This window comes from Hevea brasiliensis, chromosome 15 (assembly GCF_030052815.1).
Source record: "Hevea brasiliensis isolate MT/VB/25A 57/8 chromosome 15, ASM3005281v1, whole genome shotgun sequence".
Taxonomy (NCBI): domain Eukaryota; kingdom Viridiplantae; phylum Streptophyta; class Magnoliopsida; order Malpighiales; family Euphorbiaceae; genus Hevea; species Hevea brasiliensis.
In genome coordinates, this window is record NC_079507.1 from 55,960,391 (window position 1) to 56,029,757 (window position 69,367).

The following is a 69,367-nucleotide window of genomic DNA, read 5'->3' on the forward strand; positions in this document are numbered from 1 at the left end:
ATAAAAGAGCACAACTTTCATTAAGGAACCATGACCAAAAACTGACTAAAACTTGGTGAAACAATTGACCAAAGTGAGTTGATAGCAGGCTGCCTCAAGATTAAACTGACCAAATGAACAGTAACTGTTCATTTGGTCATAACTCGAGCTAGGTAGGTCAAATTGACCTGAAATTTTACCAGCAATTAGATATGATATAGACCTAAAACTTTCATGAAGAACACCAACCCAAATTAGGCCATTAACTCATTCAAATCATTGAGCAAAGTTAAAATTTCTGTACTGAAATTCTGCAGATTTTTAGTTGAGCAGCAATGTTTGGATAGCTATAACTCTCTCTAGAAAACTCGGATTTAGGCGATTCTTGAACCGATGGAAACCTAAGACATAGTACAACATTTCATATGAAGAAAGTGAGACCAAATTATGAACTTAACTTGATCAAATTATTGACCAAAGTTGGACCAAAAATCTGCCAGCACCTAAATTGCAGTATGAACAGTGCACGTGAACAGTAAACTTATTTTGGCCATAACTTGAGCTACAAAACTCCGATTGAGGTGATCCAAAAATGAGAATACACTTAAAACAATAAGGAACATTTTCTATGAAGGAAGTTTTGTCAAATTCCAACAGTAGATCGACCAATGGAATAGTGCAACTTCGGAGAACCAAAACCGAAAATTGGCAATTTTGCCAAAATGACCTAAGCTTTAAACAAATGACCAAAACCAACAAGTTTGGTGACCAAAATGTGGTATGTGGGTGAAGTTGAAGTTCCCATACCTATTAAGCCTTAGAAAGTCAATAATTTGACTTGAATAGTGCAGTAAATAGTAACCCGAAACACAAAATTTTGAGAATGTCGAATTTAACACGTTAGAGTTAGGTAAATGTGAAGCTAAGTTTATTTTGAATTTATTTTAAGTTCAAGTACTGAAACATTATAAAATTGTGTGTTTCAGTTGAAAAGAATATCGGGAAGGAACCCGAGGAACCGAGTCGAGGCTAAAGGACGACTCGTTTGAGGTTTGTGCACAATATTACTATGCTTTAAAAAAATTCATTGATTAAATGAATGAAATATGCATTTTATTGTTGCTTTGAATTGTTGAAAGTATTGTGACCTTACTTATGATGTTTTGATTCAAATTGTGAAATTTATTGTGTATATTTGAAATGACAATGTTTAGCAAATTGTTAAGATAAGTTTTGAAACCACAGTATCATGACCATATATTTGAACACCTCACTAGCACGACTAGTGGGGGTAATTAGTTTCGAATTTTGATTTCTTCTCTGGAGAAGTGTAGAGGTGTGCCAGTAGAAGAGGATGTGAATGGATATCCATATATTTGAGCTAGCTAGCCTTGTGATATGATTTCTCTTTAGCCTCTGGCTATCGAGATTCATGTGATTTCTCTTAGCCTCTGGCTATTGAGATTCTATTTGTTTCGAATGGCATGATTTAACTGTGGGTTTTATGAAATGTGTTTTGATACTTTGAAATAAACTTGGTTTACATGTAAAATCTTACAATGCATGATTGTATTTAATTTACATGTTTAGTCAAATTTTTGAATGAATGTGCTTTAAGTTTTGCATAAAGATTATTTTAGTATATTGTGCACCACTGAGTCTTAGTACTCAGCGATAGCTTTTATTGCTGTCGCAGATACAGAGATTAGAGGAGCAGCAGACTGAGCTGCTGAGGTGTGTGAAGTCATCAGCTTGAAGTTTTTGGGTATAATTTATACCCTAACTGTAAATATTCCTTTTGATGTATATATTGCACATAAATGTATGGACATGTACATGGGTCTTGAGCAGTTTGTACAAAGTTTGTATAAAAGTTGTAATAAATTTTAATTTGGACTTTTTGAATGTAAATTTTAGTATGATGAATATATAAATTGTTTATCTTGAATGGAATATGAATAAATGATATTGATGGACAGTATTTTGAGAATTTTTGAACTTGTGAATTTTGAGAAATTGGTTGAGATTGAGTATGAATTTGAAGCAGTGGTTAGATAATTATTGGAAGTGCTTTTATTTCAGGTATTTGAAGAACGGTTTTCTCAAAATACAGAGGAAACTCTGTCAAAATTTTTATAAGATTTGCGGAAAACCAAAATGGCCAAAAATATTAATTAGTTTTAATTTCAACATAAATGTTTTAAACATTTATTAGAAATGCTCACCACTTATCAAAAATAGGAAAATTGTTTTAAAATCCCTTGTAGGGTACTTAATGAGTTATCGGTAGGTGAAGTGCGGTAGTTCATTAGGTATTCTACGGGATCATGTGATGCCTTACAGAGGGGTAAGGTGTGACATTAGTGGTCTTGGATGTCAAGTTTAGGAACAATTCAAGTAAGGTTAGAAGAAATAGTGTAGCTCAAACAAAGTAGTGGGAGTTGAAAGGAGTAAAGCAATTGAAGTTCAAAAATGAGCTCCTCGAGTCCGAAGCATAGAAGCTGGATGTGGAGGCTAATGATATGTGGATACAGATGGCATCAAAGATTAGAGAAGTAGCTAGAAAAGTACTTGGAGAGTCTAGAGGACATGGACCACCCTCAAAAGAGAGATAATGATGGAATGAAGAAGTACAAAAGGCAGTGAAGAGAAAGAGGGAATGGTATAAGAAATTACTTAAGTGCGATAATAATGAGGCATATGAACAGTATAAGATAGCAAAGAAAGAGGCAAAAAAGGCAGTTAGTCAAGTACGAGAGCAAGCCTTTGAAAAGTTATATGAGAAACTTGGAACTAAAGAAGGAGAGAAAGATATTTATAGATTAGTAAGGAGGAGATAAAAGAAATGTCAAGATTTCAATCAAGTTATGTGCATTAAGGATAAAGAAGGAAAAATGTTGGTGAAAGATGAGGACATTAAAGAAAGATGGAGAAATTATTTTGATGATCTCTTTAACAATAGTCAAAGTGGTAATAACGTGAATATAGACTACAAAGCAATAGAAAAGAATGTGAATTATACTAGAAGGATTAGATCTTTAGAAGTAAAGGAAGCACTTAAGATAATGAAAGTGGGTAAAGTCTGCGGACCTAATAAAATACCAATTGAAGTGTGAAAGTATTTGAGAGATATGGGAGTGTCATGGTTAACTAAATTGTTTAATAAGATTTTAAACTCAAAGAAAATACATAATGAATGGAGGAGGAGTATTTTAGTACCTATTTTTAAAAATAAGGGAGACATACAGAGTTGCTCAAACTACAGGAAAATTAAACTCATGAGCCATACTATAAAGTTGTGGGAGAGAGTTGTGGAACATCGACTGCGCCATGACACTTCTATCTCTCTCAATCAATTTGGCTTCATGCCCGATCGTTCAACTATGGAAGTGATCTTTCTCATTAGAAGCTTGATGGAGAAATATAAAGATATGAAGAAAGATCTACACATGGTTTTTATCGATTTGGAGAAGGCTTATGATAGTATTCCAAGAGATATCTTATGGAGAGTGTTAGAACAAAAGAGGGTATCTATTAGGTACATACAAGTGTTGAAAGATATGTATGAAGGAGCAACTACTATTGTGCGCACAGTGGAAAGGGACACAAGAGATTTTCCTATCTCAATTGGATTACACCAAGGTTCAACTGTAAGCCCTTACCTTTTTATATTAGTTTTAGATGAATTGACAAAACATATACAAGAAAATACCCATTGGTGCATGATGTTTGTAGATGATATAGTTCTGATAGATGAGATGCGAGAAGGAGTCAATAGAAAGTTGGAGCTTTGGAGAAGCACTTTAGAGTCAAAGAGTTTTAAGTTAAGTAGGACGAAAATAGAATACATGCATTGCAAGTTTAGTGAAGGCCGAACTGGTGATAGGAAATGAGTTAGTTTGGATTAAGTGGTACTACCCCAAAGTAATCACTTTAAATATCTCGGCTCAATCCTTCAAGCAGGTAGGGGATGTGAGGAGGATGTTAATCATAGGATTAAAGCCGGATGGTTGAAGTGGAGAAGTGCCATGAGAGTTTTATGTGATTGTAAAATTCCCAACAAGTTGAAAGGAAAATTTTACCGTATAGCCATACGACCTGCCATGTTATATGGTAGTGAGTGTTGGGCACTGAAGAAGTCATATGTGTCTAAGATAAGAGTTGCAAAAATGAAAATGTTAAGGTAGATGAGTAGTCATACTAGACTAGATAAAGTCCATAATGAGAGTACTAGAGAAAAGGTAGGAGTGGTGCCAATTGAGGATAAGTTGAGAGAAGAAAGATTGAGGTGGTTTGGTCATGTGAAGCGTAGACATGCGGAGGCTCTAATTAGACAAGTAGAGCACATTAGGTTAAAGAATAGAAAGAAAAGAAAGGGTAGACCTAAACTGACTTGGAGAATAGTAGTACAACATGACTTAAAAGCATTACATATTTCCGAGGATTTAACCCAAAATCGTTTAGAATTGATAAAGAGAATACATATAGCCGACCCTAAATTCTTGGGATAAAGGCTTAGTTAAGTTGAGTTAAGTTATTTATTTCTTTAAAAAATTAAGGAAGTATTAATTATTTTTTCCCAATTTTGTCCTTATCTATTATTATTTCCAATGTATTTATCTCTTCCTATTATTTTTCCTTATCATAATCAAATATAAGGATATTTTAGTCAATTATTAGTTTTTTTTTACATAAAAGTGAGATTATTCAATTATTTTCTTAATTTTTATTTCTTTGTAAATCATAAATTATTGATAAAAATAATCTATACATTTGGCAATGTAGAAAAATAAAAAATGATATGGTGTAGTTAAATGAATTTTATAATTAAATAGCTAAAATCGTAATATAAGATATATGGGTATTTATAAGTTACTAATATATGAAATACGTGCATTGCATATGCATTAAATAGTTTATAAGATATAATTATTTTATTTATATATACACATAAAATTAAATATTAAATTTAATTATTTGTATTAAAATATTAAAATTTTTTAATAATTGCAATTAAAATTTAATTAGTTTAATATATTTTTTTGATACCTAATATTATTATTGTTCTAGTTAAATTATTCTACATCTTCAAATGTTGTAAAATTGCAAAATAAGATTTCCCTATATAATATTAAGAAAATTAAGTTAATAATTACCTTTTTTTTTAACATCAAAACGTATTTAATATCCTTAACTTTTTTAGGGCTAAGTGGTTGTGAATAGATTCAAATCTTTTTCCCTACGTATTTAATTATTGTTTCTTGTAGCCCAAAGAATTAAAGAAGTGGAATAATTAAATATTAAATATCAAATTCATTCATTATATTTACGTATATTTAGAAAAATTCTCTAACATTTATGTTGGAATCAACTTAACAAGACGTAAATATTTGTCCTTTGTCAAATGTTACAAACTTGCCATCCACAACCCTATTGGGAGGATCATCCATTTCAACATTAATTAGTTTCCACATATATTTTTCTATTTATTTTTTTTTTTTAGAGGACCAACTAGTTCCACATATCAATTTATAGAATAAAAGAATTTTCTATTAATATTCTTAATTAATTTTGTGGATTTTTTACATATTTTCCAAAAGTGAATTAATATATACTTTACTTCTCCAAAAAGGCAAAAACACCACTCAACCACAAGTGACCTCCCCAACAACTTGGTAACAAATATATATATATATATATAAAATAATAAATAAGAAATTAAGGCTTTGAATCTCAATATCTAGCAAAGTCTTAATTTCTTAATTATAAAATATACATAAAATTACATAATTTAAAAAGTTATTAATAACAAATTTTATTTTATTTTATTCAGATCTCCATTTTTGAGAAGAAATTGTTTGTGGGTCAGGCCTGAACAATACTGTAGAGTGTAATTTTGGGCTGGGTTGAGCCCGGCCCATTTATATCAAAACAAATGTTGGGTTTTGTGGTTGAGAAATCGAGACGCATTTTTTTTTAAACGGCAAACGACTTACCGTTTCTCTGTCTCTCTCTGCGCCTGCCGCTAGTGAACTCTGCGAGTGATGCCTTCGCTTCGATGGCAGCTCCCACTCTGAAACGAGTCCTTCTCTCTCCTCCAAAACTCATAAAACCCAATTCTCTCTCCTACTTCTCCTCCCAATCATCTACATCTGCCGATAAACCCCCTATAGTTTCCACCGTCGTTTCACTTCTTACCCACCACCGCTCCAAATCCCGATGGAACCATCTCCGCTCTCTCCTTTCATCTACCAACACCCTCACCCCTGTGCACTTTTCCCAAATCGCTTTCCATTTAAAATCGAATCCCCATCTTGCCCTCCGCTTCTTCCACTTCACTCTACACAACTCTTTCTGCTCCCACAACCTGTACTCTTACTCCACCATCATCCACATCCTCTCCCGGGCTCGCCTCAAGTCTCCTGCCCAGTCTATTATCCGGGCTGCTCTCACCTCACCCGTGTTGTTTGATCGTAGTATTGCACCAGTGAAATTCTTAGAGGTGCTAGTGAAAACGTATAGGGAATGCGATTCTGCTCCGTTTGTGTTTGATTTGTTGATAAAATCTTGTCTTGAGTTGAAAAAGATTGATGGTTCAATAGAAATTGTGAGGATGTTGAGGTCTCGTGGGATTAACCCACAAATTAAAACTTGTAATTCGTTGATTTGTAGCGTTTCAAGGTATAGAGGGTCTTACGCGGGTTATGGACTTTTTAGGGAGGTTTTTGGATCCAAGGATAATGAGACTGAGGAAGAGGTGAAAAGGAATGTTAGAGCCAGGCCTAATGTACATAGTTTTAATGAGTTGATGATGGGCTTTTACAGAGATGGTGAAATGGAGATGGTTGAGGAGGCATGGAATGAAATGGAGAGATTTGGATGTGTTCCAAACGGGTTTAGCTATAGTGTCTTGCTGGCTACGTTGTGTGAGGAAGGGAAGATAAAGGAAGCGGAGAAGTCGTGGGAAGAAATGAGAGCAAGGGGAATAAAGCCTGATGTTGCAGCTTATAATACTATCATTGGTGGATTTTGCAAGATTGGGGACATCGAGAAATCCGAGGAGATTTTAAGAGAAATGGAACTGAGTGGAGGAGAAAGTACTTGCGTTACTCTTGAGCACCTAATCAATGGCTACTGTAGAGTTGGGGATGTTGATTCTGCGATTCTTGTGTATAAGGATATGTGTAGGAAAGATTTTAGGCCTGAAGCTTCAACTATAGATTTGTTGGTTGGAGGGCTCTGTGAGAAGAAAAAAGTTGCTGAAGCTTTGGAGATTATGAGGATTGCAATGAGAAATGTTAGTTTTCATCCAAGTGGGAAGAGTTACGAGTTCTTGATTAACGGGTTATGCGAGGATGGTAAGATGGAAGAAGCATTGAAGCTTCAGGCCAAGATGGCAGGCAAAGGGTTTGAGCCAAATCCAAAGATTTATGGTGCTTTTATTGAAGGATATATGAAGTTAGGAAATGAGGAAATGGTAGCGATTTTAATAAAGGAAATGTCTGAAGCTCAAAAGCAGCAGGAAGAGAATTAGATGTTTATCATTGACAAGCTGGGACCCTGCAACTCCAATCATGTTAATCACTTGGCAAAGATGGGAAGCCATGGTATGCTTATGTGGAAAAATGTGTCTTCGTTTTGTGCTTTTAATGCAATATTTTTTCAACATTTTTTCATGGACAGGACCAGTACAGATGTTTGAGAGCTTTTAACTTTGGTGGATTGGCTGCCATGCTCTTAATGTTGCAAGTTGCAACAAGGTAAAATGAAAGATGATGATGCATACTATTCTATCATTGTAAATGTTTGATTTGAATATGCTTGTTTATTTAAATTATCCTCAATGAATGCATCAGTCATTATGCATGTAGATTATGTAAATGTATAAGCAAACTTGCCACCGCCTCAAGGTCATGTAATTTATCAGATGTCCTGAAATTATTCAGGAAGTGTTTACAAGTACTCTTATTCTTCTAGCAAAGAATTATACTGTGGTATTCCAGCACCTTCATCAGTGATACTAGTCAAAAATCTATGGAATTTTGTGGTAGCCATTTGGCCTAAATCAACCAAGGTTTCTCTATATTTCTCTACTACAATGATTTTGATACTCATAAAATCATTTGATACGAGCTAACTGATATTCAAGTGTTCTAAAATGGTCAGAGAACAGAAGTCGAGCAATTTCCAGGATGTTTCAACCGAGGAAACTAAGTTGTCCTTCTTTCTGAAGGAAAAAAAAAAAAAAAAGGAGGAGCTGTGAAGAATCAGAAAGTGATTCTTTGCCAGCTGATTCATGCTAATTTTGTTGAAAAAGGATTCAGTTCTTCTTGTATGTTAAATTGGATTTTGAGAAGACAATTATGCAAATGAAAAATTTTTGACAAGTTACTTTATTTTTTTCATCTCGGTTGATACAGTATGTATTTTAAACCTCAGGTTTATGTCACTAAGAAGCATTTCTGTACCTCATTGAAAGCTAGATTTTAGGCTTTCCTCAATATTTGATGAGTTATTATGAAATTGCTATTTTGAATTTGTGATCCTTATTGAATGATAAAGATTGGCGTTTAGCTACTAATCTGAACCAGACTGGTGGAATTGAAGCAAGTATTCACATAATAATAGTAAATAAATTGATTGAACTAATGATAAATGATAAAATTGTCATCAACCGACTTAAAAACTTCGTGTGAAAAATTACAGCACAGATGATAATAGGATGAAGAACAGGAAGTCAGGAAGCAACTGGAGGGAAATTTTGTGCGATATTGAATTTCCATGAGAACAAAGGTAGAATCTCAACTGATTTTATGTAAAGAATCTATACTGTTTGCTGTAGTTGCCCTTAAGACTTGTACTGCACTGTAAAAGGCAGCAGATCATGGTGCAGTAGAGTTAACGTGCCAATTCATGTCTTGGGTTCTTCACATAGCTACCAGAAAACAGCTGTGAACTGTGCAGACTAAGCTTGTTTAATATTCAGAGCGAACAGATGACGGGAAAAGTATCCTAGAGGACAACCGCAAAGCGAGCTTTAAACAGAGAGTCCACAAAGAAAAGAAGGAGAATATTCAGAGACTGGTCATCTTATTGTTATTATCTTGGACAATTGCCCACAACTATTTACAAGAACCATATCATTTCATATTCACCCGCTTTCAAAATTTGAAACACTTGATATTCGCTTTGTACAAATCTTGGATTTAGAAAACCCATAAACTGTCATCAAAATTTGGCAAATGGGGTACATCAAAAACCAGCCTGAAAATCACAAGGAGGGAAGTAACCAGAGATTGAACAGAGATGAAACCATGGACAGAAACCAAGACAAGAATGCCATAGCAGCAGATATTTGGTATCTACTGCAAACCCTAGGAGGGCAATATGACCCACCAGCATGGAGCAGGAGATCCACAACACTAGCTGTTGAGCATGCTGCAGCTAGCATAAGAATTGATAAAACCTGCCATGAATTGTTAAGATTTTGTCACAAATAACTACTAATATGTGCATTGCGTAGTTTCAGATAAATCACAATGGTACTTAATCTTACCCAATCTCCAATGGTAACAATCAGCAGTATTCCAGGCTGCCGGATATGGCATTTAAACAGAACAGAGTATCCATCAACAATTGCCAATGTGAAACTCCATGGGATTGCCAAACCCATGATTGTGACCAGGTAGCTGAAGAGCAAGCAAGTAAAAGAAAGTTAGAAACATTTCACCAAGAAAGGATATTGAAGCACACAAGCCCATTAATCAGCAGTGTTGATTTCGACTTCTATGAAGTGTGTTGAACTTATAGTTCCAGGATCTCAAAACTAGTTTTTGTCCAGGAACTAGTTCAAATAGAAAGGGACTAGAGTAAAATCTATCAAAAATTGTAGACATTTACTTCATCTCAAGCTTCTGCTGAGATGTAATTGAACATATAACACATAACATGACACCATTATTGGAACTGATTCTTGCAGATGCAACAGAAATGGAAAATAAGGGAAGAACAAATCCATTTTGATCTCATCATATCTAGGTCGAGCAATAGCATATGATGGTGCCCTTACTAAGGGTACATATTTATTGGATTGAAATTTTCTTACCTAAACAAAATGCTCATGAGAAATCATGAGATTGAATTTAGTTGAGAAGGAAAAGAATCTGATTATGGAATTAAATTTGGAAATGAATGATAGACAACATATCTATAATCTATGATATGAAACATGTGTTACTGCAATTTTAAAACAACAGCAGAACCAAAAGAACAGAAAAAGAAAAGAAAAGAAAAGGATTATACTAGATCAACTCATATACAAGAAAAAAAAAATAGAAAGACTACCAGAAGGCAGTGTAGCTGTAGAATTGAACACTCAAAGACATGAAAAAGAGAGAAGCAGAAGAGAAGATGATCTGGCCCAATCTCAAAGAAAAGCTGGCAGTGGTTCCCATTGAGCCAGGAACATGATCATCCATGGCTTTTGTTGCATTGGATCTTCTTCCTCTATTACTATTTCTTGGATTGCCGCCTTCTTAAGGCTCATCTTAGCCCTTTAATTCCCACAAACTTTTCATCACCTAAAGTAAAATCAACCTTTATCAGCTCTATTATCCAAGATTCATCAAACATAACATGCCAAAGATTTGAGTGGCCTTTTCTTGCAAAAACTATGAAGAGAAAGTGTGAGAAAACTCTGAGAAATGACTAGAAAAATTGAGAGAAAGAGAAGTCGTAATAGGAAACGTCAGAGAAGTTTGCAGTTTTCAGGTGAGGGAGTAAAGACTTGTGGGGAGAGAGGGTGATTAATTGACCAATAATAATGTTAATAATCCAACTAAGTTATGCCTTCATTATGTAGGATTTTTGATACTGGGTAATGGGCTGCACGTTTTATAATAAATCTGACTTGAAATTGTAGTTGTGGCTGTGATTAAGGAGAGGTTTGCCAGTTGCTTTAACTTTCTGATTCTGTCAAACCTTTTAAATTGTCTTCTAAGAAAGCATAATCACTGTATATATATATATATATATATATATATATATATATATATATATATATATATATATAAAAGATTTTATCTGAATTGAAATTCATATTATTATTTTTGTTTATCTTTTTATATATTTTATAATTCATTTGATTTTATAATTTTTTAATGTGACTATTGTAATAAAATATTGAAGTAATTAAAATTAAAAGTTTTCTTAGAAATTACATAATTTTGATATAAAGAAAATAAAAACATTGAAACTGCGTAATAAACGGCGCCGTACTACAAAAAAAAATACTATGGCGTAACTGCAGTTAAAAAAACAATAACATGGCGTAATCATCCTTTGCAAAAGCGAATGCGCATTCTCTTGCTGATCAATTCTGAATAAATACACGATAAACTGTCCATTTGAAAGTGGACATGTGGCGATGCTTTTTCTATTATCAAAATTAATTAGAGAATTACCACATGTAATTAATAATAATTTTCTCTAATATAATAATTAATAAATTATAAAATTTTAATTTCAATTTTATTGTAAATTAAATTAGCAGTCTCTTCTAAATTAGTTTTATAAAATATGATTCAAATAAATTAGTAAAGATGGATTCTTCAATCTTATAAAATTAGTATATAACATCAATGAAGTATATTAAAAAATTGAGAAAATGAAAGAAAAAATCCATGAAAAAAAATATATTAATTCTTTAAAATACATGTATGAGTATTGAAGAAATAATAATACTAATAATAATAATAATAATAATAATAATAATAATAATAATAATAATAATAATAATTTTTATAAATTAAAAAAATATAATGAATCTAGTTATGGTGGCCTTGAGTTTGTGATAATTATTAAATTCATATCAAATCAACCAGTTAAACTGATTCAGTAAATCTTTCTCAAATCAATTTGAGTTTATAATTAATCAAATAAAAAAATAATTCTATGTGACTTAGTCGATCTAATTGTTGAATTGATGCAATTAATAATCTAACTAAATAAAAAAATGATTCTATGTTACTCGGTCGATTTAGTTGTTGAATTGATATAATTAATGATCTAACCGATTCAATTAATCAATAAATTTAATATTTTTTTAGTGTTAACAAGGAGATTTAAAGTCAAAATCTAATAACAAGTCTTTAAATTAAAACCAATTAAACTGATTTAATAGCTATGCGTTTGTAACATATATATATATATATATATATATATATATTAGTCAATAAATATAATATTTTGTTAATATTAGCAAAGAGATTTAAAGTCAAAACCTTATAACAATTCTTTAAATCAAAACCGATTGAACTAACTTGATAATTATTTATTTGTAATATATATATATATATATAATATTTTTATATAAAATTTAAAAATATTATTAAAATTTATATATAACTTGTAAAAGTTAAAATTTGAATTTAAATAATTAAAATTTAAATAATTAATTTTTTTTATTTATATTAATAAATATTATATTTAATTAATTTATTTAATGACCCATTAGTTCAGCCACTGACACATTAACACAATCTTTTCACCGGTCAATCTTCAAACCAGATTTAATAACATTAAATTTGGTAGTACTAATAAATAAAATAATCATTTAAAATTATAATAAAAGTTAAAATTTAAATTTAAATAATTAAAATTTAATTAATTAATTATTTTTATTTATATTAATAAATATTATATTTAATTAATTTATGTAATGAATCATTAATTCAACCACTGACTCATTAACACAATCTTTCCACCAGGTCATTTAATAACATTGAATTTAGTAATACTAATAAATAAAATAATCATTTAAAATTGTAATAATTGAGGTACCAATGGCCATAATAAAGATAGGTAGAAAAACATATAAAAAAAATTAAATGCCTAATGTAACTGACAATAATTTATATATATGTGTATATATGAATGCTATGAAATACATGTATAAGCATTAAAGGAAGAAAAATATTAATTGTATCTTTAATAAATTAAAAAATAATATAATAAATTTAATTATCAAAGGAATTTTAATAATTAATTAATTAATAAATAATAATAATGATTTAAATTATGAAAATGAGATCATAATATCAATAATAAAAATAGTGAAAAAATAGAAAGAAAATTAAATAACTAACACAAATGACTATAACTATTGATTATAAAGAAATTAATCTCTACATAATAAGTACCATGTAAAACACTAAGAATAAGTGCTATGTGATAACTCTAAGAAAAATTTTACCTATGTTATAATATATATATATATAATTTGATAGATTAGGTAGAATAATTAATTAAAGCATAATAGAATATAATTTTTCCTCATACAAAGTATTATATTGTGTATATATTTATGGGAGCAATATATTTTACTCCACCTCAACTATATTATATTACTTATTTAATAAATATTTATGATGAAAAAAGAAATATGAGTTAAATTCATGAAGTTTTAAATTCAAATTTCAATTGAATGTAATTATATTTTAAAAAAATTTACGACATTATTGGGAGTAGCTGGAAATGTTCACTCATCAAAACCCAATTTCAAAAGAAAATGTGATCAGCATTGAAAATTCAACTAGAAAATCAAGAGAAATTGAGTTATTTGAGCCACAACTAGCACCTTCTGATTTCATGTAATAATAATAATAATAATAATAATAATAATAATAATAATAATAATAATAACTAAGAAAATCTTCAAATACTAGTTAAAATTAAAGCTTAAATGACCAGCAGAAAAAGGAAAACCAAGGCTTTAAAGGGAGTGTGTCAAACTCAAACCTTTAAATTCTAAAGAAGAAGCATTAGTGGGAAAGGTAAAAGTGCATCAGTGGTGAATCTGAACCCTTCTAAGTTCTAAAGATGAAGCATAAATTGTTTTGCTTTAGATTGTATTCAACTTAACATTGTACCATTGTATGAATAAAGAGCAACAGAGTTCAACCCAAAAAGGGTTCAGTGGCTTGTCTGCATGGACAAAGTCCTGATGCTATTTATCTTGGTGGTCTCTTATGTCATCGTTCATCTCCAGATTGGGCGGAGGAGATTGCTATTTTCATATCTAATGCTTCATCAACACAAATTCATTATTCCACTTCTGAATACAAAAACTAATCCTGGGAGATTCAAGTTCTACCAGTATGAGAGTGTAACACCCCAAGATTTTAAATTTTATTATTTTATGAGCATTATTGGTATTTTAATTTTATTTAAATTTTAGAAAATTTTTTGAGATTTTTCGGATTTTGAAAATCGGGTTCGATTTTCCGAAAATATAAACTTTGATGATTTTTAAAAATTAATTTAAAGACCACGTGGCAAAACTAAAAATATATTTGGAATCTACGAATTTTTTTAAGTTTTCTGGAATTTTTTCGGAATTTTTGAACCTCGTTTTCGGTCCCGAGGCAGAGTAAAAATTTAAAATTTTGTATCCTAAATCGGACCGGCCGAATCGAACCAGACCGGATCGGACTGATCGAATCGGACCTGCATTTTCTTTTTCTTCCTTCTTCCTCCCGCGCGCGTCCGACCTCCTCCCCTTCTCTCTCTCTTTTCTCTCTCCTCCCTCCTCCCCTTGCTGCGCCGCCACCTCCCCACCTTGCCGGCGCGCAACCTCAGCCCACCCCCACGGCCGGCCGCCGCCTGGAACGCCGAAAAACGGCCCCAGAAACGACATGCAGCGCACGCGCGACTCCTCGATTTCCCAGCCGAAATCTGGCCGATCCGGCCACCAATTGAACCGGGTCTTGTGTCTAAAATCATCTACTCGTCGAGAGCTTTCCATAGACACCAAGAACACCGAAATCCATTGAGCGCTTTGTCCAATTTTTGCCCGGGAAGTTTTAGCCCATTTTGACTTTCGGGCTAGATTTCTCGCAAACCGTGAATCCCACGAGAAAACCGAGAGTACCAGAGCGCTCCACTCGTCAAGATCTTCGCGGCGACATAAATTTCGAATTTTTGCCGACACCGTTTTTCGGTGGGTCCCACTGAATTTCGCAGTGTCTTTTCGAGCATTAAATGAGCTTAGAAAATTCTGAAAAATTTATGTATTAACCCCTGTGTCGTGGGCTTCGTGTAGGTATCTTCAATTCGCGGAAATTCGGCGATTGCCCGTTCAGTGAATTTCCTACGCATGCACTGCTAGGAATAGTCTCCGAATTGGACCGAGGTTTTGGCTACCCCCCATTGTCAGACGTCTCGAGCCCGTCCCCGAAGTCGGAATCGGCAAAGGTAAATCCGAACCTTGCTTTTTCGTAATTTTATAGTGCTTAAATAAGATTAAAAATCCATAAAATATTCGTGGTAGCTCAGAAAATTATGATTCTTTTTGCAATAGCCTAGTAATATTGCTAAGGACCGCGGGGCAAAGTTTTAGAATTTTTAGAGCTTGTTTGGGTAATTTTTGCAAAAATGATCAATTATAAGGACTAAATTGAAATTTTACATATTGTGATGGATGACTGATTTGATGGGCCCAGGAGGGGCTGTATGATGTGATTGAGTTGTGGATATATGAATTGTGAATATAGAAGTGTGTTTTGAGCCATTTTGCAGGTTGGGTAAGTCCTAGGTATAGGGGAGACTCTGCCGGATTTTCGGCACGACTTAGGACGTATTTGGTCTTTTCTTGATTGTATTGAGTCATTTGTATTAAATAATTGTAATGTAATTGTCAGGTGAGCCGGGACAGCCTTCTTCCTCCGCCCAGCCCGCCACAATGACCGTTGTCAAGTCTGTGAGTAAAATATTAATTTTAATTGTAATTTTACTATTATTATATTTTCAAGCATGCCCATGCATCACTTATATGCATATATCTATGTAGATAAACTTTAGGCACGATTTATATTGCATTCATAACTGTGAAAGTGCCATGTATGTTGCTGTGGTAATTTGAAGCAGTGTGCGTGCGTTGGCGTGCGTATAATGTGGTGTGGACTATGGATAGGACGGGTAGTCACGGCTTGAGATCTTCGCTGGGACCCGATCCTTCGGGGGGTAGTCACGGCTTGAGTTCTTCGCTGGGACCCCCGATTTGGTTTATTAAGCGAAAGTCCGACTTGAGTTCTTCGCTGGCACCAGGTTGGATTTAAGAGAGCTGTATAGGGAATCAGCTCCCATATATTATGATTGATATCACTGGGTGTGTGAGTGCTCCAAATTACCTTTATGATGTTATGATGTGAAAATGTTGTTGATGTTGCATTTCACTCTACAGGGTGCATTAGTTTTAGATAGTTATAGAGATTATAGTTAAAATTGATATTTTACTCTGAAGTCAACGCCACTCTGTTAAATATTTTTTTCAGGCTACAGGAGGATATTTTTGAGATTAACCTGCTTTCTTCCTCGCAGGTCGATTATTAACGTTTGTATAAACTTGTTAAATCTTAGAATTTCCGCATGTGTTAGAAATGTTTATTTGATATGAGTCGGTAAACTAAATTATTATTTTGAACCTGTAAACTTAATATTCTATGCATGTTTGGTGGATTGAATGAGGGAGCTGAGCTCCCATTTATTTTTATGTTGATGAGTATGTGGAGGGTGAGCTGAGCTCCCCAATTGAGTATTTATTGTGTTTACAGGTCGGGTGAGTCAAAAACTCCCCGTTGAAAGGTCCATTTTATGGCCGGACTCTGTCCGGTTGATTTCTTGAAATTGGGCCCAAATGGGCCTTAGAGTTAGGTTAAGTGAATAGTTAGGCTTACTACGAGCCTCGGGAGCTTTAGGCTGGCCCAGGTCCTAGTGCCGGTCCGGCCCATAGGTTGGGTCGTGACAGAGAGAGACCCAAAATACTAAAGATCAAAACCCAAAATGTTTAATGTTTCCTTCATTGAGAAGAAAATTGTGAGCTTAGTCCTCTATGGAATTATTTATAAAGTTAAATATATATAAAGTAAAACAAGTTCAGAGTAGGTATTCCGAAAAGTTGAAAACTAACCCCAAGTCCTCAGTAGTATATAAATTATTGATAAAGAGAAATGAACTCTTTTACTGTTGCTACCATGAAACCAAAAATACATTCCACAAAGTATTTATCCTAAAACAGTCATGACATGATATCGGAGTGTCAAATCTTCAAAATGATAAAAAGATAAATGATCTAATGCTCGTGCTGGCCTCACATACTTCCAGTTGAAGTAAAAAAACAGACTGAAGCTCAGACACTTGCTTCACTCCAACTCAATTTCTCAACTTCTGGACCACTACATCAGCAGAAAAAGATGAACAAATAAATATATAAATAATCAGAGATAGATAACATAGAAACCCATAGAAACCATCTTAAAATATTGCTATCATGGAACTGAAGATGTCAAGCTTGCTCACATTAATTTCTATATACTCTTTTTGCCATTCTATAAGCAATATTGATCCTTTTGTTAGACAACAAAAACAAATAATTAAGAAGCAAAAAAGCTTTCTTTTTTTTTTCTGTAATTGCTTTTTACTTTTCTCATATGAAATGGAATTTAAATATTAACCAATTAAGTTTTCTTACTATAATATCTGTTTTACAGCAAAATCAAAATTTATAGAAAATATTCCCAGAAACCAAAAGGCAAAAGGTTGACTAAATAGTGCCTACATAATTTCTTTATTTTTTAAGCCAAAACTTAAAATTCATAGGTAAATTTTTTAAAAAATTTTAACTTAAAATACTTGGAACAACAAAAACTTTCTAGTCTAGAGGCAAAGAAATGGTGAGCACCAAAAAAATTGAAAAACTATAACAGTATTCAAACAATTGGAATAACCTGCTCACACAGTGCATGATAAGCTGGAAGAATAGAACAAACAGCCAATTGCTCGAGCAGTATTTCATCTTAACAAAATATTGTACATGAAGACAAATCTACCCTCCGACCTTTGAAGGCATATCCACAGGCATCCAATCAAACTCACTCTTAAAGCAAAAGTCCCACTTAATGCACCGGACAATAAAGATAAAAGCTAAGACCTTAATTAAAGAAGCAAGTAAAGCTATACTGCTGATGGATTGATACAGCAAAATCAAAATCAGTGGCCAAAAGATTCCAAAAGAATGTTGACTTATCAATGAGGGGACAAATTACTTAACTCAGTTACAGACCAAATATCCAAGAGTAATGAGTTTTCCTTTGTTCTATTATGGAATCCAATAACAAACCTACCTTATCTTCTAGATACAATCAGTTTATAATTCATAGGCCATGCAAATTTTGCCCCTTTTCTCCCTTTCCCATTTTAAATTTGTTTGGTAGTCAAGCATAGCACATGAAATACAATAGCATAGAATCATATATTTTTTCTTTCTTCCTTGGGTATCGGGGGATCCTATGGTAAACTTTTATCATATCATGTGTACTACAACTAACTTATTCTTAACTTTTCAATAGTCTTTGTTCTTTTTTGGACTGTGAAAAATATATCCTCAATCACTTCACTATTTTGTTTGTATAATCTAAACATGTGCTAAATGGTGGAAAATTAGGTGTCATTGCACTTTCCCTTTTTAAAAAGAAAGGTAATATGCCTTCAAAATATTCCCATTTTCATACTCAGAAGTCGCAATGTATTCAGAAATCCAACTTTTTTCCATTTTCGAGTGTCCATACAAAATAAGGATACATTTGACTCAAGAAATTGATGCTTAATTAACATGCAATTCCAGTCATACAAAAGATGATGTTATAATGATACTAATGACAAGTTGACAACAGTTGGTAAAGGCAGTAGACACATAATCCAGCCAGTGTCTGAAAGTGGCATAATAAAATTTACCAACAACAATGGTGGTATAACAGAAGGGTAAAGGTAATAGAAAAACTGTGGTTCAGATATGCTAACACTGGCAAGTTTGGTGGCGGTAACAATATGGAGGAGGCAGATGCTGGAAGAAGATGGCAACAGAAGCATATTGTAGAAGGTAATAATAGCAGAAGTGATTGTGGAGTTTAATATTGAAATTTGATATAATACCGCAAAGAAAATAAAAGTAACAATTATTCTTCAGAAATGTAAGATAGTGCATAATTACAAAAATCTTAACGAACAATGTGGGACCGCACATATTACACAACTCTATAATTTGCAGCCGCTAGATATGAATATGCGCGTCTATGAGTACATAGACAATGCTAGACTTAAGCCAAAGTGAAAGAAGAAAAGGCAATGCAACATAAACTGGACTCTACAGAATTTCATTATTTGGTTGGTATGAAATCTATCCATTGCTTCAATTGATAGTTCTCTCTTATTTTTTCATAAAAGAGGATCTAAAGACCAAGCCAAGTATATGATGGACTGAAACAATGCTAATATTGACTGGGTGTGCAAGCGAGAGGAACCTGCAATTCTCAAGATCAGAGGCTACCAGAACTTCAGTATTCAAGAAAGCAAGGCATAACCAATTCCACCAAGATCTATTTCAAATCTATGGTTAATACCCAAAGTAGACAACCTTGGAGCCAAAAATATGATTACATTGGGGCACATAAAAGTTAGTCAACTAGAGATGATGCACCAAGTTGACAAATTCCTTCTTTCATCCACAGGGTTAACCTTGACATTTATGCTCAAAGGTAATCCTGTTTATCATACTTGACCATCATTTCAATTTCCCATGAAGTTTATCACTTTAGGGGAAAGTGTCTTTTACTCACATGAGTTACGGCCACCATTCTTTTACTCATTCTTCCTTTACTTTCTTCTCTACCCACCATAATCTTCCGCACTCCGCAACATGAACAAAAATGTTGCTTCACCATTCTAAACTCACACTGCCTCCAAATTTAACTCATATGGATTCAAAAAACTTCTGAAGTTTTAAAGATTTATTCACAAAAGTTCATATAATCAAAACAACAAGTCATTACATGATAGCTCAAAAGTCGAAACATCCACGTTACTCCCAACTCAAGTGAACTCGCAATCACTTTTGTATGTGCACTAGTCCTACAACAATTTCTTAATAGTTCTACATCACACTTTCAGGAAATCGTAGCTCCATTCACAGATGAAAAGCAAGGTAAATAAAATGAAATAAACCCAATTCATAACCTTAATCAACTTTTCAGCTCAAGTGTATTCACACCAATCATTATATAACTCACAAAGTAGAAAAAATACCCTCCTAAAATTACTCCTCCCTTCCAAGGACAGAGAGAACCAGAAATTACCTTGTTATAGGGAGAGAGAAGAGTTAGAATTCGAGCTTGAGCTCATCTTTTTCATCGGAGAGGAAGTGAAGAATGTAAGGGGTGACACGGACGACGGCTACCCACACGCCGAACATAGCCACATGGGTCTTCAACTGCTTCAATGCCTCTGCCTTGTCTGGTTTTCGCATAAACATTCCTGGAAACATGGTTTCTCGATTTTACTTCGACTTGATTTCCTCTTTGGTTTTATGGTTTGAGCTCTATTTCTTTTCTTGAAGAAAATCTAAAACCCTAGATCCCTTTATTATTTGTGGATTACTAAAGGGTTTACTTGCGGTTTCGAATCCAAATAAAAATCGGCATCTAACCGTGCTGAAATCCAAAAAGAATTGTTACCAAACCGGTTTGGTTCTAATTCTTCTTCAAGAATCAAAGCAAAACTGTGTGGGACCATACCAAACAAAACAATCGACTTTACATTTTTTTATTTTTTAGATATATTTTATAATTTAACTAAAATTATATATATTTTTAATTTTTAATTTTATATATATATATATATTAATTGAAGATTACATAATTAAGAAATATATAAAAGATAATATAAATTTTTTATTAAGAAATATATTTTTGATAATCATATAATTTTTTTTTTATTATTATTTTTATAATTATTTTTATATTAAAAAATTAAGATTATATTTTTTATTTTAAAATAAGTACAGTAATATTATAATTTTAAGTGTTAAAATCAAAATCTAAAATGAAATTAGAATTAAAATTAAAATAAAAAAAATAAAAATTAAGATCAGAACAATACTAAGATTATTTAAAACTTAACTAAAATTAGAAGCTAAGTTTGATTTCAAATCTAATTTCTAAAATTCAATCAGTCAAAAGTTTGACTCCTATTTCTATTTCGATTCTCAGTTAGAATTGAATAATTTTAGTTTTAGGTCATTAACGCACATGGCTTCGAATACAACATTTGGAGTCTTTTAGAGTTCTCCATTTGGCATTAAGTGATTAGTTGACTGCATCACATGTGTCAACTTAATTAGCCATTGGTGATCTCTCTCTTCTCTCTTTTTAGCTTTTGGATACCTGAGACACTATGCTCATTTTTTGTTGAGCAATGTCAGCTGTCTCCTGCCCTTCGGGATGGGAGACGACTCTCCTTCCCTCCGAGTATTGGTTTCCCCTCTCCCCTTCGAGTGAGACTATAAATATTTTTAGGTTTTCTTTCTTTTGATTTATAAGCATGGGTTGGGTATAATAATAATAATAATAATAATAATAATAATAATAATAATAATAATAATAATAATGGAGGATAATTATATTCTATATCAGTTCTTTATACTCTTAGTTTTTTTCTCGTGATGTTAACATTTTAATTTTATTTAATTTTATAATTTAAATATACATATAATTGCAAAAGTGAAATTTAAAATTTTATGAAATGTTATATAAATTCACATTTTGCATATATAAAGTTACAAAAGTAACACAAAAGTACTTGAAAATTTAATAAAAATTATTACAAAATCAATTGAGAAAGGGGTATTGTGAACTGGTGTTAATTGCAGGTTCGACCAAGGCATGCAACTCTTCCTTTACTTCTGCTAAACCAATCATTGTACTGAGATCCTGAATGAAACAATATGCATTTTGAAAAATCAGACAACAATGTGGGAATGAGGCAAGTTTGGTAATAGAAATCAAATTAAATTTGAAGTCAGGAATTAAAGAACATCCATTAAGTAAAATTGTTCAGAAAAATGAATGGTGCCAACATGGTGACCAATAACATGATTACCATTAGGCGATTTAATAGAGATTGGCTTTGTTTTCTCATAAGTGGTAACAAGAGATAATGAAAAACAGAAATGATCTATGGTTCCTTTGTCTAGAATCCACAAATTAGACTTTAATTGACTAAAAAGGGTAAAATGATTACCTTCAGAGTGATTAGGGAATAGGACATTGGTTGGGTCAAAGGAAGTGTTACCAATTTAGTTTGTTATTACTTGGTTGGTTGAATGAGATAAGGAAGTCAAATTATGATCCTGAATCAAAGCTAACAGCTTTTGATATTGGTCTGGAGTGAAATGCATATCAAGATCCTCATTAACACTTGGATAGTATTCAACAATAGGAGGCATTATTGTTTCACCAGAAAAATTATTAGCAGTTGAATTAGTATTCTTGAATTTAAAGCCAAGAGGAAAATCATGCTTCCCATAGCAGATGTCTACAGTATGCCTCTGCTTGCCATAATAGGTACAAAATTTTACTAATTTAGAAGATTTTCCCTTGCCTCCTTGAATATTTCCATAAAACAGATTAGTATATCCATTTTGACCTCTACCATATTATTCATAACCAGCTGAATTTCTATAGAATGAATTAGAAGATCCATTTTGACCTCAGTCATATGATCCATAACTAGAATAAAAAATTGTTGGGCATATTTTCAGTCTTCGCAGCCCATTTACAAACACATTTGATTCCATATTAATGTTGATTGTCATTTGTCTCATACTTTGTTCATCAAAGGTAGTGATTCTATCAACATAATTCGTTATTTAACATTCGCAAATTGTTTATGCAATCTTTTGAGGAATCGTATCACATAATCACTTTTTAGATAATTTTATATAATAATAATAGCACAACATTAATAAGGCGTAACACATGACCATGAATTGGTCTAAAATTAATCAACTCATTTCAGAGAATCTTAAGCTTAATAAAATATTCAATAACTATATGCTCACCTTGCTTAAAATTGTAGATCTCTTCTTGTAGATCTGATATCTGAATAATGTTCCCTTGTAAAATCTATCCTTCAAATCATTCCATGTATCAATTGACTTATTAATCTGCATGATACTCTAAGCAATCGAAGGAGACAAAGATCTAACAATCCAAGATACGACCATAGTGTTACATCTCAAAGTTAAAATACATCTAATCAGTTATTGATGGAGAAAACAATGAACCATCAATGATCGATGCTTGTTTCTAGATGTTAATGTCATTTTCATGGGTCAAGCCCAAGAATGATAATTTGATCCATTAAGAACAGGTGATATTAGTACTAGAGCTAGAGCTGGATTTTCATTAGGAAAAAGAAAATATGGATTAGAAGGATTTTGAAAATGATCATTATCTTGATTAACTACCATGAAAATATTGAAAAAATATTAAATACATTAGGAAATTTTCTATTGAGATATTTAAAAAATAATTTTTTAATTGCAAATTTAATAATAATATCAAACAAATTTATAGTAAGTTTAAAAAAATTATTAAAATTCACCTAACATTATTAAAATTTTCCAACCTACCCAATTATCAATCTATACAAAACTTATGAAGAGAAAATAATTACACTTTTGCGACTAATAGATTCCTTTAATTATTTACCATTTTCACGCTCTTTTAAAAGAATAATGCTTTATTATTTTATTTTTATCTCTCGCATTTGAATTTTTCTTTTATTCAAAATCATTTGTCACCTTTAAAAAATTAAAAACATTAATTTTTTTTTTCAATTTTACCCTTTATCTCTATTAAATATAATAAATATTTATATAAAAAAATAATTAAATGAAATAAATTACTAATAAGTTTTTATAAAAATAATGTAATATAATAATTTTCTTAATTATCATATAAAATCCATTGCTATAGATAAAAATGGATGGAAATATTAACATCTACAACTTACAAAAAAAAAAAAATAAATGTGAATTTTGATAATTAACACTAAAAAATTTTCAATAAGACTAGAAAAACTGATATCAATAAAACCATGCAATAAATTTTAATGATCATATGTTTTTTCTTTTTTTTTATAAAAAATCATAAATTTAGTTGAACATTTTATAGATGGAATATCACCATGAAAGCACACCTCTATAAAATTTTCTAGGACGCATATTATTTTCATTATAAAAATGCCATTGTTCCTTCATTATATACTCTAGAACTTAAAAAAAAAAAAATTAAGTACTTTATTTTATTAATTGAATAAAAAAAATTAATAATCTAAGTGTATCTTGAATATATAAAATTAATACATGGCATGTACATTATGAAAATATCTACCTGCACAAGTAAGTTGACATGCTCTTTTTAATTCATTTACAAATGCAGTATTTGTTTATGAATTATCAAAATCAGAATTGTATTCATTTAACATATTTCAATATTCAGCTAGAAAATCAAGAGAAAATGAGGTATTGGAGCCACAACTTACATTATTTTTTTTTTAATAAGGATTTAAAGGAGTGGGACTCAAATTTAAATATGCCTTTAACCACAAAACAAAGTAAGTTTAGAAAACAACTAACACCTTATTATTTTTATATAATAATAATAATAATAATAATAATAATAATAATAAAGAAAATCTTACAATATTAGTTAAAGAGAAATTTTTGTTTACACTGATTTATTATGAATTCAAAATACAAATATATAAGACTCATCAATTTAATAGATAAATCCCACCATATTTACTGTGTCTTGAATTTATAATAAATTAAATTTAGATAAGAAAAATCCTTAGTTAAAATTAGAACTTCAAAGCACAAGAAAGAGGTGAACAAGGCTTTAAAAAGAGTATGTCAAACCTTTATATTGGGGGGAGAGGTAAAAGAGCATTAGCGGTGAATATGAACCCTTGTAAGTTCTAAAGATGAAGAATAAATGGCTTTACATTACATTGTATTCAACCCAAAATGGGTTCAGCTGCCAATGTGTTTATGTTTTCATGGACAAAGTCTTGGTTCTTTCGCAAAAAAATTATTGGTGGTCTCTTATGTCAGCGTTCATCTCCAGATCTAATACTCGACAACACAAATTCATTATTCCACTTCTGAATACAAAGACTAATCCTGAGAGATTCAAGTTCTACCGGTATGAGGTAAAACAGCACATGGTTGGAGGGTATTTCAAAAATAAAAAGTTGGCATTCTCCTCTTCTCAGCCTTAAACCTGCCAATTACAGAAACTTCTAATCAGATTTTAACTAAGAAACCAGCCTCGCAGCCTTCGCCCTTCTATTCCACCAGGCTCCATTTTGTCATGGCTTTCCAAAGGTTATCCAACGAACAAATTTGACAGAACGATAAAACCCAAATTGCTTCGTTCATTGAGAAGAAAATTTTGCAGCTTAGTCATCTAAGTAATTAATTATAGAGAAAGGTTAAAGCCCAAACTCTTCCTTGGTGTCTATATATAAAAAAAAAAATACTAAAATAAAATAAAAATAAATTGAGAGTCGGTATTCCTAAAAGATGAAACCCAATAGTTTATAAATTATTGATAAACAGAAACACACTCTTTTACCATTGCTACCATGAAACCAAAAATACATTCCATGAAGTATTTATCCTAAACCAGTCATGTCATAATATCATAGTATCAGATCTTCCAAAATGATAAAATGCTAAAAAGATAAATGATCAAATGCCCACGCTGGCCGTACATACTTCCAGTTGAAGTAAAAAAGAGAAGAAAACAGACTGAAGCTCATACACTCATCTCCATTCCAACTCCATCTCTCATCTTCTGGACCACTACATCAGCAGAAAAAGATGAAAAAATAAATATATAAATAATCAGAGGTAGATAACATAGAAACCATCTTAAAATATTGCTATCACAGAACCGAAGATGTCAGGTTTGCTCACATTAGTTTCTATACACTCTTTTTGCAATTCTATAAGCAATATTGATCCTTTTGTTAGATAACAAAAACAAATAATTAAAAAGCAACAAAAAAAAAAAAAAATTCTGCAATTGCTTTTACTTTCTCATATGAAATGAAATTTAAATATTTACCAATCATGTTTTCTTAATATAATATTTGTTTTACAACAAAATCAAAATTCATAGAAAATATTCTCAGAAACCAAAAGGCACAAGGTTGACTAAATAGTGCCAACATAATTTCTTTATTATTTAAGCCAAAAATAACAAATCAGAGTTAAATGATTTTAAACATTTTTACTTAAAACACTTGGAACCAAAAAAACTTTCTAGTCTAGAAGCAAAGAAATGGTAAGCACCAAACAATGATTAAGGAAAATTGAAAAACTATAACTTCAAACAATTGGAATAGCCTGCTCATACAGTGCATGATAAGCAGGAAGAATAGAACAAACAGCAATCGCTAAAGCAGTATTTCACCTTAACAAACTACTGTACATGAAGACAAATCTATCCTCTGACCTTTGGATGCTTATTCACAGGCATCCAATCAAACTCACTCTTAAAGTTAAAGTCCCCCTTAGTGTGTGAGACAATAAAGATAAAAGCTAAGACCTTAATTAAAGAAGCAAGTAAACCTATACTGCTGATGGATTGATACAGCAATATCAAATCAGAGGCCAAAAGATTCCAAAAGAAAGTTGACTCATCAATGAGTGGACAAATTACTTTTATTTTTCCATTGCCCCTTCTCTCTTATTTTTCATTTAAGAGGACTGAATGACCAAACCAAGTATATGATGGACTGAAACAATACTAATATCGACCGAGTATGCAAGTGAGAGAAACTTGCAATTCTCAAGATAGGAGGCTATCAGAACTTTAGTATTCAAGAAAGTAAGGCATAACCAATTCCACCAAGATCTATTTTAAATCTATGGTTAATCCCCAAAGTGGACAACCTTGGAGCCAGAAATATGACCACATTGGGGCACACAAAAATTTGTCAACTAGAGATGATGTCCCATGTTGACAAATTCCTTCTTTCATCCAAAGGGTTAACCTTGACATTTATACTCAAAGGTAATCCTGCTTATCATACTTGACCATCAATTCAATTTCCCATGATGTTTATCACCTCAGGGAAAAGTGTCTTTCCCTTTTCATGATAAGTAACAAATTTCATTTAGAGGTCCCAAGCATCACCATAACTCCATGAAAGAGGCATCCAGACAATACTTTTACTCATTCTTCCTTCACTTTCTTCTCAACCCACCATAATCTTCCACCACAAAAACAAAAATGTTTTTGCACCATTCTCAACTCACATTGCCTTAAATTTAAGTTATATTTGGATTCAAAAATCTTCTAAAGTTTTAAAGATTTATTCACAAAAGTTCATATAATCAAAACATGTAATTACATTATAGCACAAAAGTCGAAGCATCCACGTTACTTCCAACTCAAGGGAACTCATTATCTCTTTCGTATGTGGCTAGGCACAGAAATAGTTTCTTAAGAGTTCTACATCATACTTTCAGCAAATAGAAGCTCCATTCACAGATGAAAGGCAGAGTCAAATGAAATAAACCCAATTCATAATCTTAATCAACTTTTCAGCTCAAGTGCATTCACACCAATCACTGTATAACACCCAAAGTTGAAAAAACACAAATTTTAACAAATACCCTCCTAAAATGATCCAATAACAACACTCATCCCTTCCAGGGAGGGAGAGAGAACCGTAAATTACCTTGCAATAGGGAGAGAGAGGGGTTAGAATTCGAGCTTGAGCTCATCTTTTTCATCGTAGAGGAAGTGGAGAATGTAAGGGGTGACACGGACGACGGCGACCCACACACCGAACATAGCCACATGGGTCTTCAACTGCTTCAATGCCACTGCCTTGTCTGGTTTTCGCATAAACATTCCTGGAAACATGATTTCTGGATTTTTACTTCGCCTTGATTTGAATCCTCTTTGGTTTTCTGGCTTGAGCTCTACTTCTGTTCTAGGAGAAAATCTAAAACCCTAGATCCCCTTTTTTTATTTGTGGATTACTGAAAGGAGGGAGGGGAGGGTTTAGGTCATTTACGCACGTGTGGATTCGAATATGTGAAACACGTTTTTGGTCTCATACGTGCGTTTGGCATTGAGAGGATTAGTTAAAAAAGTACTTTTCAAAATATTATTTTAAATGACATTTAAAAAATTATTAAAATTTTATTTTATTATTTTAAAATTTTTATAATTAAATTATATCATATTTAATATTAAATTAATTTTTAAAATCTTTATTTTTTTTTCTAAAAAATAGACACATAACTTAAGGCCAAGACATACTAAATTATAATAATTTTATTAAAATATATTAATTCACATAAATAACACGTATGTACTATCTATTATTAATATGGGAGCCGAAGTCTCAATATGAGCAGGAGACTTAATTTTCTCCAAGAACAGAAATGTGATAACATTGTGAAGATTTAAACCTTTCTTCTCTTACATTAAAGAAGTTACTAGTTAATGGCATATCATTTACACCTTTCACTCCGAAAAACTCACTAACAAGAACCTTTTGCTTTAAAATGGTAGCGCACAAAACCGACAAAACAGAGTTTCCACCATAAAATCTATGGGTTGTTCTTAAAGAGAAGCCATGCAATTTTTATTGCCATTATTCAGAATGTAACTTTTAAATGTATATTCTGAACATAAGATATATATTTTAAATTTATAAAAAAATAAATTAATGAAATTACGCTTAAAATTAACTTAGAAAATCAATGACTCAAAACTTTGCTTCTAAAAGGGCTACCCCTTAATAGTGCAATATACAAATTTGATCTCCATTTTTTTGAAATGAGGGCTTAAGAGCATCAGAACCATGCTGTCCCACGGTGGCCATTGTCCAGTGTCGTCGAGTACTTTTGATTGCTGTCAAGATTGCCTCATCCACTCAAAATATTAACTTAAGCCAAGAGATCCCAATAAGATAGGATGCTGAATCTTTTATATACATTATAGAGGAAAAGTACATCCCAATTTAAAAAGGGGGAAAAAAAAAAAAACAAAGGATAATAAAGCATAAACAAACAAAACCACAAAATGGATTCAATCCAGCGAGAGATCACCAGCAACATAAAGTTTCTATGAATCGTAATGTCCCATTCTCCCTAAAGGGAAACAAAAGGAGAAAAATAACAATGCAATTTCCAAACACAAAATCCACTCTTGAGATTCAAACACAACCAAACCAAACGACAAGAAATCAGCATCGCCAATAGCCAGAAGACCACTCAATGTCCACATAGAATCACAGCCCCTCCACCACCTCCAGGGCTCCAGGCCATTAATGAGGGAGAGAAATGAGAACTCCAATGACAAACCAAGATCAATATTATAAGAGCCGTGTGTGAAAAAATAATGTTATGTTATCTGTCGTCAATGTTTTCATTAAATGCTCCTCCCAACTTTCCATTAATGACTCCGCAATTTTACCAGACTAGTCTCTTCTCATTAACTCTCCTCCGCTTCCCGATCTCCTTTCCATTTAATTCCCATCTCCGCCCCTCCCTTTTCTATCCAATCCATGCTCTCCACGTGTCTTTTCCTTTGTCTTTTCTTCACCTCCTGTTGTATCTCTCCGGTGACAACAGCGCCTCGGGATCCCCACACCTTAGTCTGCTCGACGAGAATGCTGCCACCGATGATCTTTGGAACATTGGACTCGCCATCGACTTGCTCCGCCTTGATGATCCTCCTCCTCCGCTGCCTGTTGGGTATCGCTCCGATAAGGGGAAGAATCCTCCTCTCCTTCTGAAAAATGGTGATTTCATGCCTTTGTAATGTCTAAATGAGAAAACTCTATGCTTTGATAACGATCCAAACGGCGATGAACGTTTACTCCAGAAGCTTCCCCTCCGGTAACGCCAAGGTGACGTTGTCGTTGGTTCCATCACCAACATCCTCTCCGATGCTAAGCTGCGCTCAAACCCGAAGGAATAGGACCGTTTCAACAAGAAATCACAGCCAGTGTATCGATCCTCAGATTGACTGTAATTGTTGAAATTATTACTGTTTCTTCTCGACGACGATTCTTCAATACACGGAGTGATCTCCGTCACCGTCGTTATGGTGGTTGTTGCTGTGTTGCCAGTATGAGAAGGAGGAGGAGTGTGAATTATGGATTCGGGCCCAATACTATGCAGAATTGTGTCATCAAGGCTAGGTCTGATTCTAGAGGCCATCACCGGTGTAAAAGGGGAATCCGACCGGAATATTCTGGCACGGCAGAGAGGGCAGTTAGCGTGAGACCTTAGCCAGATATCGATACAATCGACGTGAAAGGCGTGAGAGCAAACAGGAAGTGTACGGACGTAATCGTTATCTTCGAACTGCAGTAAGCAGACAGCACAGTCTTTACTGTTACTGCTCTCTTTGTGAAAGCCATTTTTGGTGGTGTAGACGAAGAGAGGCAAAGTCTTTATAACGGACTCATCAAGTCCATAAGGCGAATACACATGAAAACCGTCAGGTGAGTCAAAGGGAGGCGGCGGGGAGTCGAGGTCGCCGCTGGAGGAAGGGATGTAACGGAGGCGACGACGGCGACGCCACCTTCGCCAGCGGCGGAGCACTCGGATGAGGTAACGAGAAATCAAGCGAGAGTACGTGATTACCAAAAAAGCTGCGGCGACCACTACTACCATGGCTATCAAAGGTGGGCTGAAGTCAACAGGGAGTTTGGAGTTGGACGGTGGTGGCGATGACTGGTTGGGAGTGCTTACTGTAGTTCCAGTGACGGCGGCAGCTGGAGATGGGGCCCACTGAGAGTGGTGGTGCGCCGGAGAAGGAGAAGGGGCGAAGGTTCTGAAAGCCATGTTGTGGTGGTTTGTCTGCGAAGCGTGTTAATGGAATTTGGAACCTTGGATGGATTAATGCTATGGTTGGCGGTGATTTCTTTCTCGAGGGTGGGGCAGCCATTGAATGCCACGTCATCATTCATGAATTTAAGGCGCGTGGATGGTTTTTACCGATACATGAAGTACCAGTTGTTCTCAGTATTACTTGCCAATCACATTGTGGCACGTCAGAAACATTTAGAAATTTGCTTTGGTCTTCTGACGTGGCATAATTGAGAATTTAGTTTTGCTGTAATGTGGTGCACCTGATAGGCGTTTGACAATGCATGTGTTTCGTACTTTGGAATAAGGAGATGCAAAACTTGATGTGGTGGCCCACAATCATTAGACTACATACGACTTTTTTTAGCACTCTGCTTAAAAAAAAAAAAAATCTTAATAAAAAAAAGAAAATTTTATTTTCAAGGTTTAGTGGCAATATATATATATATATATATATATATATATATATATATATATATATGGGATTGTTCATGACTATAATTTTATTAATATAAAATTGTAATGAGAATTTAATATAGAAATCATAACTTATTATTAACTATTGAAATCATAAATTTGCAGGAGACCTAGCCACATTCTGCACCTTCTACTGGCAAAATCAATGTCGAAACCCACAAGGGCAACAATTAGGGAGATCTCTAAAACAACAAATAAAAGGCTGAAGGAAGTCTAAAGGCGATCACAACAAATTCGCCAAGAAAGGATCAACAACGCAAAGCTTCAGATCAGGATATAAAGAACTAAACTTGAAGACTTTTTAGGCAGTATGGTAGAGCCCATTTTGGCATTCTTAGGCCGTTAAGGGACCAGATGCAAACAACAAGCATTCTGGATTGTCCCCAGAGGTGCCATACACACTAAAAACTCAGAACCCTAGAGCCAAGCCCAAATCTGTTGCAACTTGCAACATAAGTGCTGATCGAAGTGTCCATTGCTAAACATTGGTACAAAAACAAACACAGGTTGCAAAAAATCCTCTCCATCAACCCTAAACCTGCATGTTACAAAACCACAATAAAACAAATGCTATTTACTGTTTACCCGATAAGACAAGGGTGAGACCCACGAACTGGGCAAGGATGAAGAAGCCCCTCCATCCAGAAGAGGCAGAGGAGCTCAAAAAAAATCAGAAAAAAAAATATAGAGAGAAACTCTCTCTTTAAAGAGTCCAACTTTATTTAAAAGCCCGATGACATTGATATCTATAAGATAGTAATCGAGTATTGAATTTATAATAAAGAAAGTTATTTACATTAATGTCTGAATTTAATATGCGCAAACATTATAATTAGAGGAGATTAAGAAGTATCAATGTCGGCAACTCACCATTAAAACCTATGAAGCATGTATTAATGTACTTACAGGCTCCATCAACTTTTTTTTTCTTCTTATATCTATATAATATATTTAAAAGTAACAAAAATATCTATCAAATAAAATATTTTAAAATTACTTTATTTATTTATATTGTTTTTATAATTTTTTTCCTTTTATATCTTTTTTTTTATATTTACATATTTATTTTTTACATGTAATAAATTATTTTTATTTTTTAGTATTTTATTCCAATCAATATGTATATAATATATCTACTATTTTGTAAAAAAAAATTAGTGCCAATTAAAATTATTTTATACTGAACACTACAAAATTAAATTGTAATATTATTGTTTAAGATAAAAGTTAAATTAAAAATTGTCACGAATAATAAATTATTTTTTTTTCACATTTTATTCCTAACTACTATTTTCATAGAAAATTTAATTTATTATTATATATTAAAAAGTTATATATAACTTAAATATAATTTATATAATAAAAAATTATTATATTCTTAATATTATAACATGAGAGAGTGTTAAATAAGATGATTTGATGAAATTCAATATTAATAATTGAACACTTGTATATGAAAAATATGATAAATTAATAATGAAAGGAGTTAAGGAAAAAAAAAGAAAGTTCTAAAATGATGTGAAAAAATTAATATTAAAAAATTTATAATTTTTAATATTGATATAAAATTAATTTTAAATAAATTTAAATAATTTGTTAAAAAATAAAATTAAATGAAAAACCCAACTAATTTAAAATTAAGGTTTGCTATTATTTTTATTCTTCAAATTTAAAATTTAACCCATTGTAATTTGTGAAATAGTTACTCTATTTATTTAGAATAAGATTTGCTTCAGGGAGAATAATTTGAAATAACATATAAAAAGAATGGCCCCCATGCAGGTCTCGAACCTGCGACCTTCGCGTTATTAGCACGACGCTCTAACCAACTGAGCTAATAGGCCATCTCATCTCAATATTATATGCACTATTTATCCACCAAAAAAAACAAATGCCTGAAGACACAGATTCAAAGCAACTCACTCTAAAAACCTTAAAATTTTAATTTCAATGCAAAAACAATCCAAATTCACAATACAATATAGCATAGAGCACTCTTGAAACTTTCTTGTTTATAGAGGAAACTGAAATGATTTTTAATAATGTTACTACAGTAATTAATGATTATGACAATCTTAATTGTTATTTTTTTTTTCCCCCAATTTTAATGAGTCTCAATTTGCTTATAATTTCACCTTCTGAGATACTTTAATCAGAATTTTCTCATCAATCACCCTTTACCTCGTTACCATTCATAGGACTTACGCAGTGGACTTAATCATTAATCATGCTGCTGAAGATTCAATAGCTTTTGTTCAAGAGAGCAATGATCTCTTCTGTAAGTTAACAGAAATTAAGTTGGCATTTGCAGACTGCTCCTAATCCCTCTAATGACTTGCAAATATATATAATGTTCTCCTATATTCTCTTCATTTCACATTATTAAAATATCCTTTAATTTCTGCAGATTTTATCTTGTCTTCCAAGATGCAACTCATATTTGAAACGTAGGTGAACAGGCTAAAGACTCCAGTAATGTATGCTAGTGGAGCCATCATGGCTGAAGTATTGTCTACTTTTTCTCACAGACAAAGTGGTAAACAACTGAACATATTATGTGTTGAAAAAATTCTCACTTTTCAGAATTCCATATTCCCAAATTGGAAATCTTAAGTTGATTGGACATCACTCAGTATTTCACTATAATGTTGACGTATGGTAGTGTTCTATCTGCCAGCCACAGATGAAGATTTATACTACTCTTTCCTTCCTTTGGCTCATGTATATGATCAAATAATTGAGACCCATTGCATCTACATAGGTGCCTCTATAGGATTTTGAAGATGGGTAAAGATCAGGGATCAAATTTCGCAATGATTCCTTCTTGTTCTAATTCTACCTCCTTAAAATCTTCACTTTCCAATTTTATCCCTTGTGCTGCATTTTACGTTCAGGATGTAAGATACTTGATTGAGGATGCTCAGGAATTGAAGCCAGGTATATTTTATGGGGTTCATAGAGTCTATGACCGTATATACAATAGTAAAATTATACGTTTATTTTCATTATGTAACTACATTCTTGATCTATATTCTTTTAAGCATTTACTTTGTTCTTGATGGTACAATGGCTAAAATTTCATCTGGAGGTGCTTTCAGGAAGAAATTGCTAGATGTTGCTTATAACTAGTAAGTTGTAACGTTAACCACTTCAGTATTATCTTCAAGTCCCGAGTGTACAACTAGATAGAACTCTTGGTTGACAACAAGGTAGGAAATATCCAGAAGGGATTGCCACAAGCCCAAGCAGAACTCCTCTTGCCCAGACTTGTCTTTGATAAGGTTAGTCAGCTTACCGTTTAGTCCAAGCTAACCGTTTATGTTCATCAGTCTAAATTGTGTCATTTTGGTAGACAAAACAAACGCTTGGGGGGCGTTCGAGTTCATATCATGTTATCTGGTGCTGCGCCTTTGCCTAGGCATGTGGAGGAGTTTCTGAGAGTCACCTTCTGCTCTACTTTATCACAAGGATATGGTATGAAAGAATGAAGCAAAGGTATTGAGGGCATGAGAGATGTTCTGTAAGCAAGTACATGGTATGCAGATGTGCAGGATTTTCACTGTAAATTCAATAGGTTCCTTTAGAGCCATAGTTACTCGTCAGAGAACCTTAAGAGAGGGCAATACTCTGTTGATATTGTCATTGTTCATGAATAGATAAGATTACCTGAACTTCTTACGGGTTTGACGGTTATGCTAAGCCTTCCAAATTTCAATGATAAATTTATAGCTGTTAAGATATTCCTCATGGCTGATGCTATTTTCGCTCTCTCAAGATCAGTAAACATAGATAGTGATCTAGGGAGGCTATTCTGTTTATAAAATCTGGTTCAAAAAATTAGACTATTATGAAACTTTCTTACAGCTATATGGGCATGGCCAGCAATCAGAAGATTCAAGTCACAGATGCTGTAATTAATAGGGAGATATAAAACTATTCTTGGAGCCCTTATCTATAAGCTTAAGCTTTTTAGATTGAGTGGTTCTTTAATACGATATCAGAGCCTCTCTGATTAAAAGGTTTAGAGTTCGAATCTTGACCACTCCATTTATTAGTTGAATATTTAAGTCATAAGGCAGGACCTGTGCTTATTTACGCATCAAGCCTAGGGGACTTTAAAGTGCCGAGGTGTAATCAACTCCAGATAGACTTGGTTGAACTCTGTTGAGAGAAAATGTCCACCTTGGCAGCAAACTTGTTGAATCTTTGCATTTACAATAAAATTTGGAGTTCTCCACAGGAATGAAAATTGAATTACCAATCTAAAGAACCAATAAAATGTGAACGTTTCATTCGATAGCTTCAAATTTAGTGAATGCTGGTGGCTTCATTTTAGTGGAGCAAAATACAAGAACATCAAGAGCTTTCCCTTGGCAACAACTTAAACTATCATCAGTATCTCCCATAAAAATCTCCATAATATTTGAAACTTTTTTATTACAAGTAAGAGTAATCCAACAATCATCCAAGTTTTCAACAAACACTTCAAACAAGATCCAATTAGATTAATGCAAAACAAGTAAGAGGCATACATAGCAGCAAAAGGAGCAAGCTATTCAAGAAAAGAGGTCCCCAAACCCAACCCACCAAGCTTGATAGCGTGATTGGCTAGCTTCTTAGCAGCCTGGGACAAGTCTTTGACATCAGAAGCAATCAAGTCACTGGTTTCTTGATCTGTCCTCATTGCCAGGTAGCTTTTCTTACCCATTTTCAACTTTCAAATTCAAGCACTACAAGTTCAGACAGGTTATAGAATCGAGCCATTTGAGTGTTTAGATTCTTCTAAGCTCAAGTGCCACGTCGATGTTTACAAATTTTTCCTTTCTTGTTGGAGATGTAAAACTGCGCAGGTGTTGGCACTTGTACTTATGATCTGTAATCTACGAAATTTATTATTAAATTATTGTTAAGAGGAAATAATCTAGATCAAACCAACTTTCGCCACGTTTAATCCTATCTTAAACACTCAATTTTTGTATAATTAAAGTCATTATCTCCAAATCAATGAACTTTGAATTCAATAATATTTAAATTTATTTTCAAAACTATCTGATATCTTGAGTTCAAAGTGCAAATCTCATAAGAAAATGATTTCAATATCAATCACACACAAATCATACAAGTAACTTTGAATCTTTATTGAGATCCTCCCATTAAAAATAACATTGAATCTTACCATCACACCTACATTATTTGAGTCCTAACACAGGTTTGTGTCGCTCTCAATAAGAAAACGTGAGGACTTGTCATCTCAGAGTTTCCATTCTGAGACCAGGATTAACATTTTAAGTAATTACTTGGGGGACCATGCATATGATGAGATGTATTTTCTCTTTTAATTTGTGGTAATGACTGAATTTCTGAATTCATTGAGATGATTTAAGCCGACCTTTTGAATTGATTATTAGATTGATCAGGGTTAAAATTAAATAATTAAGGATCATGAATTATCATATGATTAACTTAAATTTATAGAAATTATAATGTAAATAATAGAATAAAAAATTTTAATTTGATAATATTAAAATAATTTTTAGAGTTGTGTAATATTGTGTTTATATCCTATTGAAGTTAAATAAATTAAAAACTCTATAAAAATATTGAGCAATTTAAAAATTATCATACCATATAATAATTCGGTATATTATGAAAGTTTTTTAAGTTACGAACCTTTATGTGTGCATTTATTTTTGATAAAAAAAAAAAGTAAAATGTTAAGGGTTGAGAAGCAATATTAAAATATTTATTTCTAATTAATATATTTAGAAAATATTAAAAAAATAATTTAAAATTAAATTTGATAAGTATTAGTTATAAGAATACTAAAATAATAAAATAATTTTTTTAACAGTATCTAAAATGATGCTTTTATTCAGAGAAGCAATATTAAACCTCCAAATATAATACCAAACAAGCTCTAATTAGTTAGTGGGTAATGATTCTATTAATGATACAAAATAATAAAATTAAAAAAAAATCACTAAGCTTTAAAAATAAAAATAAAAATTGGAGTTGGTAATATTTAAAAAAAAAAAAAAAGAAATCCCTTAAGGAATAAGTTTTACATGATAAGAAGTACAATAATTAACGTAGTATATTGATGTTTAAAAAAAAAACCACTAGCATGTTGATGAAAATTAGTTTTTTTTTTTAAATAGATATATTTAGCATTAATTGATCTAATAATAATATTATAGGACAATTTTATATTTTCAATTAAATGAAATTATGTATGTCCCAATTTTATTTTAATTTATTTAATTTTGATTTAAATTCAAATTTAAAATTTTATGACTTAATTATTTTATTATTATATGTTGAATTTCCGATATATTGTACCATTATTTTGTATTTAATTAATAGTTAAAATTGAAATTACAAAAATTAAGAAAATTCATAATAAAATAAAATATGCAAATTATAAAAGGGAAATTAAATGGCTTCGTGGGCAGCATAAACTAGCATGATTTTTAAATAGCAAAGTTTGGTCACATATATTTAGTTTTATGTATATATATATATATATATATATATATATATATATATATATATATATATATATATATATATATATATATATATCAGAAATTATAAAATAATAATATTTTGATCTTTTGAGTTTAAATAATTATGATTTAATTTTTGATAAAAATAATATTATATGTGAGCTTTATTCTATTAATATTTTAAGAATAAATATTCTAATGTCATTAGCTATATTGACGTGATAATAAACAATTAATAAAATAAAATTATTTTTTATTTTAATTAAAAATATTAAATCAATTTTATTTTTCATATTATTAAAATTTAACTTTTTTAAAAAATATTTTTTCAATTTATTTTTATTTATAACATTTAAATTTTTATTTTATGTCACATTAAAATCAATGAACATAATTTTTTTTTTAATTTTATCTTTTATCTCAACTAAGTGCAATAAATATTTATACAATGGCTTTCTACCATGGGATGGTTTATAGAAGGGTGATATGGCATGGTAGAGCCAGCGCTTAAAGAAGCTGTTGCTGGCTTCCTGCAACTATATGAGACAGAGATTGTTGTGGCCCTGCTTTTTCACTCTTCCATGGCGTCGATGGTAAGCCTTTGGTCTTCAATCTGGAAGAATTGCCAGCGTGAGCAACCTCAGATCTTTTCTTCTTTGCTCTGGGTAGTTTTGTTTATTTGGCTTTTTTCTTGAGAAAGGAGACCCTCATCTTGGCTTTCGGCGGGTAGTTCCCTGCCAGGGGCGGCGCTTGAAAGAGACAGCAGCTAAGTTTTGCTTGGTTAGCTTCAGACACGGTTTTTTTATTTTAGGGGTTAGACCAATTGGTTTCTTCAGGTAGAAGAGAGGTCTTGGTTTATCAGACCTTAGGCCTTCTTATGTAATGTTGCTCTGTAATAGACTTGCCCTATGGAACATGCAATACAATACAATATTCATTTCCATTTAAATAAAAAAAAAAAAATCTCATATACCTTTTCTACTATTTCCTATACATAATTATAATATCCACTCGCCACCATAACTAATATTCATTAAAAGTGACAAATAAACAAGTAGTGTAGCCTTGATTTATTCAATGACAGATATTATTCACTTAGCATAGCTAATTCTAATTTTTACTTAAAAAAAAAAAAAAAAAAACTTCTTATGTATAAAGATTTTACTATCAGCTGAACTCAAGCCCACGTGAACTCAACTCATCCATCACCAAATTGCATTTGATCATGCTTTAATTCGATCTTGATCAAGTGCTTGTAGCCTTGCTCAACGAGGTTATCGTCACCGATGATTCCAACCCAATTCCCTTCTTTGTCTCAACTGTCAACGTGTCATAACATAAGAAAAGCTCCACCAAAAAAACCCTAGCTAGGAGCACCACCAAATCTTTCCCTGGACATTGCTTATCCTTTACTGTTGGATCTTTAGTCTCACGATCGTTTGACCAGTATACATACTTCAATAGCTTTTCTCCCTCCTCTCCTACAAACCTGTGGCCCACAAACTCCCGTGGATGATCAAAAACTTTAGGATCATTGGTAGCAAACGGCTGATATCCAAAGATCATCTCACCTTTCTTGATCTGATAGGATGCATCATGGCTGTGGACCACCATATCTTTCTTCGCCTCACCGTACTGGAACGGCACTGGAGGTTCAATCCTTAAAGATTCATAAACTACTGACTTGGTCAAAGTCATCTTATCCAAGGCTTGGAAAGTGACTCCACCTTCTTGATTAACGACGGTCCTGATTTCATGGGCGAGTTGGGTGTGTAAGTTTTCTCCTGCTTGTGCAACCCACTTGATCAGTGTGGGGAAGAAGGTTTTCATGCCTGCATAAGAGTTAAAACATGCAAGAAACACAAGGTTGTGGCAAGCTTCACCCCTTTTGATCCCGAAACTCTCAGCCTTGTCAAGAATCGGAGCTGAATGCTCGTAGAAAGCTTCGTAAAGCTTCTTGTAATCAGATTTCACTAGGAAGAATGGAAATGGAAATGTATGAAGCAAAAGATCGTCCAGATATTTCAAGAAACTTGGTGGGTTTAGAGTTGCCAGTGGTGCTAGTTGCAGAGCTATCCATTTATCTATCATTGTTGGACCTTTAGATCCAATCTTGGTGGAAGAGGGATCTTTTTCACAGAAGAGACGAAACAAAAAGCTGAAAGACGTGGCATCGCTCAAGGAGTTGAAAAATGCTTTCTTCTGAGAAGAAATTTTGTCTTCAATATCGGTAAAGAGCTGTGACAAGCATGTTCTAAAGAGAGGGATGAAGGTGTTGTGCTTTGAAGCGAGAATAGAGAGGAAGAAGGTTTTGAGTGAGGTATGGCTGGGCTCAGAAGGGTCAAGAAATGCACAGACACGGTAGCCTCCGGTGAAGGAAACTGAAGGGAAGAAAGTTCCAACAAAAACGTTCCTTTTTTCTACTTTAGAACTGTCGAAGAGAACTGGAAATGAGACAGCATCAAGAAGAGCTATGACTCTAGGGTTTTGGGCAATGAAGGGACCAGGAGGCATATTGGTTTTGATAATGGTTGAATGGTATTTCTGAACACGGGTAGCAAAGAACTCATCTCTGCCTTGGTTATAGAAGTAATCTAGACGATCTTTGATAGCACCGAAGAAAGGATGGCCATAGCTACCTGGGATTGGCTTCAAAGGAAGTTTTGATGAAGGATCAGCGGAAGAAGAAGACATATTTGAGCAGTTGTCGGAATTGGAGTTTGTTTGGCTTTGTGTTATACACTAATGCTAGAAATATCATATATATATATATATATATAGATAGATAGATAGATAGCCATGAAATAATGCTTAAAACACGTTTTCTGATTTCCTTCAATGTAAAATGAAATTTAAGACAAAAGTTTGAATAGAATATAAAATAGATGTTCCATAATTTTAGTTTTGACTTTTGGGTGATAAGGTGAACAGCAGTAGCTAGTCTAGCTAACTGGAGATTCAAAATTTTTTTTATGAATAAAAGTATTATTTTAAATTTTATTTAAAATTTTTTTTTAATTATTTTTAATATTATTATTATTATTATTAAAACTTATTAAATTTAATTTCAAATTATTTTTTAATATTTTCTAATTAATATATTTAAAAGAGTGATTTCAACAACAATATTAAACAGACTCAATTGATGGGTTATACTTATTTTTCTCACCATAAAAATAATATTAGAATATATAGATAAAAAGATATAAAAAAATTTAGACTTTTCTACTTCTTATATCTCAAAGTTGAAAAAACATCAATTAGATTACTCTAGTTTTTACAAAGCGAACTGCAATTTAAGATGCTAGCTGTTGTTATTTATTTTCTATTCCGGAGCATCCTCTGTTTGAAGAATTAACCTGTTATCAACCAATAGATTTGCAAAGGTAAGTGAACATAAATTTGAAGACTTATGAACTCAGGAATGCAACTTCACATGCAAGGTTGTCCAAAATTAATGGAACCATAATGACGTGAAATATGTTAATACGATCTGTTTGGCATGTCCCCATCAAGTTTAACAATTAGAGGAAGATAAACCCTCAGGCAACATAAACAACATACAGCTATCAAATGAAATTTTTGAAATTTTTGTGTTATTTTAGCTACACACTGTAAACTCCAGGAATCAACATACAATGACGAAATCCTCTATTCTAGACTTGAATTAGGAATATTTTCACTCGGCACAGACACAACACACAAAATCATGCATGACATACAGAAATGTTAGAAAAGAATGCTTCCATTTATCTTTAGACAAAAAACTAAGAAGATGAATGGCTTCATAGAGTACCTTGAATTCATGAAAAATAAGAGAAAAAGAAATGAAATGAACTAGCCACTAACTAGAACTTTCAACATATATGTAGTTACAGCTGGGCTATACGCTATGTCTACCCCTGCCATGTTATCCTTTTTTTTTTTTTTCTTTAATTTATGTAAGTTGGTAAGTTAATGTATTTTCTGATGGTTTTATGTATTTTCTGCCCTATATTATTCTTAATTTATGTATTTTCTGACCAATCTTCTTCTGATGGGTTTATCATAGCGAGCCTAATTATATTGCAACCAGCGTGGCCTAAGCCAAAGTTCAGACAACAACCTTCTCTTGTCGGCTTACAAAGCAAACAGGATTATCAAGAAAAGATCAAAGGGCCGCCCTATAGTGGACCTGTGGTACTTTTGTCCTAAACTTGCATCGGTTGGGAAGAAAAGAGCTTCTAAGGTTCACACAAACAAAGCTTTTGTGGCTTCAAACGGCGACATCAATCACATAAATAACGCTCTGCTTGAGGTACCTGAAAAAGATCCCTTGTTTCTCCATCAACTGAGACTGCTAAACTGTAAATTATGGAAACGGTTTGGGGATTGAATTTGAAGGGGAAGAAAGCCTTTTAGTTACCCGTCTCGCTAATCGAATTTCCAAAGACATTAATCTTTGTGAAGACGTTGACATTTCGAGGCGTTGGGTCTCTATTTCCATTTTGGTGCTTCTAATCGTTTATCTGGAATGCGGGGAGTGGCTTAAGTGGTGTCTTCTAATTTTGACATGTTTTCTAGTCTGACGCGTTGCAATGTGTTAAAATAAGGCTTTTTGTTTTCAGTAGGTAGAGTTCGTTACATGGGTTGGGAGAATTTTTTTAATTTTGAGTTGCCATAGGGTGTAGTGGATTATGAGAATAGAGTGATGTTAATGTGGATTAAATGTTTGCTAGAAGTGGAGGTTTTTGTTTTGATAAGGCTCTCTGGAGGTGATTCCATATATTTATTTAATTTTATTGGCTTTTTGTCTTTTTCTGTGTAATTTGAGGCTGCTTTCTCATTGAATCTAAGATAAGTTGGATGAACAAATCTTCATGATGCTTATTTGTCATATTGCCGATTGATAAGTTGGGCTACATCTTGTTTCACCATCGATAAACAACACTGTATTGGATCCAATTTTATTTTTCATGCAATAATATTTCCAAAGCTTTGGTTGGGTTAAGAGCTTCTTCATCTGCCATGCTTATTGGATATCATCTTTTTACTTTCTGTGGCAATTGTGGGATTTGTTTCGTAAAAGGAACTATGAGAATCTATCATTTTGGTTTTGAGTTTGGAGCTACACTACACAGCTATGTCTTGGGCTCATCTCTATGTGATGAAGACCTTGTGCTCTCCTCTACTTTTACTCTCCATTTATCTTTGTTTTGGCTAGGAGGTTCGAGCATCATAATAATGAGGAAGTGCCTATCTATCTTCTTTCTTGGCTGCTAATCAAAGTATTGGCTTCTATCTTAACGACTATGTAGTAAGGAAATGGAAACGTGGAAATGGATATGGAACAGCATTTTAAAAAATATAGGAAACGGAAAGGTGAATATAAACAAAAAATATATATATATATATATATATATATATATATATTAATTAATTAATACAAAATAATAAATTGCTTTTGGATCTATTTCAATATAAAATAATTAATACAAATCTAAATTAATTACTTAATTAATTAGACTATTTGTATATTTATAATTATATATAATTGAAATAATAAATATATAGAATAATAAATTAATTAAATATATAGAATAAATAAAAATTAATCAAACTGATTTTATCACTGTTTTTCTGATATCAAAGGGCCACAGCAGAGCATATTTTAAAAATATACAGCGTAGAATTAAGTGAATAAAATTAATAACTATTTTTTCCAAAAAAAATAAATAACTATTTAAATAGCATGGGTATGGGTATCGATCTCACAACGCAATTGTTGGTATGGTAGATAGAGTGCATAGGGAACAGGGAAAGGAAGGCAGAGCATCGATGGTGGAAGGTAGGCAGAGCATCAACAACATGCCTGACCTGAGCACCCAGTCATCATCGCCAATCACCTTCAGTCTCCGTCGCGAGTCATTGCCACCAATCATCTCTAGTTGCCACTCCGCCAGCGTCAGGTACTCTTCTTCTTCTTCTTCTTGTGGAGCATTTTGGGTTTTTGTTTTTAAGAAACCCGTGGAGTTTTTTACCGTACCAGTGTTGTGTGGGAAAAAAATTACAAGAAAAGGTTACGGATTTAGCAAATTACCAAAATAGTGCGAACGTAGCTGGGGGCGGTCCACCGTCGGGATGCCAGTCAAAATAGCGTCCAGCGTTGGGACTCCTTTATGCATAGCGTCCAGAGAGGGCTTTTGCAGAGAATCTCTGCAAGGTGTCTAGTCATCCAGCGGGACGCCATTAACAATAGCATCCGAACTTCAGGATGCGACTAAAACAAGGGTCTAGCATGGGGACGCTACTCAAAGAAGCGTCCGCGCTTATCTCTGCCATCCAAGACGCTACTTTTACTAGCGTCCGCCTTGCAAACAGTCCACCACCCAGTTTTTTCATTTATGCTTCTCACTCACCCGAAAACTCAAAACACTCTCTTACTGCAATTCTCTCATCCCTCTCTTCTCCATTCTTGTGGACCAGCTGCTTGTTCAATCAGTTGGAGGAGCCAGTTTGCCGCTCGGTGGACCAACAAACTGAAGTGGATGTCTAGTGGTTAGTTCAACAAAGAAAAAGGCTTTCTTTGTCTTTAGTTGAAGGAGTTAGGAAGAGGTTATTTTTGAAGAAATATCATAGTCAGGTACTTTTTTTGCTTGTTTAAGAGAATAAATATATAATGTGTTTTTTATATGTGAGTGTTTAACATGTTAATGTATGTAGAAAATTGATGAAATATTTGTTTGTTTAAGTTTGCATGCATGTGTTGGTAGTCTGTCATGATATTTTTATAGTTTAGGATAATATTTTCATATACTATAAACAAAAAGAGTGTGATTTATTGTTAATATTTGACTTGTTAACGTATAATAGTAAACATTGTAAAGAAAATATAATATAAATTTATAATTATAAGATAAAAAAATATAAATTATGGAAGAAAATAAATGTTATGTAAATTAGAAATATAAGTTTAATAGAAATAGTTATGTTTAGGTAATGATTCGAAAATATAATAAAAATTATTATATGTATATATATAAAAACATTGTAAAACTTATTGAAAATAAAAAGGCTTTGTGAAGGTTAATAGGAAATTTAGTTAGAATATATTATACTAAACTATGAAAAATAAAAGATAATATAATTTATATTATTAATATAATATTAAAAAAAGGAAAAAAATATAAATATAAGAAATGGCCGAAAATAAAGTTTATATTAATTAAAATTTAATGTTAAAAAAATTAGTTTTATAAGTGGATTAAAATAATTTTCATTACTCAAAAATAAAAGTTTAGGGATATTAAAATTTGTAAAAGCTATAAAAAAAAATTCAGCCATAATTGATTTTATAATATATTATAGTCAAATAAAGTAGAAAAAATATAATATAAATTTATATTATTAAGATAACAGTCCAAAGAAAAAAAAAATAGAAATATAAATAATGGCCGAAAAAAAATGGTGCTGAGAATTTCGATTTGTAATCTAAAATCGATCAAATCTGATCTTCATTTGGTTCGGTTTATTTAATTTTTTATGTTCAACAAATATAATTGAATACTTGTGGTGAACCCGAATGTTTATCCGGGCAATTGTTGTGAATCAAATCAGTTATGAGAATTTCGAGTTATAATCTAAAATCGAACCAGATCTTCATCCAGTTCGCTTTGTTTGATTTTTTTTCAATAAATATTGTTGGACCTAGGTATCTTAACTCATGTTTTGATGATAATAAACAATTGTGTTACTAATATATTTTGGAAGTGTTTGTGTTGAGTTTTTAGGCCCTAGATTCCAAATTACCAAATAGCTTCAAATTAAGGTTAAGGAAGAGCAATATAAGAAAGCAAACATTTATGGAAATCTACAATGTAACTTTTATTTATTTTATATCTTGTAAATCTCATTTTATTAATTATGTTGGCTCAAGTGTAGGTGGTACTAAGAATATCTTGTTCAACTTAGTTTTCACCTAATTTTTTTTATCAAGGGAAAATTAAATAAATTTTTCAAAATGTAAAATTAATTTTGAAAAGTATTTTAGTTGTAAAATACATTGAATTAGCTTTCCAATGGCTCAAATGGATCAAAAATCCGAGTTCGGATAAAAAAGTTATGAGTTTTTTAAACTCTTAATTTCTTAGTGTCTTGTAACTTTTTCTTGACCAAGGGGGACTAAAATGAAATTTTCACATTTGAGAAATACAAATTTGTTTTTGAAAGTGTTTCCATTGAAAAGATTATTAAATTAGCTTTCCAACGGTTCAAACAGATCGAAAATCCGAGTTCTGGTTAAAAAGTTAAGCATTTTCGAAGCCTAAGTGCCATTTTGACACTTTCTGTCCAGAGAGCACTTCGGCAGCCGAAAGTGGAGAGTTCAGCTGCCGAAGTTTACTCTTTAAATCATGGTTTTTGAGCGTTAAAAGTCATTTTGTCCAGAGAGCACTCCGGCAGCTGAAAGTGGGAACTTCGACAGCCGAAAGTGGGAACTTCGACAGCCGAAAGTGACTTTTCAAAAGCTGTTTTTTGGCGCTTCAACCTTCGGCAGCAAAAGTAAATAACTCCGGCAGTCGAACCTGGGTTTCTGCAACTCGATAAAACAGAGCTTTGGGTGGTTGAACGGCTAGTTTTGCATTTAATGCACCCTAAACGGCTATTTTCTTGCAAAAATTATAAATAGGCACCATTTATGACTGGAAACATATTTTTTAAGTTTTGAAATAACAATCTTTTAGAAATTTATTATTTCTAAAGATTTTTTTTCATTCTCTCTCTCTAGAACTTGAGCTACTATAGTTAATGTTGAGAACTTGATATTTAAGTTGTAAATTCTTTATTTTGAGAATTCATTCAAGGTTGTTGTGAGTACTTATTGTAATTTTCAGTATGATAGAGCTTTAAATAGCTCTTGAGTATAAAGGGATTTATAAACTAGTAAGGGTTTACTCTTGTGGTGATTGTAAGGGGTTTATTATTCACCCAAAGAAGAATTTTAGTGGAGCTAACTCTCAATGAGGGCCTTGAGGAGAGGACGTAGGCTTGGAATAGCCGAACCTCTATAAATTTCTTATGTCATCATTCTTCCTCTACTCTTCTTCGTGTTTAAATTTCTTTTAGTCTTTAATTTTGTAATTAGAACCCAGTTCACCACCCCTCTTAAGTTGCTACAAGGGACAACAAATATAATTGAATACTTGTAGTGAACTGGACCGTTTAATCGTGCAATTGTCGCGATTCAAACCAGTTCAGAGAAATCTGAGTTGTGATCTAAAATGGAACCAAATCTTCATGAGGTCAGTTTTTTAATTTTTTTTGGTTCAACAAATATAATTAAAAACTTGTAGTGAACCCGACTGTTTATCCGAGCAATTGAGGTGATTCAGACCGGTTCTGAGAATTCCAAGTTGTAATCTAAAATTGAACCCGATCTTTATCCGGTTCGGTTTAATTGATTTTTTTTGTTCAAGAAATATAATTGAATACTTGTGATGAATTGGACTATTTATTTGGGCAATTGTCGTGATTCAAACCGGTTCTGAGAAATCTAAGTTGTAATGTAAAATCGAACAGGATCTTCATCGGGTTCGATTTTATTTTATTTTTTTTTCAATTGAATACTTAGTGAATATTATTAATGATAATTTTTGTTATGTGTCAATTTAAGTAATTGAGTTTCTTATTTAATCAGAAAATGTCAATCCCATTATTTACTACTTTGTACTGGGATGGAGAAATTATTATGGATGATGAAGGCTCTCACTATTGTGGGGGTTCATCAACGGTCATTACTATTGGTAGGCGCATGGACTTTGGTAATTTAGGTATGAAAATAGTGCGTGAAATTGGCCTTAAAGCTGGATGTGAATTTATATCGAATATTTTTTTCAGACAGCGCATTGTAGGAGATGGTTCAGTGAAATGGGATTGTATGGGTTTGGCAAATGATGATGATATCAATATTATGTTTAATTTAATTGATGAAATTGGAGGATTGTCATCCATTGAATTATATATTAACATTTTTCGACCGGATGCATCCATATATGATGTTGATGAAGCGAGACCATCAAATGTTGGTTTCACTAATGCATATACTTGTCCAAATCAAATGAATAATGATTCAGAATCTATTGATAGTGATTATTGTCCAAATGATGATGAGACCAAAGAGGATTGTGATGAGGAGTGGATTGATAGTGATGACATGATCGTAAATGAGGATGTTGATCATCAAAATGACATGGTATTAGATTTGCCTTTGTACTACAACACTCATGTTGTAAATATAATAATGCCTGTTGTCCCTCCACCTTACTCAAAAATAGATTTTTCATTACTAATGGTTGATCCATGGTCAAAACCATCATGTACTTCAATATGGGATCCATCAAAGGAGTTTGCAGTTGGAATGATATTCCCTTTTAGAGATTCGATCCAAAAAGCTGCTAAAGAATATCATTTACTTAAGCACCATGACTTTTGTACTGATGAGACAAAGGGTATAACATATGCCATCAGGTGCAAAGATAGAAAGAGCAATTGTATGTGGAGAATAAATGCGTCACGGAGGGAAGGACGTGATATATGGAAAATTACACTATATAATGGACCCCACACATGTGTTAATCCATCACTCTCACAAGACCATAGGCAATTGGATAGCAGATTTATATCTGAGTTCGTTAAAGCTATTATACGCGAACAACCAACTGTGAAGATAGCTGCATTACAAGTGGAAATTAAAGATAAGGTCGGATATATGCCGAGTTATTGAAAGACGTGGAAGGCTAGACACGATGCAATTGTTAAGATCTTTGGAAGTTGGGAGGAATTTTATAGAAGATTGCTCCAATTCATTAATGCCTTATGCAAACACAACCCTGAGTTCTCTTTCCTGATTAAAACTGACCCTCTTTTTGTTAATAATAAATTAAATCCTAAATAACGGGTTTTCGATAGAATGTTTTGGGCATATAAACAAACAATTGAAGGATTCAAGCACTGTCGAATGGTTGTTTTCATAGACTCAACGTTTTTATATGAAAAGTATAGATGGTGTTTATTTTGTGCAACGGCACTAGACGGCAATAACTATATTTTCCCAATTGCATGGGCAATTGTTGATTGTGAAAATACAAGGAATTAGGATTGGTTTATGTCTTGTTTGAGGGTTTTTATGATAGATCGAAAAGGTATTTGTGTTATATCAGATAGGCATATTGCTATAAAAAAGGCAATGCAGCAAGATTGGTGGCAGCCTCCTGATGGACATCATTGATATTGCTTAAGACACATCCTCAGCAATTATAACACGAAGTTTTAAAAAACTGACATGAAAGAAGCTCTCCGAAAGGCAGGTTAGTTATCTAAGATTAATAGTTATCTAAGATTAATAGTTATTATCACTAACGTTAAATTATCAATGTTACATACTGTAAACAATTGACATTATTTTTTTTATATAGCCCTCCAAATTCAGAAAAAAAAAATTATGAGGCCATGAAGACAATCAAGAGCGAGCATCCAGACACATATGAATAGGCCTTAAAGATACTTTTGAAAAAATGGACACATTCTCATGATAGAGGGAAATGATATGGATCCATGACAACCAATACTGTTGAGTCAGTAAATGGAATGCTAAAGGGGATCTATGCATTGCTAATAGCTGTTATGGTTGAGAAAATATTTTTCCAGTGCGTCGAATATTTTGACACACGTCGCATGATGTTCCACGAGCAACTGCAACTTGGCTTCAAATTTACATCGGTATGTCATCGAGTTTTAATTGAAAATTTAAATGTGGCAAACTCACTTAATGTCTAGTTGTTTAACCGCGATTGTGGTGAATTTAAAGTTTGGAAGGGTGGATCTGGAAAGAAGTATGTAGTTAAACTTGATGAAAGGACATGCACGTGCTGGAAGTTTCAAGAGATACGGATTCCATGTGCCCATGTGATTGCAGCATGCCAATCAATGTTTATTAATTATGAGCAATACGTTTCAAATTATTATACATTGGATCGAATGCTTAAGTCCTATGAGTGGCAATTTCATGCACTAGGACATCATGATGATTGGCTAACAGACAATGATCAAATTCTTGTACCTGATCTAGCATATAAAAGGTCCAAAGGAAGACAAAGTCGTCAAGAAAGAAGAATGAAATGGATTGGAGGGTCAATGGAGAAGTTGGAGAGACGTCTAAAATCAAATGTTAGATCTCAATCAGTGAAACTGCTATTGGTTCTGTGGTAATAATTTCGAACACATGTTACTATTATTCATTAAATAATTTTTAATATAAAATTTTTTTTATTACATGTATGTTTTTTTTTTAACAGGAGAATGGCATCGAGGATTGTTTGCTAAAATTACAGAACCCATCAACTGAAAATGTGAAGGAAGTTAAGCGTACACTGAGGAATATAATGAATGCTCTAAAGTAGGAAAGTCGCCTTTGCCAGATGCCTCCTCCTTAGCCTGCACCTCACGTAACAACTTTTAGAGATGAATTCGAAGAGGACCAACCTGTCAAGCAGCCTGAGCCCTCACATAGATGACGTCGATCACGTCCTGCTCGATGTCGACAACAGTTGGTTCATCCACAATCTCCGCCTCGTGATGCTTCTGATCTTGATCCTGATCCTTCTGATCCAGTTCCTGCGCCTCCTGCACCATCTAATCCTGGTCCGTCCATCATTTTCCAACCATATTCAGAAAGTATCCCAACACAATACAGTGATTGGGTGTCTGGCCCATCAATCCCTGGTCCAATAGCTACATGGATGCCATACCAATCTCACATGCACAGCAAAACCACGTTCGACTTCATTAAGAGTCAACAGCCACAAACACCATTCAGCGACTTATTTGCTCCTTTTGGCAAACCATCTACCATTAGCCCATCACATTATGCTTCCTCTCCATTTGGTGGATATGGTTTAGAACAATACTTTGCACCATATCAGTCTGGTTCCTTAGGCCATACTCTTTCTGGTGCCGGATTATTTGGACACTATGAACAGAGTGGTATGCATTATACTGCAGGGGGGGGGGGGGGGGCATCATCAATACAAGAACAAGGAGAACCTAACCAACCCCAAGATGCGCACAAGGTGATCCACTAGATCAGGAAGAAGGGGGAAAACATCGAGTTCTTCGACCGAGGCGACATATACGAAGACCTGGCTGTGACATATGACTTATTTTTATACTTGTCTTATTTAATATATTAAATATGCAACTACTTTTATTTTCGTTTTATTATATTACATCTTTTAAATGTTCTACTATTTTATATACTTGTTTTAATTTGTCTTCAATTTTGTCTTTTATATCTACAATATTCGCTTCTTACTCGTACAATATGATGATGAAAATATTATAATTTAATATTTTTTTATCTATCAAATTAGTTATTTTAAAAAAAATAAATTACATTATAAATTTCCGTTACCATTACAATTAATAAAGTTAAAATTTTACACTTTAATATTTTTAAATATATAAAACTAACATATCTTTAAATATACAAATCTAATTTGTTTTAAAAAATATATCAAAAAAATTTCCATACTAATTCAAATATCATACATTAATAGTTTTAAAATTTAAACAATTTTTTTGTTTTAAAAATTTATAAAAACAAAAACATATCTTACAAAATAAACAATAAAAATTTCAATTATGATATTAATACATTAATTCTTTTTAATCTTTACAACTATAATATTTTTACAATGTATAAACATTATTTAATTCACCAAATATATAATATTTACTTAATTTTACTACTAAAAAATAAATAAAAACTAAAATTGGGTCATAAAACACGCTATTATGATTACAACAAAATTTTATACTTTTACGTTTGTTAATCTATAAATTAAATAAATAAATATATATATATATATATATATATATATATATATATATATATATATATATATATATATATTAAATTTACAACTCTAATATGTTTTAAAAAATAAACCCAAGCAATTCCTCAATAGGATAAATATAACATATTCATTCAAATATTATACATTAATATTTTTATTGTATAAACTAACACTTTCTTTAAATTATAAAAGGAAAATAATTTTTTTTTACAAAATAAATAAAAATATTTCCATTATAATTTTTTACATTATTTTTTTATATCGTATAAATAAAATTAAATTTCGGGTGAGACAAGGACGCTACTTATATTAGCGTCTTGTGCATGTATTGGCTGCCTTACAGATTACAGAACTGGGACCCACCTGGGACGCTACTTATATTAGTGTCTTGTGCATGTATTTGCCACCTTACATAGTTGTAGAATTGGGACCCACCTAGGACGCTAGTGTTACTAGCGTTTTGTTCTGTCCGCTGGTATGACTAGCATCCCGAGACTAGGACACCATCCAAACTCACGTCTTGAAGCTCCAGCATCCACGCAAGCACAATTCACACCTTTTTTGTAATTTTTGAATGCATCACCTCCATTTGGTAATTTTATGTCCACTTTACCCTTGTACGGTAAAAACCTCAAACGCGTGTCTGACAAATGAAACACATTTTCTGTAACACCCCTCACCCGTCTACAGTGTAGCCGAGCAAGGCATGTTACACTCGGTGCCGGAACACCTTGTCTTATCTTACTTTATTCTTTTAATAATTTTGAACTCATTATATTTTAAAATAAATTAAATTCATAGGAGAAACTGACGGAGTTTTCCCTAATTTATCATCGTTTGGCGTGTCTCGTTATTTACCTATTTAAAAACCTCAACAATATTTCAATTCATATTCACCATAATCATCTCATCATTACAAACATCATTATGGAATTCAATTCCATACTCATTTGTACAAATCAATTAATGCCTAATTTATATATGAAAATTTTCAAACTTCATTAAGATACATGATTTACACACTAATTATATAAATTCATAGTTTGCATGATATACAAATTAATTATAATTCCATAATTTACATTTCAACATAATAACTAATTATAATGCACAAAATATATAATAGGACTTTTGTGAGCTCTATCTACATGCATTGTTGAGGAGGTGATAACCTTGAACAGTTCTGACACTTCTGCAGATTCGGACTCCAAAAATCCCAGTCTAATGTCCACTGAGTTTTAGCTTCAGTATCTGCACGAAGGAAACAATCTATCGCGCTAAGCATTTTTGCTTAGTGGTACGATAATATAACAAGAAAATAATATATATAAATAAAGAAAGAAACGAAGCATCATTTGGATACTCAGGAATTTAATTTAATTTAATATGATATTTGTAGTATTAACTATCTTTTGTTCTAATTTGTTCCTCTTTGGAAGCGCTTAGTTCCTAAATTCACAGTAATAATATACAATATATAAAATTAATAAAAATACTAAGTTTATATTCATATGATTATAGAATGTACATTTGTAATATTTATTTAAGTTATACCTCTTTTTGCTAATCTTTCATCACTTTACTTAACAATTTTTATGTGGTTTGGATCATTTGATAATAACTAATATTCTTAATTCAAACTAATTCTTTTCAAGTCTCTTTAACTCATTTATTTAATTTCTAATATTTTTAATTTATTTCACTGCCCAAATAACCTATGACAGGCTGACTAAACTGGATAAGTGGGTCTCTGGGCACTGGACTCTGTGGTGTCTCGGGCCGTCATACTATGAGACGTGAAATACGGAACATCAACCACGTATGCAATCAATATGGCTAAAAATCCATGGTAACAGATAATCGGACATACAAGCTATGAAGACGGGCATAAAGCCATAAATACATGTATAAAGCCTTACGCAGTACTGCTCAAATAATACCTTATTGGCATGCCAATCTATCTAATCTGACACACGTGTCTAGGCAATATATGGGCACATTAGTACCATTTAATGTTCTTATGTTTTATTATTTCATTATATATTATTTTTTTTTATTTATATTTTATAGCATTTTAAATTCTAATTATGATGGAAGTATAATTTCCAACTCACATTAATACGTAATTTATACATTCATTATATTATCTATATTAATCACAATTCACATTAATTGTTTCACGTATCAACGTACTCAAAACATTCTTCCTTTCTCCAATAATGAGAACTAATGTCCCATTCATACCTTTATATGATTCATTTTTTCATTACAAAATTTATATGAATTATCATTTGCCATTCAAGAAGTATTTTTGCTTACTAAGTATTTTATGATTTACCTTATTTCTACTCATGTATCATTTATTTGGTAGGATATTATTATTATTATTCTAATTACAATGAAACATAAATCCTCATGATGACTTCATCTCATTTATACATTTGACAATCTACTTATATTAATTACAATTTCATATTTTAAGTTGAATTACTAATATATTATGAATTCTATTAGTGATGGGCATATAAGCCCTAACTACCTATTCACATAATTTAGGTGAATTACCATTCATATTTCAAGTAATTCATGAACATTTCATTGATTTCAAATCTTTTGCTTTAATTTCCCTCTAACAATTTGGCCAAGATGCATAGTCCATTGGCCATACTTCCTTCATGGAAGTTATTGCTTCATGTGTTAATTTAAATATTTCCTTTTAAATCATTTACCTTAAAATTATAATTCTAGCCATAATTAATTGATTAATGACCCTAGATAGTCTATGAATTTCAGAAATTTCTATCCCCTTTGTCATACAATTCCAAGCACTTAGGCTTAGAATTGATTCTAGGTCCCTAAAAAAAGGTTTTAGGCCTTCATCTTAATTTTTCATATCCTTAGGATTACCATTCACTTTACTATTCATGCAAAATTTGATTATTTAATAAATAACAGGTATGTAAGTTCTAAACATACTATCATACCACATTTTGGATTCTAAATTTGTTGGCATTAGTTGCCAATTACAATTCAAAGCTTCCTAGAAGTATTTTCAAAATTTCAGATTTTGTCTCCTAAGTTTACTGTTTATTGGACTAATCTACAATGATAATTTAGCTAAACTTTCTTCATGAAAGTTATTCCTTAATGTGTTTTCTTTAATTCCCTTTTTAAATCATTCCATTTGGAGTTTTGTAGCTTAAGTTATGACCAAATTACCATAACTGATTGGATTGGTCTATTCCCAGAATTTCTGGGCAAATTTGGTTCTGGCAGTTTTGGTATCATAAATTTGGCTGGTAATTTGAATTGGTTATGATCAGAATTTGGATTTCTGTTCTTTATGAAAGTTGTTCTACATTGTCTAAGATTTCCATGGGTTCAAGAATTAAGTCATTTGGACCTTTCTACACAAAGTTATGGCCATTTGAACAAATACTTCATGAAAGTTGTTCTACATTGTCTAAGATTTCCATGGGTTCAAGAATCAGGTCATTTGGACCTTTCTACACAAAGTTATGGCCATTTGAACAAATACTGTTCATATTATCAGTTTTCCAGGTCTAGAGTTTGGTTAGCCGGATTTAGGCAATTTTTAGGTCATTCTAAGTTGGTTTTCTAGGCAGGGTCTCTTCATAAAAAATATGGCTTTATATCCTAAGTTTCACCTCTAATTAGCCTCACACCAATTAGAGCTGTCTAGCTCTACTTATGGTCATCCAAACCTGTTGGACTCAAGGGTCCAAATTCTGCCTCAAAACACAACATCACACCCACTCAATAATTTAGTCATCTCATCAATTCATATCAACAATTGGGTGTCAAATTGACTTAATTTAGGCATAATTACATCATTTAGAACACAACAATTAAAATTCTCGAATTTAGCAAACCCTAAATCAATTTGGTACAACTTCAAAATCCAAGGGATTTGATAGCACTAACCTTGTCTTCAAGCTCTCCTTAGCTTCAAAAAACCTTCAATCCAACCAAACTTCACTCCCCCTTATGGAACCCTCCTTGGCTGAAATTCTTGCTTTCTAAACTCTCAATTTCTTTTGTTTTTTTTTTTAAGTGAACTCTTCAATTCAAAGCTAAGTTTAGTGATTTCTATTGATTTCCTAAAGAAATCATGTGAAAAACCTAGGATTTCAAGCTTAATTTGGTGTGTTAATGGAGGAAAATATAAGAAAGAGAGAGAGAACAAGGATTGACGGGAATGAGGATGAGAAAAGCTGAAAATTTCAGCCCAATAATTCATTTATATATTAATTTAATACCCAATGGCAATTTTGTAAATATAGAGAATGACAATTTTGTAATTATTTTGAAGTTTCTAATAATTATAATTTAACTTTTTAATAATTATATTTAATTTTCATAATCTCAATTAATTAAACTAATATAACTTTATTAAATTAATAACTCATTTTTTTTAATTGCATCATGCTCACCTCATGCTTATGTAATAATTCAATTTAATTTCATTTATGTTTTCTTCTTTTCTCTACTCATTTTTAATTAAATTTTCATAAATATTTATTCACATTTTATGTTATAATCCTCACTTACCTGAATGGACAAGCTGGTCAAAAATCATCTCTGAAGGTGAAATGACCAAAATGCCCTTCATTTTGCTTAATAAGCTAAAATTATTTGTACTGATTTAGAAATTTTTTTTAGCATTTTCTTGGCATTCTATTGCTATCTAAGTCTCAATAACTCTTCACTGCAGTCCCAAAAATTATTTCACAGGGTTTTTCCATGGATCTATGATTGTTAACTGTATTTACAGTCGCTTCCCGTTAGGTTATCCATCACCGTAGGTTCGACTCGTTTAACCTTCTTGCATTTCATTTTCTAAAATTTTTTCTTAATTTTTTTTGCTATTATTTAAGTTATTTATTACTCCTCACTCTAGTTTAAATACAGTTCCAAACATTCTGGCTGTCCAGACAGACATTGGTTACCAGAATAGTAGAACGTATGGACTATCTGAAGTGATGATGTCACATTTTCGATTTTCAGAAATTGTGGAAATGGCCCGGAGACGTTTCCTAGCCATGTCCTCACGTTTCTAGAATGGGGAAACACAACCTCCATCCCATTTCCGTGCATCGTAGCTTAATGCTAGAGCATGTAAGAGGTCATTTGTGGTTATTTGCATCTAATTTTTGAAGTTATTGATGTCATTATTGAAGTTATTTCTGGGCATGCAGTGGATTGCTTCAATAGGAAGTCTTTTACCTTCTGTCGATGTTTGGTCACAGCTCTAAACATTGTTTCTTACTTTCTATTTTAAAGTAATAGGGATTAGATTTTCTTCAGGTGGCAAAGTGGTTTTTGGTTCGCTCTCTCTGTTTTATCTTTTGACATTTTAGAGGTTTTCTTTGTAAGAGGGATGCTTGGTATTTATTGTTTTGATGGAGTGTAGCCTTGAGTTTGTTCTTCATCATTTTCTTATTCCATTTAATAAAATTTTTATGCTTATTAAAAAAAAGTTAAGGTATTTTCTATGTTGCTATAATTATAACTTAATTATAACTTATAAGATTCTATTCTAAAACTTAATTTTTTTAAAAAAGGTTGAAAGAATTGTATAATCCTTATACTAAGAAGAGCTTTCTTGGCACTACTCAACTACAATTAATTAAAAAAAATTCGCAAGTGCAAATTTGTTGGAGATTACGTACACATTGGGCTAAACTCAAAAGTTTCTGCCTTATTAATGTTCAATACTCTTGATCATTAAACATAAAAGAGAGATACAGAAAGAACAAAGGAAGAAGGGATGGTGAGGGATCCCTTTAATATGATTCAACAATAATAAATAACATATTGATCAATTAATCAATAAGCAACTGCTATCCACATTAGAAGAAGATCAAAATTCAATGCAGGTTGTAATAAGCAGCTGACACGAAAACAGAGAAAATTTTTCAAGAACCCATTAATCCAAAGTCAAACCCAAGATTAACATCAGTCACCAAACATGATATAAAATGATTGAAATTCAAAGATTTGTCACTCTTCCTACAACCTCTTGAGTCCTATAACAATGTTAATTAGCTTTTGTTTCTAATGAAATTACTTGTATAAATACTTTTGTGAAAGTGTTCTTTGTAATGTGCCTTTGCTGGGCCATTTTAGAGCTTAAAGTTCATTTTTCATTTGTAATCCTTCAATTTCATTTCATTTCATTGTTTACTTTTTTCAAAAAATATTTAAATTGGTCCTTCGGATCCCACGTCGTGTGATGAGAGTGTGTGTGCGCAGGTTATATATGACCAAAGATTCTGTTAAAATTACCATGATTTTAACAGCTATTCAATCATATCCCTAACTCAGGTGCGTGTGTTCCTTCCTTTGACAAAAAAAAAAAAAAAAGTAACCGCCTGAGTGAAAACACAGAAGAGGTGAGAGTCTACGGTGGTGGCCCTGGTTGAAGTCCGCAAGTGTGGGTGTGCCCAGGGGCTGGTCCTTTGGGATCCCACGTCATTGTCACGACCCAACCTATGGGCCGGACCGGCACTAGGACCTTGGCTGGCATAAAGCTCCCGAGGCCCGTAGTAAGCCTTACTGTTCTCAAATCCATAACCGAGGCCCAGAAACTTAGGCCCAACATGTAAATAAAATTAAATAAAATAAAATATTTTTATTCGGGTCAACCCAACCCGATAACCATAAAAAAAACTGAAATAAGGGGAGCCTCGCTCAACCCTGTTACCACCACTTACAAATTGTTTAATTACCACACAAATCTTCATTTATTAATCTCAAAATTTTAAATTTACCACGATTTCTAATAAGGTTCACACTATTACTAACACATGCGGAGTTCTAAATTTCAAATTTTGAAAAAAATAATAAAATAATTAAATAACCGACGTTACACCTGCAAGGAAGAAAGCAGGTTGCTCTGTAAAATAACTCCTCCTGTGGCCTGGAAAAATATTGAACAGGAGTGAGCGTTCGACTCAGAGATTAAAATATCAATTTTAACCATAATCTCTATAACTATCTAAAGCTAATGCACCCTATAGAGTGAAATGCAACATCAGCAATATTTTCACATCATAACAACAAAAATGTAATTTGGAGCACACACACACTCAGTAATATTAATCATAATATATGGGAGCTGATCCCCTATATAGCTCTCTTAAATCCAACCTGGTGCCAGCGAAGAACTCAAGCCGGACTTTCGCTTAATAAACCAAATCGGGGTCCCAGCGAAGAACTCAAGCCGTGACTACCCCCGAAGGATCGGGTCCCAGCGAAGATCTCAAGCTGTGACTACCCGTCCTATCCATAGTCCACACCACATCACACGCACGCCAACGCACGCACACTGCTCCGAATTACCACAACAATATCCATGGCACTTTAACAGTTATGAATGCAACATAAATCGTGCCTAGAGTTTAACTATATAAATATATGCGTATAAGTGATGCATGGGCATGCTTGAACATATAATAATATCGAAATTACAATTAAAATTAATATTTTATTCACAGTACACCGATGACTATTGTGGCTGCTTGATGCAGAAAAATAGCTGATCTCGATCACCTAATAATTAAATTATAAATTTATTAGTACTAAGTTAGAATAAAACTCTAAAGAGGCAACAGACAGCCTAATTCATGCCGAAAATCCGGCAGAGTTTCCCCTATACCTGGGACCTACCCAACCTGCAAAAAGGCTCAAATAACACTTCTAAATTCAACTCATATCTCATTATCATTATATGACCACTCCTGGGCCCTCCAAACCAAGTAATACTCAAAACCTTAAAAATTACGTTTTAGTCCCTATAATTGACATTTTATAAAAATCCACTCAAACAAGCTCTAAAAATTCTAAAATTTTGCCCCGCGGTCCTTAATAATATTATAAGGCTATTGCAAAATGAATTGTAATTTTCTAGTCACCCATGAATATTTTATTCAAGAATTTTACTCAATTCCATAAGTTTCCAACAGCTAACATATTCTTAATTCAACCCAATTAAATATTTACATATTTAAACCTCCATCCTCAAGCTTCAACCAATTATATAAAATTTAATTATCTTAATTTCAAATAATCTTATATGCCCATATGCTAAAAATCTAACTAAAATCCATCTATATTTTTCAAAAATATTCTACAATCACTCAAAAATTCAACAAACACCATAGAATATCTCCAAATAATTTTACTTTCATCATATATTTTTCTTAGAATTTTTCTCCAATTTTTTCCTGTTTAAGAAACACTGTATTTATGCTCCCCAAACAGAGAAATAATAAAAAATGTCTTACCCGAAGTTTATCTGTGTCTCAAAAATTCCAAAAATTTATGAGGAAGCCTCTGGAAGTTGAATCATCTCCATAGCCCACCGGAGCCACCGCCTGCACCACCGCGCACGGTGGCCGGCCGCCGGTCGCCGGCTACATTTGCCGGATCTGATCATACCACCATGTTCCTCTCCTCTTCCTCAGTCCATAGGTGGTCTCGGATCGTCAATCCAACGGTCGGATCGTCGTAGATCTGACGAAAAATTTTGAAAAACCCGAAACTTCTCTCCTCCATATCTCACTCATTCGACCTCTATTTGCTGCAAAATTGGTATCAAAAGAAAGGTCTCGGAATAAGCTTTCCAACGCCACCTGAATCGCCTCGATCGGACGTCGGATGAAGCCGGAATCGTGCCGGAAAGCCGCTGCCCACTGTGCGTGCTTTTTCTCTCTCTTCTCCCTCTCTTGCCGTCGTTTCTGGTGGTCCTGGCCGTCACCGGAGGGTCGCCGGCCAGATGGGGAGCCGCTTAGGAGGTCGCTGGCCGGTCACCGGAGAAAGAAACAAGAAGAAGAGAGGGGAGGAGAGGAAAGAGAAGAGAAAATTGGGAGGAGGGGGAGTTACTCCTCCCGTTTTTGGAATTTTTTTTTTTTTTAATAAAAAGTTGGCAGTGTGACAGTCACATGCCAAAGTCAATTCATTCTTCTTTTTTTTTTTTTTTCTCTGGTTGTTACAATCATGTAGTGGAGTGTGTGTGCGTGGATTATATAGAATCAAAGACTCTGTTAAAATTACCATAGTTTTAACAGTGATTTAATCCTGTCCCTAACCTGGATGGGGTGATTCCTTCCTTTAACAAAACAAAAAAAATATTTAAATTATTTTTAAAACTATCTGATGAGAGTTCAAATCCAATATCTCATAAGAAAATGATTTCAATATCAATTAGCCAAATCCTATTAGTAACTTTGAATCTTTTATTGACATTGAATCCTACCATTGCACGTACGTTATTTGGTAAGGTTTGTGTCCCTTTGATAGGAAAACGCGAGGCAGTTCATTAAGTTTGGTGTCCCTTTAATAGGAAAACGTGAACGTGAGGAGTCATGTCAGAGTTTCTGCTCTAAGACTCCAATAAGTTAATAATATTCACACTGCAAGCAATTACTCGAGGGACCATGCACATGATGAGATGTAGTTTGCAAGGTTTTCAAACGCTACTCATCATTGAATCGTTAAAAACAGGAAAAAAAAAAATTAAAGGTTTAAGTTTTAATCACATCGAATCGGAGTTTTAATTAATATATTATTAAATAAATATTATATAATTAATAATAATATAAAAAATAATTTAATAATTTAAATTATTATAATATAATAAATTATTGACTCCATTAATTAATTATTTAAATTATAAATTATTAAGCCATTTTAAATTTAGCCAAATTTTTTATTAAAAATTCGTGGATTACTCAATCAATTTACATCAGTTCATTTTATTTTTTGAAAATCAAGATTTTCATCAGATTAAATTAGATTAGATTTTGATTCCTAATTAAATCAGTCTGGTCTATGGATGGCAACAAGTAAGATATCCGCGAAAATCACTCTATCTGAATCTGAACTTGATTAATATTATTAAAATCCAAACACATCCCAAACGCGATTAAAATTTATTTTCAACTATCCAAACCTGTTCCAAACACGATTATTATTATTTGAAAAAATTCGAACCCATTTAATTTTATATATTTTAATTAATATTTTACATAAAAAATTATTTTAATTAATAATTTATATTTTAAAAATTTAAAAATTTCATAAAATATTTAAATTCTATTTTATATAAAATATATAAAAATTTATAAATATTATTATAAAAAATATATATTTTACATTTAATTAAGTATTTATATAAATAGATTTAGATAATAAATATTTAATATGTAAACTTTAAATCTATCACGAATATTATTTTTTAAATCTAAAATTACCTATCCAAATTTATTATATTAAAATTCGATCGAATCAAATACCCATAAAAATTCAATCTATTACCATCCCTAGTACAGTCTAAGCCTGATAAGCATCGCATTTTCTTTTTTAATTTGTGGTAATCATTGGATTTCTGAGTTCAACATAATCCATTGGGATAATTTGAGCCAACCTTTTGAACTCATGATTAGATTGAACAGGTCACGATACAATGGTTAAAATTAAATAAGGGTGATGAATTACCATATGATCCAATCAAATTTGTAAATATTATAATATAAATAATAAATTAAAAATATTACTAACAAATTTTAGCTAGTGGGTAATGATTCTGTCAAGTAATGGCACATAATAATATAAATAAAACAAATAAAGAAAATCACTGAGCTTTAAAAATAAAAACAAAGTAACTCATAAATCAAATTGATTTTTATGGGTTTAATTCACAAAAATATATTTTTCAAATTTTAGATTTTTATAATTTAATTTTATTTGAAATTCAACTGACGAATTACACATTCTTATAGAATATTATTTTGTAAAAAAAGAGAATTATAAATTTTAAATGTTAAAGCATGAAATATCTTATTCTTTGTTTGCTATTTCTTTTACATAATTATAATATCCACCAGCCACCTTAACTATTATTAATTAGAAGTAACATATAAATGTATTTTAAGGAGGTAATATATAAATGTATTTCTATCAGCTGAACTCAAGCCCACGTGAACTCAACTCTTCCATCGCCAAATTGCACTTGATCTTCGATCATGATTAAGTGCTGGTAGCCTTGGTCAGCGAAGTTATCGTCACCGATGATTCCAACCCAATTCCCTTCTTCGTCTCAACTCTCAACGTGTCATAACGTAGGAAAAGCTCCACCAAAATAACCCTAGCTAGGAGCACCACCAAATCTTTCCCTGGACACTGCTTATCTTCTACCGTTGGATCTTTCGTCTCACGATCATTTGACCAGTATACATACTTCAGTAGCTTTTCTGCCTCCTCTCCGACAAACCTATGGCCCACAAACTCCCGTGGATTATGAAAAACTTTAGGATCATTTGTAGCGAACGGCTGACATCCAAAGATCATTTCACCTTTCTTGATCTCATAGGATGCATCATGGCTGTGGACCACCATATCCTCCTTGGCCTTACCGTACTGGAACGGCACCGGAGGTTCAATCCTTAAAGATTCATAAACGACTGACTTGGTCAAAATCATCTTATCCAAGGCTTGGAAGGTGACTCCACCTTCTTGCTTAAGGACGGTCCTGATTTCATGGGCGAGTTGGGTGTGTAAGTTTTCTCCTGCTTGTGCAACCCACTTGATCAACGTGGGGAAGAAGCTTTTCATGCCTCCATAGGCATTGAAACCAGCAAGAAACACAAGGTTATGACAAGCTTCATCTCTTTTGATCCCGAAACTCTCAGCTTTGTCAAGAATCCGAGCTGAGTGCTCGTAGAAAGCTTCGTAAAGCTTCTTGTAGTTAGATTTTACTAGGAAGAATGGAAATGGAAATGTATGAAGCAAAAGATCGTCCAGATATTTCAAGAAACTTGATGGGTTTAGGGTTGCGAGTGGTGCTAGTTGCAGAGCTAACCATTTATCTACCATTTTTGGACCTTTAGATCCAATCTTGGTGGTAGAGGGATCTTTTTCGCAGAAGAGACGAAACACAAAGCTGAAAGATATGGCATCGCTCAAGGAGTTGAAAGATGCTTTCTTTTGAGAAGAAATTTCGTCTTCAATATCGATAAAGAGCTGTGACAAGCATGTTCTAAAGAGCGGAATGAAGGTGCTGTGCTTTGAAGCGAGGATAGAGAGGAAGAAGGTTTTGAGCGAGGTATGGTTGCGCTCAGAAGGGTCAAGATATGCACAGACACGGTAGCCTCCCGTGAAAGAAACTGAAGGGAAGAAAGTTCCATCAAGAACGTTCCTTTTTTCTACTTTAGAAGTGTCGAAGAGAACTGGAAATGAGACTGCATCAAGGAGAGCTATGACTCTAGAGTTTTGAGCAATGAAGGGACCAGGAGGCATATTGATTTTGATAATGGTTGAATGGTATTTCTGAATTCGGGTAGCAAAGAACTCATCTCTGCCTTGGTTATAGAAGTAATCTAGACGATCTCTGATAGCACCGAAGAAAGGGAGGCCATAGCTACCTGGGACTGGCTTCAAAGGAAAGTTTGATGAAGAATGAGAGGAAGAAGAAGACATATTTTAGCAGTTGTCGGAATTGGAGTTTGTTTGGTTTTGTGGTATACATTCATTCCAGCAATTATAAGGCAAAAGATATGAAATCACGCATGCATAAATAGGGATGGCAACGGTAGGGAACCGTAAAAATCGCCGGACCGAATTAATATTTTAAAAAATTGAGTCCGTCTTAAATTTAATTAAAATATTTTTAATTACCTGAATTCGTCTTAAATCTGTTTATTATTATCCGATAAATACCCGAACCGATTTAATTTTATATATTTTAATTAATAATTTATATAAATAATATATTTTTATTAATAATTCATATTTAAAAATTTAATAATTCTATAAAATATTTCAATTTTATTTTATATGAAATAAAATATAAAAAATTTATAGAGATTATTATAAAAAATATATATTTTATATTTAATTAAATATTTATATATACATGTTCGAATAACAGATACCCAACATATAAAATCTGAATCCTACCCGAACACGTTACGGGTATTAAATTTCAAATCCGAACTAGTCCCAAACCCTATTATATACTACTCAGATCCATACTATTATAGTTTAGTTGGATCAAATACTTGCAAAAACCCGACCCATTTTCATTCCTATGCATAAAACATGTTTTTCAGGTCCCTTTAATGTAAAATAAAATTTAAGGCATACAATTTGAACGAAATATAAAATAGAATTACCGAAAAGGAATTATGTGAAATTCACTACACAAGAAAAAAATATTATTAGAAAAGACAGTAATAAATTTTAAAGATATTAATCTTTTTAGACAGTGAAATTTAGGAAAAGTATTGGGTTAATTTAAAAATAAATCAAAGTACAATAAAAAAAAGAAAAACCAATTCCACATAAAATTTCAATTGAAATTGAACCAAATCCTCTTTTTCAATTCAATTTGATTCGGTCCATTGATTTTGAGTCACTCTCTAGTCTCTAGACAAGCATTTCACTTTCAATTGCAATTTGCGAGCCTCTATCATACAATGGCAGGTCACAAAAGTAAGACTAATAATCAACTACAACAAAATTAAAATCCCTCAATTGCAATTAGCAATAATCAAATTGTCAAATAATTCCAAAACTCAACCAACACTATACAATAAAATCACATAATGAAACTCAATCAAGCATAGAATCAAGCACGCAAGGCTATTACAGATTTATAGTTGTCGATGTTAGCATTAGCACAGGAGCCATAAATTCCTCCTGGGCAGTATCGACGAGGAGGATTTGAGGTTTGTAGGTTTGAACCTTCTGGGCTTTCGCATTTTGACACGTGAAACTAAGCCAACGTCGCAAGGTAAGATTTGAGAGAAGAAAATCATCGTTCACACGACTCGGGCGTGGCATTTAATTTTCAAACCCGGCGGCTCAATTATTAAACTAATAAATGAAAGTAGAGAATTAAGGTTTAAAGTTCAATCAAAGATAAACTTGAGTTTAACTGACATATTATTATTAAATAAATATTATAAAATTAATAATAATGTTTTAATATAATTTACAATTATATATATTTTATAAATAATTATCAAAATAAATTTAGTTAAATTTTCATATGTAAATATTTTTAAAAAACAATTTAAATAGTTAACTAAACTTTTAAATAATAATTTTTAATTATTTATAATAAAAGAAATATTTAAAATTAAGATTTTACAACAATAAATTTATTCATATAAAAAATGTTAACATGTAAAATTAAAAAACATAATAAAAAAGTTTATATATTTTTTCTATTGTATAAAAAATAGTAAAATTAATAAAAAAAATAATTAAAGTTAACATATTAATAAAATAAATTTATGACAATATTATTTATAAATTTACAACTAGATAAAGTTAATTTTTTTATTTTTCTTTACAATAATTATAGATTAATAATTATTAATTATTTTATACTACTACAACATAATTTAAATTAGTAAAACAAATAATTATAATTTACTTAATGTGATTATATTTATTTATTTATTTGTTTGTTTATTTATTTATTTATTTATTATGGTAGCATAATCATAAAAGAAGTCCTTAGCTCACTCAGTAAGTGTAATGCCCTTAAAATTTAAAGAAAATAAATAATTTTTTAATTGTGTTATTTTAAAAATTGTATTATTATTTAAAAATGCTTTTATGAAATTACTTTGAAGTTCTAAATTCAAGTTTTGAATTTTAGCTTTGAACGTATTTAACTTATAATTTTATTATAATATCATTTTATACTAATAGCACAAAGGATAAATATATTGTTGTACTCTAAAAATAAATAGTATCTTAAATATATAAAATTAATTTTACTTAAAGTTTTACTATTCATGTATTAAATATATTTTATATTGTTATTTTAATATATTGTATGTATGTATGTATGTATTATTATTAAATTTAATTTAATTGTGTTGTAGTATTTTGGACTTTATTGAAAAGAATTTTAAACTTTGTTGAAAGAATAAAAAGTTTAAGAATTTAAAAAAAAAACAAAAAACAAAAAACATAACATTTAGAACGCGAGCAGCAACCACATCCCCCCATTCTCTCCCCCTCTCTCTCTCTCTCTCTCTCTCTCTCTCTTTTTCTTTTTCTTTTTTCAGTCACAACTTTTTTTTTTCGATCACTGTTTCTGGCATTCTTGGTATCAAAATGCTCTTCTCTTCATGGGCATCGTGCAGATACCAAGCTTGTGCGGTATCGTTTTTCGGTTTGTACGAATTGAGTTTCGAAAGTTTTGACCTATTTTAACTTCCGAATAAAATTCTCCTAAACTGAAATTTTTTTCAAAAATCCAAGTATACCAGCGTGTTGTACACTCTAAGAGCTTCAAAAGATACCAATTTGAGAATTTTTCGATATCAAAAAATTTTCGAGACCCACGAACTTGCTGGTGAGATTTCGGGTCATTAAAGTCATCTTTTAGGTTAAATAAAATTTTTTATAACTCCTTATATTGTGGGCTTCATATAGAGACTTTCATTTTTGAGAAATTCTACTGGTGCCCAGGACTGTAGTTTTGGTCTAAATGTGTGGGTTCCGGGACCTACCTCAGAAGTATGTCAATATTATAATCATTCCCTAGAATTTTTAGACTCCCTGGATGCGTTTAAAGTGTTAGAATTAGCATAGGCAACCTATCACGACTCGATCCCATAGGCCGGACCAGCACTAAGACCTGGGCCAACCTAAAGCCTCCGAGGCTCGTAGTAAGCCTAACTATTCCTTAACCCAATCCTAAGTCTCATTTTAAGCCCAATTTCAAGAATTCAACCTGACAGAGTCTAGCCATAATATGGACCATACAACTAGGAGTTTTTAACTCTCTCGACCTATAAGCACAATATATAATCATTTGGAGAGCTCAGCTCACTCTCCACATACTCATAATATCATAAAATCCATTGGGAGCTCAGTTTCCTCATTCAATCCAGTCATGCACGCATTTAATGTTCTTACAAATTCAACATAATATTATATTACAGTCCCCAAATTGATTAAAATACTCCTAACACATGCAGAGACTAAAATTTTGGCTAAATTGTACAAAATACATTAGATATTACTAATTGACCTGTGAAGAAAAGGAGCAGGTTAGTCACAACAAATAATCCTCCTATAGCCTGGAAAAATAAGGTAAATAGGAGTGAGCGTTCGACTCAAAAAGTAAAATATCAATTTTAACTATAATTTCTATAGCTACCTAGAGCTAATGCATCCTAAAGAGTGGAATGCAACACCATTAAAATTTTCATGCACATCACATCATAAAAGTAAAAAGGCAATTTAGAGCACTCACACACCCAATAATGTTCAAATAGTACATATATGAGAGCTGATCTCCCATACAGCTCTCTTAATCCAACCTCTGCCTGTGAATGTCTCTCAAGCCGGATTTTCGCTTGATAAACCAAATGCGAGGGCCAACGAGATCATCTCAAGCCGTGCTTACCCTGACTTATCTATAAAGGATCGGGTCCCAGTGAGTGTCTCTCAAGCCCCGTTTACCTGTCCTATCCATATCCAATACCACTCACCACACGCACGCCAACGCACGCACATTGCTCCAAATTACCATAAACAACATCTATGGCACTTCATCAATTAAGAATATAATATAAAATGTGCCTAGTATTTAACTATATAGATACACATATATAAGTAATGCATGAACATGCTTGAACATATAATAATATTGAAATTATAATTAAAATTAATATTTTACTCACAAACTTGAACCGAGATCACTGCGGCGGCTGGGAGGAGGAAGAAGGCTGTCCCGGCTCACTGATAATTTCATTGTAATTATTTAATATATTTAACTTAATACAAGTTTAGAAAAGATTAAAGACACCCTAAGTCGTGCCGAAAATCGGGCAAAGTCTCTCATATACCTAGGACTTACCTAACCTGTAAAATGGCTCAAAATGCACTTCTATATCCACAAGTCACACATCCACAACTCAATCACATCACATGACCCCTCCTAGGCCCATCCAAACAGCCAACAACCAAAATTTGGAAAATTACAATTTAGTCCCTATAATTTGCCCTTTTGCAAAAACTATCCAAATGAGCTCTAAAATTTCTAAAACTTTGCCCCGCAGTCTTTAGTAATATTATTAAGCTAATGCAAAAGGAATTATAATTTTCTAACCCACCATGAATATTTAATAGATTTTTAATCGAAATCAGGCACTAGATAATTAAGAAAAAGTAGGGTTCGGGTTTACTTATACTAATTCCAACCTTGGGGACGCACCCGAAACGTCTAAAAATAATGGGATAGCCTATAATTTCGACCTAATTCTGAAACTTTTTCGACAGGCTGCTTGCCTGGCCGGAAATTGCTAACCTAAGTAACTGTTGAATTTTTACCAATTGAAGGTACCTACGCGAAGCTCACAACACGGAGGTTAGTATATAATTTTTACGGAATTTTTTAAACTCATTTAACGCTTAGAAAAATACTGCGAAGTTTCGCGAGACCCACCAAAAAATGGTGTCGAAAAAATTCGAAATGGGTGTTGCCGCGAAACTCTCGTCGAGTAGAGCACTCCGGTACTCTCGGATTTTTGGTGGGGTTTACAGTTTTCAAGAAATCTAGCCCAAAAGTTAAAATAGGCTAAAACCTCCCTAGCAAAAATTGGACAAACCACTGGATGAATTTTTATGTTCTTGGTGTCTATGGAAAGCTCTAGAGGTGTAGATAT

At 32.4% G+C, this 69,367-nt stretch overlaps 7 protein-coding genes and 1 non-coding gene across 8 annotated transcripts; 1 reads left to right on the forward strand and 7 right to left on the reverse strand.

Moving 5' to 3' along the window:
- The first annotated feature begins 5,946 nt into the window (after positions 1-5,946).
- LOC110665076 (pentatricopeptide repeat-containing protein At2g15980) lies at positions 5,947-7,984 on the forward strand. The gene is made up of 2 exons (XM_021825066.2): positions 5,947-7,586; positions 7,663-7,984. Exon 1 carries the CDS (start codon positions 6,038-6,040, stop codon positions 7,511-7,513), a length of 1,476 nt encoding a protein of 491 aa, XP_021680758.2. The 5' UTR covers positions 5,947-6,037; the 3' UTR covers positions 7,514-7,586; positions 7,663-7,984.
- A 699-nt stretch (positions 7,985-8,683) lies between these two features.
- Positions 8,684-10,897, reverse strand: LOC110665077 (CASP-like protein 5C1). The gene is made up of 3 exons (XM_021825068.2): positions 10,324-10,897; positions 9,536-9,668; positions 8,684-9,445 (listed from the first exon to the last, which is right to left on the reverse strand). The coding sequence occupies exons 1-3, from the start codon at positions 10,455-10,457 to the stop codon at positions 9,251-9,253; spliced, it is 462 nt and encodes a 153-aa protein (XP_021680760.2). The 5' UTR covers positions 10,458-10,897; the 3' UTR covers positions 8,684-9,250.
- Positions 10,898-16,933: 6,036 nt separating this feature from the next.
- On the reverse strand, positions 16,934-20,504 carry LOC110665075 (mitochondrial import receptor subunit TOM6 homolog). Its single transcript, XM_021825065.2, has 2 exons — positions 20,166-20,504; positions 16,934-17,210 (listed from the first exon to the last, which is right to left on the reverse strand). Exon 1 carries the CDS (start codon positions 20,351-20,353, stop codon positions 20,189-20,191), a length of 165 nt encoding a protein of 54 aa, XP_021680757.1. The 5' UTR covers positions 20,354-20,504; the 3' UTR covers positions 16,934-17,210; positions 20,166-20,188.
- A 4,974-nt stretch (positions 20,505-25,478) lies between these two features.
- Positions 25,479-27,940, reverse strand: LOC110665074 (mitochondrial import receptor subunit TOM6 homolog). The gene is made up of 2 exons (XM_021825064.2): positions 27,625-27,940; positions 25,479-25,738 (listed from the first exon to the last, which is right to left on the reverse strand). Exon 1 carries the CDS (start codon positions 27,810-27,812, stop codon positions 27,648-27,650), a length of 165 nt encoding a protein of 54 aa, XP_021680756.1. The 5' UTR covers positions 27,813-27,940; the 3' UTR covers positions 25,479-25,738; positions 27,625-27,647.
- Positions 27,941-28,957: 1,017 nt separating this feature from the next.
- LOC110665073 (RING-H2 finger protein ATL65) lies at positions 28,958-30,916 on the reverse strand. Its single transcript, XM_021825063.2, has one exon. The coding sequence runs from the start codon at positions 30,752-30,754 to the stop codon at positions 29,501-29,503; it is 1,254 nt and encodes a 417-aa protein (XP_021680755.2). The 5' UTR covers positions 30,755-30,916; the 3' UTR covers positions 28,958-29,500.
- Positions 30,917-33,023: 2,107 nt separating this feature from the next.
- On the reverse strand, positions 33,024-33,099 carry TRNAI-AAU (transfer RNA isoleucine (anticodon AAU)). The gene has a single exon. It is a non-coding gene; the product is annotated as a tRNA-Ile (tRNA).
- Positions 33,100-38,893: 5,794 nt separating this feature from the next.
- LOC110665102 (allene oxide synthase 3-like) lies at positions 38,894-40,490 on the reverse strand. Its single transcript, XM_058136409.1, has one exon. It carries the CDS (start codon positions 40,453-40,455, stop codon positions 39,007-39,009), a length of 1,449 nt encoding a protein of 482 aa, XP_057992392.1. The 5' UTR covers positions 40,456-40,490; the 3' UTR covers positions 38,894-39,006.
- A 21,997-nt stretch (positions 40,491-62,487) lies between these two features.
- On the reverse strand, positions 62,488-64,224 carry LOC110665072 (allene oxide synthase 3). The gene has a single exon (XM_021825062.2). The coding sequence runs from the start codon at positions 64,149-64,151 to the stop codon at positions 62,703-62,705; it is 1,449 nt and encodes a 482-aa protein (XP_021680754.2). The 5' UTR covers positions 64,152-64,224; the 3' UTR covers positions 62,488-62,702.
- Between the last annotated feature and the right edge of the window lie 5,143 nt (positions 64,225-69,367).

What these genes read in the sequence shown, in the direction of transcription:
- LOC110665076 (XM_021825066.2), top strand. Translation starts at nt 6,038, where the DNA reads ATGGCAGCTCCCACTCTGAAACGAGTCCTTCTCTCTCCTCCAAAACTC.
- LOC110665077 (XM_021825068.2), bottom strand. Translation starts at nt 10,457, where the DNA reads ATGGATGATCATGTTCCTGGCTCAATGGGAACCACTGCCAGCTTTTCT. An exon ending in TACAGCTACACTGCCTTCTG is followed by an intron (nt 9,669 to 10,323) that starts GTAGTCTTTCTA and finishes CTTGCTCTTCAG; the next exon opens with CTACCTGGTCACAATCATGG. An exon ending in TTGTTACCATTGGAGATTGG is followed by an intron (nt 9,446 to 9,535) that starts GTAAGATTAAGT and finishes AATTCATGGCAG; the next exon opens with GTTTTATCAATTCTTATGCT.
- LOC110665075 (XM_021825065.2), bottom strand. Translation starts at nt 20,353, where the DNA reads ATGTTTCCAGGAATGTTTATGCGAAAACCAGACAAGGCAGAGGCATTG.
- LOC110665074 (XM_021825064.2), bottom strand. Translation starts at nt 27,812, where the DNA reads ATGTTTCCAGGAATGTTTATGCGAAAACCAGACAAGGCAGTGGCATTG.
- LOC110665073 (XM_021825063.2), bottom strand. Translation starts at nt 30,754, where the DNA reads ATGGCTTTCAGAACCTTCGCCCCTTCTCCTTCTCCGGCGCACCACCAC.
- LOC110665102 (XM_058136409.1), bottom strand. Translation starts at nt 40,455, where the DNA reads ATGTCTTCTTCTTCCGCTGATCCTTCATCAAAACTTCCTTTGAAGCCA.
- LOC110665072 (XM_021825062.2), bottom strand. Translation starts at nt 64,151, where the DNA reads ATGTCTTCTTCTTCCTCTCATTCTTCATCAAACTTTCCTTTGAAGCCA.